Source organism: Trachurus trachurus (genome assembly GCF_905171665.1).
Source record: "Trachurus trachurus genome assembly, chromosome: 24".
Taxonomy (NCBI): domain Eukaryota; kingdom Metazoa; phylum Chordata; class Actinopteri; order Carangiformes; family Carangidae; genus Trachurus; species Trachurus trachurus.
In genome coordinates, this window is record NC_139910.1 from 23,032,939 (window position 1) to 23,105,027 (window position 72,089).

Below are 72,089 nucleotides of genomic sequence, written 5' to 3' on the forward strand. Positions count from 1 at the left end.
CAGCAGAGCCAGCAGTTAACATAAGACCTTAAGTCATTATAAATTAATGTGATATTTAAAACTATAAAGAAAACAGGACAAACAGACAATCAGTCAATTGAGTAAATATTTAAAGAAGAGATAAAAGAAGTAACACAAAGAGCTGTGGTTCTCCAACATCCGCCGTTCAGAGCCGCCTGCCCAGGCCTCTGTGTTTAATCCTATTAGATCACTAAGGTACAACAGCAACAAAAGCGATCATTGATGTGATCATGAGGCCGGGCAGGTCCAGATTAAAGCAGTGATGTCATGCAGGCGAACAGCTGAGCAGCGCCTTTTCTTTCCTCCCCATTGAGACAGAGCGACATCAACTCAGAGGACAGAGGAGCAGAGTGGACCCACCCACAGGATCAGTGTCCACATGTCCCAGCAGCAGCAGCAGGAGCAGGTCTGTCTCTGTCCCACTGTGTAAAGCTCTGCACTCAGGTCTCTGCTGGAGGTTTCGGTGCCGGTGGTGGGTGGATCACATCACTTCATTCTCTAGCCCAGGCCGCCTGCACGGGGCTGCTGACCGGTCTCTGAGGACTGTCAGCGGGAGGCTGCAGACAAGATGCCAGGCGATGGGTTCACGATCAAAAGTCGCATCAGGAATTTACTGCGCTCGCCCGCAACCAAGCAGAAGAGGAGCAGGACCGAGGATCTCACCAGCAAGGTGGGCTACCAAGCTCTGTTTAAAAGTGCCACAGATTTATAGATAGTTTAAAGAGAAACATTTATTTTTATTTAATTGCAGTGTCACATCTTAGCATGATACAGAAGACGCCATGCACAACCTAGCTAAATTACTCTCTAGACAAGGTAGCCTGCCACTTCAAGGCTTTTTAACTAATTGCTTCATTAATCATCAATAAATCATTTACACATGTTTTATGCTTTGCAGTCAAATTATTGTAAATGATCAGAAAATAGATTTTGAGTTCCTAGTGGTTGGACTTAAAAATGTACAACATTTAGGCTATATAATTGAAAATATAAACTGTAGTTAACAAGGTTATTCACAACCTGGCAACCCAAAATCAACTCTGTGCAATGTCTCACAGGCTAAATGATTTATATAGAGTATGGTAACTCATATGAAGTTGAAATGTAGAATAATCCTCTCAGGTACAGTCTATAAACCCTCAATAAAACATGTTTTATTGGATTAATTACTAAATGCAGAGAAAAGAATATCTTAATAGTACAAGAGGACTTTAGGCTCACTGTGCTTTTTATTGTTGTTTTATTACCATATGTGTTAGTAGGACACCATACACTCACTCAGGTACATTCATGTGTTGCTGCAGACTGATCAATGACACTAATAGCTGCTTTATTAATCCCAGGACAGACAGACAGACAGCATGAGTTGCCAAGCCAGCTGTCACATCTTCTGTTTACCTGCAACATTTGACCTTTCCGTCTCTTACGTCTTGTTTTACATCATCCTTTTCTTTTATGTATGTAAAATCCACAAAAGAGAAATAACAGAAACATTTGTAACTTATATTTTAGTCTTTATCAGTGTAGAATCGGAGACGCTCCCTGCTGCATGTGCATCTTGGTTATGCAAGATACAAAATAAAGAGATACTGAACAAATCTGAAGCAAACTAACAAGTCAATATTATTTTATATCTGGCCTGGGTTTACCAATCAGAATCATCCCATTCCAGAGAGATAATAAAAGCTGTCCATCGTAAAAGGGGAAAATCAGTGTTCTGAGATACAGCTACTGAGAGGACACTTTTATCCACATTTAGCCGTTTACTTACCACACTCCAGCAATCTATTTCTGTCCTTGATTCATTGACAAGAGTGTGTGGTTACATCACCGCTGCTCCGACTTCTTTATTTATCTACTCTGACTTCTCACTGTGATGAAATCCTCCAGAAAAACAATGAAACAGCTCAGCCCAGGTGCATCACTTTTGTGTTTTATGTCTCCACAGGTGACGCTGGAGAAGGTTCTGGGCATCACTGCGTCAGGAAACAGCGGTCTGACCTGTGACCCCCGATCTGGACTGGTGGCCTACCCTGCAGGGTAAGACCAGAGAGAGAGACATCATCATTATCTTAACATCTGACCTTTGACTTATCCACACTCCGTGCACGGTTTCCTTATCATATCTACCTCACACAGACAGTCAGTGGGCAAATTTCTGTGTGTAATCAGTGTGCTATCTCTGAGGAACTGAGGAGGAGCTCTGGGGGCTCTCATCAGAGAAACTCAAAAGCTTTTTATTATCCCATCCTCAGGGAGGCTTCCTTTGACTTCCTCTGTGATACGCCGATGTAAAGAGCACTGTGTAGTATTATTATTACTGTGCAAACAGTGAGACGGGCTTTGTTAACTTGCACGGTGCGGAATAAAAGAGGAAAGAAAGGGAGAGGCGTGAGCTGCGGGTTGGAGGATTCACTGTAGATCCACAGTGGCGATGCCTCAGAGCTGCTGCAGAGTTTAAAAACAAGCACAGTGGGTCTCGCGAGGCCGTAACAGAAACTGTACTGAGCCTCTTTTGTTTTGCGCTCAAATCGTCTGACAAAGCTGTATTAATACTAAGAAGGTCAATGTCTGAAAACAAGAGGAGAATTAGAGCTGTTTCCATTAGTTGCTGTGTCACGGAGTGTGAGCAACGTGGTGCATGCAGGCACGGCCACCTCTGCATATGTCTGTGTGCTCTGATGGTGATTTTTAACGAGCTTTATGCCTCCCAAATTACAAACAGTCGGCTAATCCACTTGCAGCCTCGGTTTAAATCTGTACAGGCTGTGGTACCAAGAATGCAGTTCCCTGGCCAGGAGCTAAAGAAGCAGTTTAGTGACAGGTGGACCGTCGGCATGCTGCTGCTGCTGAACAGGATGTAAGGAGGAAGTTTTATTAACAGGAAACAGTGTGGTTATTTGTATATGGAAACATAGATGATTCAAAGTGGGCCATGGAAATATACCATGAAGCAGGACAGGACTTTTATTTTGAAACCTAATCTGATGATGCCCGCACTTGCTGGATATCTTAACATAAAGATTCAAACTGTGTGATGAAAGTTGTTTCAATTTCCTCATCTATCTCTGAGGAAGGAGACATAATAAAATAATAATCAAATGTCACACTGTTCCTTTAAGACATGAAATTATTTTACAATTTTAACTGATATACCTTAATTCAGGTTGTTTCGGGTTCTTTAAGATCAGAAATGCTTTAACTTGGAATTTAAAATAATCTGTAACACTTCAACAAAGGTAACGTACCTTTGTTAGTTACAGTGTCTGTTATTGATTCAGTTTACATTGCTTATTTGATACATTATGAGATGTATCCGTAGAAGAGTGAATTCATGAATGAGTGCAAACTTCAATCTTCTGGTGGAACACTTCTGCACAGAGTAAGGTTTAATTACATAGGATAAGATGCTTTTATTGCCACTGCATTTAAAATACAATGAAATTGCAACTGCCCATCACAGTGGTATTTAAACAAACATGGCAGGTAATGTGGGATAAAGTGCTGTAAGTGCACAATATGAGTGGATAGGTTTCAGTTGTGTGTGTTTGTGGAGTGTCTGGGCGGCTTTGGGGAAGAAACTGTGCAAAAGTCTGTCGGAGCGTGTGTTTATTGACCTGACAGATTAGTAAACGAAAGCTTACTCCTGAACATATTAGTAGAATAATGTGTTACATCAGAGTTGAAATGTTTTTCAGGTCATTGTGTATAATCAGTAAGCGCTGGTACAACAAGCCACAAGCGCTTACTGTGAAATCAGAGCTCAGTTATTCATTTGTTACCTTGAAAAATGTGTTTTCCACTCAGAGGTGGACGAGCGTTTGCGTTTCGCACAAACACCTCAGATAAATAAACACAGCACTGGAAGATGGATGGATGGATGGATGGATGGATGGATGGATGGATGGATGGATGGATGGATGGATGGATGGATGGAAGGAAGGAAGGGATGGATGGATGGATGGAGATGGATGGATGGGAGGGAGGGAGGGATGGAAGGAAGGGATGGATGGAAGGAAGGAAGGGATGGATGGATGGATGGATGGATGGATGGATGGATGGATGGATGGATGGATGGATGGATGGAAGGAAGGAAGGAAGGAAGGAAGGAAGGAAGGAAGGAAGGAAGGGATGGATGGATGATGGAAGGGAGGGATGGATGGATGGATGGAAGGAAGGAAGGGATGGATGGATGGATGGAAGGGAGGGAGGGATGGATGGATGGATGGAAGGGATGGATGGATGGATGGTTGGAAGGAAGGAAGGGATGGATGGATGGATGGATGGATGGATGGATGGATGGATGGATGGATGGATGGATGGATGGATGGATGGATGGATGGGAGGGAGGGAGGGAGGAAGGGATGGATGGAAGGGATGGATGGGTGGAAGAAAGGGATGGATGGATGGATGGATGGATGGATGGATGGATGGATGGATGGATGGATGGATGGGAGGGAGGGAGGGAGGGAGGGATGGATGGATGGGATGGATGGATGGGAGGGAGGGAGGGAGGGATGGAAGGAAGGGATGGATGGATGGATGGACGGATGGATGGAAGGAAGGAAGGAAGGGATGGATGGGTGGAGGGTTGGATGGATGGATGGGAGGGAGGGAGGGATGGGAGGGATGGGAGGGATGGATGGATGGGAGGGAGGGAGGGATGGATGGAAGGAAGGAAGGGATGGATGGATAGATAGATAGATAGATAGATAGATAGATAGATAGATAGATAGATAGATAGATAGATAGATAGATAGATAGATAGATAGATAATTATATTCTTCTGTTCTTTATGCAGGTGTGTAGTCGTTTTGCTGAACCCCAGAAAGAACAGAGAGCACCACCTCATCAACAACTCAAGGTGAGTCGCTCACAAACCTACATAACTCTGAATCTGACTCTGTCTTTGACTCTGACTCCATCACTGTCTCCCACAGAAAGACCATCACAGCCCTGTCCTTCTCCCCTGATGGGAAGTACTTGGTCACAGGCGAGGTGAGTGATCTTACTCTTGTTTCTCTTTATATCTCACTTACTGCTGTCGTTTGATTTTTTTTTACCTTCACTGAGTTTACAACGATGGATCCGATGTTTCCTGCGCCTCGGCACTCGTACAGCACATGAGCAGTGAACGGTGACAATGTTGTCTCCGGTGTTTTTATTCTCACAATTACAGCGTAATGTGTCCTGTCAGTCAAGTGTCACTGTGTTGTAGTTACAGCATGTGCCTCGACACAACAAGCTATCTTAATCCCCCCCTCTCCCCACCTCCCCTCCCCTCACAGCCAATCAAAGCCGATGAAAGACTTCTCATCCACTGTGTAAGTGGATGAGCACGCAGTAGTAGTTGCCATGACGGCAGAGACAAAGTTCAAACGACCAGACAGACCGAGGACAGGTTGCTGCGCTGCCATTTAAAAGGCACCAAAATGCCAAGTTCTTGTCGACTCCCATCACCAGTGTGTGGATCCTTGGAGATGATGCAGGAGCACAACTGGGTGTTACATAAAACCATCAGACGTGCACGTTTGCTGTCAATTTTCCAAATGCAAATGTTGATATTTTATTCATCTACCACAGTTATTACGGTTCTCTTTCCCACACCGCTGTGAGTGTGATCAAAGCTGAGAGCATCACAGCTCTGTTAGAGGATTTCCTGTAAGCCTTGAAAGAGCAGAAGAGTTAAAGATATTCCTGAGTGAATGATCTGATAAGAAACCAAACAGTGGATGGTTTTACATCAAGGACAGGCGGACAGTAGAAGCCACTGCTCTTTTTGATGCAGCTCTGTGTTAAGGAGAATGTTGTCCATTCTCAATGTCCTTCAGGCTGACTGTCCTCTCACCTGTTAACCCTGACCTTTGGAAGGGTCGTCCTACTATGTGTTAAATAAAGAGACTACACAAATAGCTTGCTGACCTTTTGATCCCTGAGAATAATGTGCGCAGTCGAGGTAGAAGTAACGGTACAGAGGTCGGAGGATAATCTCTCTCAGAGCTGAATAGACTGGAGAAACAGGTGACTGACTGTTTGTAGCCTGCTCCAGTGAATTTAAAGGGGACATATTATGGAAATATCACTTTTTGAAGGCTTTTTAAAGGTTATAGCTACAACTTTTTCTTCAAAATGATTAATTTTTCAAAAATAATACACCCACAGAATGTCTAGAGGGGTGCAGAATAAAAGTATTAACTTTACTGAATTTGTTTTAATAGTATATAAATAATCGTTCTAGAAATTTTGACAGGTCCAAAATATATTTAAATATTTACATCTGGTTACATTGGCAACGTCGGCATGAAATGATCTCTGCGCTAACAGCGTAAGTATGTTGATGTCACGTGAGGCGGAGCTCCGGGGGTGCCAGATCATGATAGCTCTGTGGAGAAAATGGCATCGTGCTAATGCTAATGCTAACTAACGGTCAGCCGGTACTGTAACGTTTTTGGTGCAGGCGTGATGCTGTGGGTTTTTTGGGTTCGTCTGCAGGTGAGTTAGTGTGAAATGATTCAGATGTGTTTCCAGTCCGCAGTCGCTGTGGGCGAGTGTGCGACACTTACTGGACGGGAGGAATTAAACACGTAGCTAACACCTTTAACATATATTTGATAATAAGATGTTCCCTTAGTTGTCGAGCAATGATGTAACTAATTTTCAAACTTGCATAACCCCACCTAGGGCTGGGCGATATGAGAAAAAATCCTATCAATTTTTTTCATATCAGTCGATATCGATATATATCACGATAGGACTCAAGTCACTGATTTTGTCAAGCCTAAATGTTCCATCATACTCACGACTGAGATTTGAAGATATCAGAAGGTTATTTCTGATTTAAATATTTATTTTTCGTCAAAAATTGAACATTTCAGATGTAATTATTAACATATAAAAGCAATGAGTAGCCTAATAACAGTTTCAGATAAATAAAACTGGTATTATATAAAGTTAGTTTCAACCAAATAATTTGATTGGACAAGAGACATACATGAGTGCTGATATACAGGTATATACAGGTCTTTTTACAGACATTATCACTCCGCTTTTCAGCCATTCTTTAACATTACATCAGACAGGAGTTAAATCAGAGCCACACTCCCCATACAGGAGCTGCTCCATCTCTCTGCTGCTGCTACAGTTATAAACGGACGTGAAAATTAAAACCCGGACCTGACGTGGCCCGTCTAATTAGCGATCATTCTCAGTCTAAACCTGACTGAAAAAGAAAAAGGAAGACAAATCGCCGCGGTTAGCGCTTGACTCGCCAGTGGCCAGTGTTTAGGTCGGCACAGTTGAACAGGGTCGCTGTGGTGTGAGGAGCAGCAGCAGCAGAGCGGCCACGCCGTGACTGCGCTCCATTTGATGTGTGACGGCGAGCCGCTCCGACTGCCTGCTGTCTCCGTGGTTAAAGTTTAGTGGTGTTCACGGTACTGTATTAGAGTTCCATCAATCGGGGTTAATGTAAACATGACGTACCACGTCTTTTCGCGGCCACTCGTCCTAGTTCTCCTCCATTTTTTCTTTCGAGGCAACACTCATCCTCTCTCTCTTTTTTTTACTGGCGATGTCCCGCTGCTGACGCCAGGCTGCAGCAGCCCAAACATTACCACGTGTTGTTGTGCTGTGTACAGTCTTCCTGTGCTGTGTCAATAACCTGGCTGGCTCAGCGCGCATCAGCGCGGCGCAACTCTCGTTTTCATTGGCTGTTTCAAAACATGAATGAATGAAACCTATCGACTTTCTATCGACCACGTTTCATATTGCTATTGAGTAAAGTTATATCGCGATATATATCGTTATCGTTTTATCGCCCAGCCCTAACCCCACCCCTACCTGGTACCGGTAGAAGGGGCAGGGCAAGCAGTGGTTCATTTGCATTTAAAGGGACAGACACTGAAACCAGCCGTTCTGAACAGGGCTGTTTTGAGAGGATGAAAAGAGTTGTGATGTTTGATCCTTGGGGTATTTTGACCAAAGCATGTCACAGACATTTCTTTAAGACACCTGGGAACCAGAACCAGAGTCCAAACCATGATTCCTTTCTTTAATCATAATGATAAACTATAATTTGTTCCTTTTCCACCAGAGTGGTCACCTGCCAGCAGTGAGACTGTGGGAGGTGGCAGAGCGGAGGCAGGTGGCCGAGCTCCAGAAGCACAAATATGGCGTCTCGTGTGTGGCGTTCTCCCCCAACGGCAAATACATCGTCAGTGTGGGGAACCAACATGACATGATGGTCAACGTCTGGGCGTGGAAGGTAGTTTGAACACTTGAGTTTTAGTCCACAGCTAAATCCTCTAAGTCATCCTTTTGATGACTTGTGACCTGACTTGACAAAATATAGAAGACTTGAAACTTGACTCGGACTTAGACGTTAAAGACTTGGGACTTGACTTGACTTGAGTGTTGTTCATTTCATGTTTAGAAAATATAAAATGAATATCTAATATTTCCCGGTATGAGCTCAGGCTGAGAACGGCGTTGTCATTACTCCCCTGTCAATCAGTCATGCCTATGTCTGATTCCATGTATTTTATTGAATATCAGTAATTTACTATGCAAATCCAATTCATTCATTCTTTTTTAACGTGTTGGATTAATTGGTCAATGATGTTAGAGGTCCAGTGTGTAAAATGGGGGGGGGGTCGTGATATCTAGCGTTCAAATTCTGGTTTGCAGCGCTCACTCATTAGCTCGCACTCACCCCTCCTGTCGGCAAAGTGACGGTGGCCTCCAAGGACAAAAAAACTTTACCATGACCTGTTTATCCTTGCTATATGTATTTATAAAATAATAATTATTAGGCTATGAAAACCAAACAAACTTTATTCTATAGTGATTATACACTTATACAAATATATTCATGGGTACTATATTCAGATTTTGCCAATAAACCTTGCCATTTATTACAAACTGGACCTTTAATCGACTAATATCTTGTCTTTTCACTTTATTAAGATCAGATTCTGCAGGTAAAATTGCAAAAATAAGGTGATTTGACTTGACTTGACCAAGAAAAAATGACTTGAGACTTACTTGAGACTTGCACATGTGTGACTTGGTCTCATCTCTGGCTTAAAGTTTTAAATGTATTATTGATTTGTCCTCTCACAGAAAGACGTTGTGGTAGCAGCCAACAAGGTGTCCAGTAAGGTGACAGGCGTGTCTTTCTCCGAGGACAGCTCCTACTTTGTGACTGTGGGGAACAGACATGTCAAGTTCTGGTATCTGGATCTCAGCAAGGCCAGCAAGGTACTGGAATAACACCATCCTATAATCTTTTATAGCCCCGGTCTGGTTTTCTCGGTCCATAAAGGACAGTGTTGGTGTTTCATTTCAGTCTTGTGCTCTTGTGCTGCCAAACACTTTTACACAGTGTAGAAATGTTTCACTGCCTTGAAAATGATCCAAGCTAGAAAAATCACCCTAGTAAACTGGGAGGCTGGTTTTGTCACACTTCGTCTTTCATTGCTGTTTCATTGTTCCACAGCTGTTTGCCTTCACAGCTTCACAAATGCTTTGTGCATAATTGCTGACACTCAAACAAGGAAATTGAAAATAACCGAGTAACATAAATTGTAAAGTTGCGCAACAGCTGCACACATGCACACGCTTCGGAAAGCCTGGATGTGAATGCAGTGTGCACATTGGGAGAAAAAAACTCTGAACTGTGAATATAACCATTAATCTGCTGCAACCACCACATCCGTGAGCTTCATCAGTTAACCCTCCCCTCTGTGGTATGTAGGCCAGCGCCCCCGTCCCTCTGCTGGGCCGCTCGGGGCTGCTGGGGGAACTGAGGAACAACTTCTTCTGCGATGTGGCCTGTGGGCGGGGCACGAAATCTGACTCCACCTTCTGCATCACCTCCTCGGGCCTGCTGTGTGAGTTCAACAGCAAGAGGATGCTGGACAAGTGGGTGGACCTACGGGTGAGTGACACTGTGACAGGGGACGTTTGTGTTAGTGTAGTTAAAGCCTGTAAAGAAGTGATGGAGTAATCTAGTTGGCCCATTAAAGGGATAGTTCAACATTTTGGCAAATTGGCCTATTGCCATAATCCCTATAGTCATAGGAGTAGGTTCATTATCTTTAATTATCGGTGCATGTTGTTTTGAGATCAGCGGGGCAGAGACGCGAGCTGCTCAGTGAACACAATTGAGGTAACAGTACAGGTCCCCTGTCCCTCATCAAACTTATCAAATACACAATCCAACAACTCCAAAACGCTAAAGTTGTGACCTGCACATTCACCACGCTATGAAATAATAATCTAAAATTACGAGATGGAGTTGTTTTCAAGGCAAATTCATAGCCAGAACTACATTCCAGACATGGCTGCTGGGCGGAGTGATTTTAAAAGCGCAAGTAGTTCTGAGTATATGCTTCATGTGTCCTAATGTTACATAATTATCCATGATTATCTCATAGCATGGTGAATGTGCAATGTGTCACAACTTGTCCATGAGAGCGTTTTGGAGTTGTTGGATTGTGTATTTGATGAGTTCGATGAGGGACAGGGGACCTGTCCTGTTCACCTTGATTGTGTTTGCTGAGCAGCTCACGTCTCTGTCCCCCAGATCTCAAAACAACATGCACCGAAAATTAAAGGTAATGAACCTACCCCTATGACTGTAGGGCAGTGATCATCAACTGGCGGCCCGCGGGCCGAATCCGGCCCGCCGAACCTTCCAATCCGGCCCGCGACTGAGTTCTAATAGTTTACTAGTAGGCATATTATATTTCTCGGCCTCTCGTTGTGTGCGCCTGTCAGTCAATGCACTGGGACACGGAGACATGCAGACACGCTCAGTGTTTGTGTGTGCCTGTGAGCCCCTGCACTGGGATTAGCAAACGCCGCGGTACCCAAAGCACCGTGCATGAAAGTTTAGGGAGCTGGATTGCAGGGTTTTCCCTGCCTGTCTGCAGAGGCGAGCTGGGTGAGTTTGGCCGCCGCCTTAGTTAAACTGGGTGTGCACGGGGCCGTTCAGATGTAGAGTCTTTTGCGCACTCAAACCCATTCAGTGTAGATGAGCATCATGCGCGCTCACAACCCAAAAACGATGCGGTAGCAGCGCGTGTTTGATGCCACTCGGTTGTTTTTTTGTGCACGTCCGTGGCGCACAGCTGCACGGACCTGCTTCTCCCTCCGGTGTTCAATTCAATTCAATTCAAAAAACTTTATTTATCCCCGAGGGGCAATTGTCCCGGTTCCCCCTCGGCCTGTGTCTCTCCTACTGTTTCCCACTGAGCTCTGTCCATGTGTGGAAAAACGTCGCCTCTGAGATGTAGAATGTGTAATATAGAAGAGAAACACTACTGACTACTCAGGACTACTGACTTGTATCATCAGAACCGATTGTCAGCCTCCTTTCATTTTTAGGCTGAAAATCACAGGGCAAGTTAGCAGTGTAAAGCTCCAGCCTTTGGGAGTATCTGAAAGTCCAGCTGTCAAGATTTTTCATTTTATATCATACCAAACACCAAAGATATGTATAAATGAAAATTATGAGCTTACAGGTAAAATATAAATAAATTATTAGGCAAAAAGGTGAATTTAATTTCATCCCGGCCTATTTGAATGTCTGGCCCCCGAGGTGTCTGTTGAGAAAGATTCTGGCCCTTCAACAAATATAGTTGATGACCCCTGCTGTAGGGATTATAGCGTTAGGCGAATTTACAAAATTTGAACTATCCCTTTAACTAAATATCACTTTACTGGTATGCAAAGAAAAAAAACGTACCATCTAGAATAGTGTTGTTTTCGTGTGTGTTTGAAACAACTTTACTAATGATTTATGAACATTGACAAGTGTGGTTTAAAAACATCAGTTGCTGAAAACGCTGCTGGTTTTCATGAAACATGCATTGTGTTCTTTACTGATTCAGTAGGTGTCTACATCTTTAATTCAACTCCTCTACTTTCAATATTAAATCTGCAGCATATATTTATGCATCTGTGTGTTGTATAAAGAGCATTAATGATAATGGTAGTAATATTAATAATACTACACGCTGCTCATGGTCAGTGTCCAGCTGTGGTGTTTAATCAGGAGGTGAGGATGAAGGTGTGTGGCTCCTTATCGTGCCTTCTGTCAGAGGATCAACCACAGATTAGCAACAGGGACAAGAACAGAACATGTCGCCCTGTAACCTTCATTATCTCAGTCCTGACTCACCTAGACGGAACTTAATCAGGTTTAAATGAATGAGAGTAGATTTAATGTGAAATACAGACTGTGAACTATCCTGCTTATTAAATTACCTACTAGTGAAATGAATCATTTGAGTCAAAATCTGGGATAAAATACAAACCTAAATCTGCTGTGGCCCCAGATGTGACAAAACTGTGAACAAAATGTTTATAATTAGAAGTCGTCACAATCACCATACACACCATGCACAGAAGACCGATCCACTACTGTTGCCTGAGTTGGAGGACAGGAATTTTCAGCCATTAGTCATGAATGAAGGGTTTACATCTCTCCTCTCTTTTTCATTTTAATTTCTGAAGCAGTAGCCTAATGGAAATGTAACAATTGTCAGAGCGGCGTCCCTAGCAACAGTCCGTTATACAGAAATAACAGACCTTAGAATTTAGTGATTGACCAATCAGAATACAGCATTTAATAGAGCCGTGTAATAATATTCTGTAACTGTTCTTCTCCAGGGGTTTGTTTGTAATTTACAGAGCTATGAAACAAAATGATGATGATGATGTTGTTGTCTGATGTTGTTGCCGTGTAGACGAGCGTGGCCCAGGCTCTGTCTCTGTCTGACGACATGATCTTCTGCGGCTGCGCCGACGGGACGGTGCGAGCCTTCAGTCCGGTCGACCTGCACTTCGTCTGCACGCTGCCGCGGCCTCACCCGCTGGGCACCGACGTCACGGCTGCTACCGAGGCCAGGTGAGGCAGAGCTCAGGAGTAACACGGCCTCTCCCTGGCACCGCTCCACCGCAGGATCAGATGTTCTCTATTTATAGTGCTTCCTGTCTCAAGTGGCACCGTTTCACAGTCTAAATCACTCCTCATCATGTCTCATTTAAATGTGTTGGGATGCTCAGTATGCGAGTGGTTGATCGCCGGTTCGATTCCCATCCGAGACTGTCGTTTGTGCATGCTAATCCTCTAGTCTCTTTCCCTGCTTTCCTGTCTCTCTACCCTGTCCTTTCAAATAAATAAAAACACCCAAAATGTATCTTTAAAAAAAAAAGAAATGTGTTAGCGTTTCTAAGAAAACATCTGTTGCTGTTATTCCATCATCTTTAAACACGTACTCCACCCTCTCTCCCATCAGCCACCCATTTTCCACCAAGGCAGATGGCCGTTACCCAGCTGCCATCGCTGTGACCTATGACCCCACCAGCCACTGGCTCAGCTGTGTGTATAATGACCACAGTCTGTATGTGTGGGATGTGAGAGACGTCAGCAGGGTGGGGAAGGTCCACTCTGCCCTGTTCCATGCTGCTTGTGTCTGGGACCTGGAGGTAAACAGGAGACAGTGTGTTTCAATTGATTGATCAGATGACTGATGAAGCCAAAACTGGCGAGAGAAACTGACTTTGCTGACCTCAGGGCCAGTTTGGAACACACACCAGTGGATGTTTACATGCATTTCATTTCATTTCATTACATTAAATTGCATTGGATAAGCATATTCATGTTATACTCCTATTCACGTGTTAGAATTAATGACAGTTTAAAATGGTTAATAAAAAGCAATGCATCATTTATTGAGGCCCTACATCATGATAGTTCATGATGATGATGTATTTTAAGTGTAAATGCATTTCTCAGCTTGTCACCTCTATAAATCTACAGACTGTTGTTCCTCCTCAGATTTATGTTCCCTGACTCTCCACCTACTCATCATCTCTGTCGTTCTTCCCCAGGTGTTCCCAGATGTTCCCGGGGAGGCGGCTGCTGGTTTGTCATCGGGCGTGTTCCTTAGCTGCTCCGCTGACAACACCATCAGACTGTGGCACATAGGGGGCTGGTCTCAAACTCGAATTCATTTTCAGAACGTCCTCAGCAGCGTGAGTTTGGCATCCATATCTGTGTGATCTCGCACCTTGCAAAAGAAACTTGCTGACATTTTGTAAGTGTATATATTCCCCCCTGTCATTGCTGTGCAGGATCTCCGGAATATAATCTACATAGACGGAAACACCGCCACGCTGTTGGATCCAGACTCTATGGCAAATGTGAATGCAGATAAATCAGTGGACGGGCAGACGACAGAGAGCAGGACAGGCATCAGGACCATCTGTGTCAGTCCTGACGGCAAACACCTGGCGTCTGGAGACCGCAACGGGATGCTGAGGTCAGACATGAAGCCTCAGACTTAGACAGTGAACGATTCAGAGTTTGATTCATTTGACAGTCTGCTGTGACTGCCAATTAACTTTTACAGATATCTTATCTGCTCAGTACTTCAGGTCTCCTACATCCCTTAAAAAAACTTTAATTCTCCTCCAGGGTTCATGACCTCAGCTGCATGGAGGAGATTCTGAAAGTGGAGGCCCACGATGCTGAGATCCTCTGTCTCCAGTACAGTAACCCAGAAACTGGTCAGTGTGTAAACAGTGTGAGAACATTGATGACATACACATTAGTGTTGCTGACATTTCCCGAATTTGCCTCTTTTCATTTCTCGGGACAAAAGAGCCCTCCTCCTGGGAATCCTGAAAAAAAAACAGGATGATACATTTTAATACTGCTTTAAAGCTACTATATGCTTATATATTAACAAATTAAACAATGACTATATTTTATTACATAATTTTTTAAATTGTATTTCTTTGTAGCAAGTACTATTTCACACACTTCCCTCCACGTTAATTAAACCGCAGCATTTTGAAACAAAGTAACAGGATTGTTGGATTGTTCAATCCAAAATATTCCAATGTTCACTTTTCGGAGTTGATATTTATGTTCAGGAATTGTTTGTTTTGCACACACCTGTTCTCAAACTACACAAATTCAGGCCGATTTTCACACGATTTTGTCATGGCCGACAAATTTCTAGTGTTGGGCTGTGAATGTTTAATCTGAAATGGTGAACATCATGAAAGACAAAAAAATTGTGTAGTCTGATACTGGCATAGAGGCCTATTTTCACCATCACTTCAAATGCAACAGCAGGCTCACTCCACGTTTGCACATCGTAAGACTGAACCAGTTTGAATATGTTATATCTACCATCTTTGTACATGGCTGACCGAATATAGGCGCTCTAAACAAGAAAATTATACATTTTACACACCTTATTGAGCATGTATTTTTAGTTTAGGTTAGTAGTAAGGCACAATAATTAGAAAATACCCCACCAAAAAGAAAAGAAAAAAATCCCAGGAACCTCTTTTCCTTCTCGGTATTAAATTCACTGAGCATTTCCTGGAATTTCCCCAAAAAACAGGTCTCAGACAGCAACACTAATCATTTCAGCATTAGCTGCATGTGAGACATTTACTGAAATCATCTCATCACTGTCAGGCCTGAAGCTGCTGGCTACAGCGAGCAGGGACCGTCTGATCCACGTGCTGGATGCTGAGGACGACTACAGTCTGGTGCAGACACTCGACGAGCATTCCTCATCTATAACAGCCGTCCGCTTTGCTGGTGAGCCACTTGAGACACTGTCAACATCTGACAGCTAATCTTTCCTTAATCCTCGCTTTCATCTCCACTCAGTCCCTCACAAAGTCCCTCTTTTATTTCAGTCGCAACGCTGCTTGTTTAAATAATAGATGACAACTATGTGTAGTCAGGTAGAGCTTTGTTTGTTGTCAGGAAAACCTTTTTTGTGTCATGCACTTTTGTATTTTTTGTTCTCTGTAACATATTTGCGTCACTTTACTGCCTCTGATTTTGAATTTGGATCAATTTAGTATATGTTGTTTGAAACCATATTTGTGACAAATCTCAGAAAATGTAAATTTGGAGAATACCAGTAACAGCAGTCAGATGGAGGATAGCAGGGTTTCTGTGGCCCCTTAATGCTCAATGCATAATTAAAAAAAGGAAAAGCGAGTGTAAAAAGCCTGAATAGTAATCATAGTACTAATGTTTACAAGTAATAAATGTCTTTGTTCCTCAGCAAATGACAACAAGGTGAGGATGATCAGCTGTGGGGCCGACAAGAGCATCTATTTCCGCACTGCACACAAGGTGAGACACGTCTGAGTGAGGTTCAGTTTGTCAGAGCCAACCTTTCATCTGACACATAGTGGAATCTGTTGTAAAATATTCAACACACACACGCACATAAACATAATTTATCTGTGTAATTCATCAAACCTTTATTTTATCTCGAAAGAGGAGTCCTCATTTACAATGGTGTCGAGCAAATTCATAGCAACACAACAAAACATAAACCAATATTAGCTAAAAACAAGAAATAATTAAAAGAAAATATTAGGAAAAAAATAAAACCATGAATAAAACAGACAAGTTGTAGTAGAATTAAAAACAGTTACAATCAAATAAGACAATGTCAGAGATGAGACTTTTGAACAGCTTTTAAGATTTTAAGACCTCTTGCAGTTTATTCAAAGTGTGTGCATAATGAGAGAATAACATTTTGCCTATTTCAGTTTAGATCAGCAAGCAATTTTGTGAAGGGGTACCAATACTTTGTGATTTCTGGGTTAAGAGAGATGATGTATAGAGAGGCAGAAGGAGTGACAAGGCTTTATAAATGAATTAAAACCAGTGTTGATCCCTCCTCACTGCCAGCCAACTGTCTGGTAGAGAATGCAGTGGTGGGTGTAGGGATCATTTGTTATAAACCTTAGGGCAGAGTGGTGGTTAGTGAAGAGATAGCTGCTTTTCCATAGATTATATCTCCATAATCTAAAACAGATTACAGTTGAGATTAAAAACTCTAGCAGACTAACTAAACATAACCTGTCACACTTCAACTATTGCACATCCTCAATATTACGCTATTATATTAAAGATATATACAGTATATAATCACAATTTCCAAACACAATAAGGCTGCTGTCTTCTTAAGAATCACTGGAGAGTCCTTTGTGTCTCCTGACTTTCTGTTTAATGTCAATACAGTGGGACACTGTACAGCAGCAGTTCACAGTGTTTTCCAGCTCATGGTCCATTTGAGAATCTCAAAAATGCTGACGGCCCACATCCCACGCTATAACAACATGGAGGCCACATAATGACTCCTCAGAGCACTTTTTTTGTTTTAATGATAACAATCAAACATTCAAGACAGTGGCTTATCACCATAATAAGCTGTAATACAAGTAGTGTTGTATTTCTGTTAGTTAAAGCAGATATCAGTGGAATGTTTTTGTTAATATAAGTCCTAAATAGTCCTATTTTCCGTCAGCAATCACTTACATGAAGTATTTCAGCCTAAACACGAGTCTCTCCGTCACTCTGCTCTGCTGTAACCCGAGGAGAAAATTTTCCTTGTGGGATACAAGTGTTATCCAATGAGGAGAGAGAACGGCATGAAGGGCTGTGTGTGCAGCCAAGGGATGCGCGTGAATGTGGTGACGTAGCACGAGGACCAATTGATGTCTGACAAGGGCGGGGGCTGCTAACTCATGGTGCGTTCAAATAAACTCGTACTTTGTGTTTTTCCTTCCTGTGAAGTCATACCAGTTCGATCTGGTACGAGTTCACGGGTCGGAAGTTACGAGTGGCCGTTATAGGGAACTTTCACAGACAACAGGATGGTAAAAACACGAGCTACGGGTTACCTGGAACGCTACCAAGTCGTAGTTGTGACTTGAAGCTGTAACTTACGGTTTCAAAAGCCTGCCTTGAACGCAGCATTAGCCGAAACGGCCGTGAAGCTGATATCTGCTTTAATCATTACATTTATTTATTTTATTTATATTTAAAAATAGTTTCTCCAGTTACAATCGTTCTGTTTTGCAAAATTTTTGTTGGCCCATTTGCAGTAGCTTGGCGACCCCTTGGTGGCCAGCAGCCTACAGTTTTGGAACCACTATACACTATTACACACACCAAATAAAATATTTCTTAAATGTTAGAAATCCTCCTGGCCATTAAAGAGACAGCGGAGAGCTGTTTTTGCTTCAGCGTTCAGCAGCTGCTTTTTTTTTATTTATTTTTTTTACTTTCGACTAAAATTCTTCATTAATTCCCCCCATTAAGGACTCACTGTGCAGCACAGCAGCAACACAATCTATTTAGTAGCTTCTCCATCTCTGCAGCGTGTACTACAATAGGAGCATTTGGAGAACAAGTTGTATAACTAAAGCAATAAAGGAGACATCGTGCTGCATTCTTTCCTCTTGATTTGCTTTTGGGTTACTGGGGCAGTTTTCCGTTTCGGTCAGACTTGCATAAGTTACAACATTCTTCTTCAACTTAAGACACGATTCAGGCCAGTGCAGTGACTCACAACATCAAGTTTTGTCGAGCACAATAAGCAAGGGCTTGTTAGTCTTGAGCAAAACCTCCCCTCAGCATCCAGACGTTTATGGAGTGCTCGTTTTAGAAACTCGTTGCGACAGGTCCGTGCTCTCTGCAAAACCTAAATGAGCGTCGTCTCCGCTGCTCTGTGTTTTCAAGGATTCCTAATGAACCGTAATAATCTTCTTTTCTGACCATGTCTGTGTGATTGGATGCGCAAACACATATTTTCTATGGCCTGAACATCAAAAGTGATACGGCTTATTTTAACTCGAACTGCCAAGCATATTCATTCCACCAAACTTTATCTGAGGCAAAATGCATGTTCTGTATTTACTGCCTTTTAAAACAGCTACGTGTATAAACCCACTTTTAAGATACACACATTGATATTCATTCAAACTGATCTCTCAGCTATTATATATCTGAATACAAAGGTCATGTTTAGGTTCTTTTGCAAACAATACAAATGAATACAGTCAGCCACTGATCCTGTTTAGCTACTGTATCTATGCTGTTAGACCTGTGTTCCTAATGTGTGTGCACATAGACCGTGCTCGGAAGCAGAGACATGCAGTGTGGAGGTTTGAGTTCAGCTTATTGCAGTTAGATACTCACTGCACAACCAGGTCAAAGACGGAGGAGCAAAGGTTGTTTTTAATGTCCCACTTTCCCTCCATTTCCTTCAGCTGCTTTCTCATTAATGCAGAAGCCACCGCGGCTTCTCTCCTCCGCACATGTGACAGTTTGTTTTTGTCCTGCAGACCGACAGAGGGACAGAGTTCAGGCGTTCTCACCACATGGTGAGGAAGACCACGCTGTATGACATGGGTGTAGACCCCACCTGTAAATATGCTGCCGTCGGGTGCCAAGATCGCTGCATCAGGTGAGTGTGCAAGGGTGTCATTAATGGAGGGGGTTAGGTCCCTTTTTCACATCAGAAAGTAGGTCAAGCCCATATTCTGCTCAGAAAAATAATGAAAAGAGCCACAAGGCCAAATTGGTTCATCATATAAAAGGAGAAAAAACACTCTCCAAAGAGGTAATAGTCATATAAATGAGTCAGCAACTGAAGTTAGTTGGTTTTCTAGTGGCTAGATGTAAAGCTGGGGGAGGACACCACAGAAAAACACTGGTAGGATTTACCTGATCTGAGAACTGATTGGCTTTACTCTCTGAATCAAATGTGGTCTTTTCATTGTGTTAATGACAGGGTGTGGTGCTATGTTCATAGCTGCCTAAATCACAAATTGTCATTAGTTCTGATAGTCCTGGTATGAAATAGCTACACAGTGGCAAGTGGTGTTTTGATTCATCAAAGGTCCAGTGTGTAAAATGGGGGGAAAACCGTGACATCCAGGGCCCTAGTTTGCTGGCGCAGCGCAGGTGGCGCAAGGTAGCGCAGCCGGTCTAATGCAAGTTTCGACCAGCGCAGCCTAGCGCAAAGTCAGATTGGAAGATTGGCAGATCGTGCTGCGCTGAGATAGGCGTGGCCGCGCAGCAGGGGGAGGCGTCACAGATTCAGCTTGGTGCAGTGGAAGTTTCGTCCGAAAATGTCCCGCCGAAGTTGCGCTGAAAGCTCGCCACCTCCAACCAGGTCTAGTCTCAGCGCAGCGCGGAGCGCAGCAGGTGCAGTGGAAGTTTGGCTGACTGACCTGCAGTGCACACACGTCACCAAGACCTCACAGGCAGATCTCCACAGTTCCAGACACATTTCAATGCAATAAATATCCACAATAACCACTATTTAATGCAACTAATGGAATCAACACGTGAATTTATATCTATATAGATTGTCCCGTCACATCTGACGTCAGATCAAAGCAGAGATCAAAGGCTGTGGCACGCGTAATGGAAACTCCACCTGAATTAACACAGCAGGGACGAACTGGCACTGAAAAGCAGCTGTGGATGTCCCAAAAGCAGGACTGAGGGTGAATGACTGCATGTCGCTGCCGTGTTGAGATACCACTCTGCCCTTGTGATGATCGCTTTATTTATTTATTTATTTACTTATTAATTTATTAACGCCAGCGACCGCATCAGGCAGCCGTAATGAAAAACAAAACACAAATCTTCATCTCTCTTAGTCCACCACCACTGCCTCGGTATCAGATAGTCAGTATATAGCCTACTACAGTATACTCTCTATCACAGAAAAAAAGAGACGGACAGAGAGAGAGAGAGAGAGAGAGAGGGAGAGAGAGAGCGTCCTTTACGCGGATTTCATCCGTTACGCATGGTGTTTGTTTATCTTTGTCTCATCATCTTGCACAGGGTTTGAATAAATGTGAGTTTCTTTATTAGTTTATTAGTTGTTGTTTCTTATACTATTGGGCAGGGGTTCTCAGTGTATCAGATCAAACCTGATTAAGGATATTTGTATTATTATTAGTAAACTCATTGTTGGTCACTCTGAGCTCGGACCTCCGGGGAAACAGCTGTTTCCTCCGGGGAGAGGTTCGGCCTCTGGCGTCGCTGTTTCCTCCGTCCATGTCAAAGTATAAAATGACAAACTTGCAGCGCGCATCACCCTCCGCGCAGTTAAAGGTGAGGAGAGGAGCTCCTTTGATTGGTGAAGATCTGACTCGGCTGTGTCAAACCCACTCCACGCCTTTCTCTCCTCCTCCTGTCTCCCTTCCGCCCTCTCTCCTCCCTCTTTGCCGTTTGCGCCGGTGGGAGGGACGAGGGGAGGGATTGCGCTGGCGTAAGTCTGACTGCGCGGCCCACGAATCTTGCGAAATGGACCTGGGCCACACCCCGTTGGCGTGGCGAAGCTGCGCTGACGTTAGACTTCACCTGGTCGACGAAACTAGGGCCCCCAGTGTTCAGATTCAAAGTTTACAGCGCTCACTCACTCGCTTGTTCGCGATCACGTCTCCGTCCGCAAAGTGACGGTGGCCTCCGAGGACAAAAAACTTGTTTACCACAACTGGGAGTATTTCAGGAGCGATGAGGTGAAGATCTAAACCATTTTACGATACGTCTGCTGTTTCCTCCTCCTGCTTCTTTCCTTCCGCCTTCTTCTTCGTTGGTTTATTTATATGCTCTCTCAAAATGCGCTCTATGGCTGGCTGGATTTTCCGTTCAGGCTGAAATTTTATTTTATAGCAATTATACACTTATACAAATATATTCATGGGTAGTATATTCAGATTTTGCCAATAAACCTTGACAAATATTACACACTGGACCTTTAATAAGCATTAGTCTGTGAGAATAAAACAACTGATTAACAACAAAATAAAATGCATTAAAAATAATGGTGATAAGTGAAAGAAACGAATATGGGAATGCAAAAATAAAGAGGTAAATTAGCCTTGTCCTTTATCAAAGTTAATGATTTTGCAATCTTCCTCACATATACACTGACTTTTTTTGCTTTAAAAAATGGGGGCAGAGATCTTAACTCCCCCATTGTTTAACCCAAAGTTACGCCCTTGGGTGTATGTGTGTGTGTTAAGAATTTGAGGATTTCAACAGGTGGAAATGAATCTTTTTCTTTCCCTGCTTTCTGCAGGATTTTTAACATCAGCAGTGGCAAACAGAAGAAACTCTACAAAGGATCGCTGAGTGAAGATGGCAGTCTGCTCAGGGTAACATTTCTCTGCACCGTTCACGCTCTCCTCCTATACACACACGCAGCTCATAAACACTAACATGCTTTTGTATTCGCTCTGGCAGGTACAGATCGATCCCTCTGGTCAATACATAGCCACAAGCTGCTCCAATAAAAACATCAGCATCTTTGACTTCTACACTGGAGAGTGTGTTGCCACGATGTTTGGACACTCTGGTAACAGAGCACACACACACACATATTTTATGTAGCCAAGCTGACAGTTATATAGCTGGGAGGGGATATGATCTATAACCCGTCATCCTTCTTGTTTTGCAGAGATTGTCACTGGGATGAAGTTTACCAACGACTGCAAGCATTTGATTTCTGTGTCAGGTGACAGGTGAGAAGGCAACACTGTGTGTGTAGTTGCACTAGAAAAACCAGCAATTAAATCTTCATGATAATGTCACATTTTCGAGGTTTTAGTTATTTGAAATTGGAGCTGTAATAACAATGAGATTTTTTTTTAAATATGAATGATGTCAGCAATATGCCCCCTTGTGCTAAAATAAAAATTTGGATCATGACCAGGATGGGAGTAGCACCCAAATTGAATTCATCTTCAGTCTGTGCTGCTAGAGGAAATGAGTGGGGAAATGTGTTTGCAGACGGTTTCCTCAATAGTCAAGCTGAAATGAAATGCTGAATTTTTAATGCCTCAGTGCTTTTATCTCCTAGCTGTATCTTTGTGTGGCGACTGGCTCCAGAACTGACAATCAGCATGAGAGAGAGGCTCTGCCAGCTCCGACAAAACCCAAACACACCGCCCTGCAAGACCTCCATTCTCAGGTGATGACACGCACCTCACCTTCAAGACCTTTCATTGATTACATCCTCTCCATAAACTTAACGCTGATCATAAAGTCACCACCTGGAGAAAATGTCCCCACTTCACACTTAATGACCGCCAGAGTACTCCTCATTTTTCAGGCGGGAGGTGTACAGCGCCCCCACCCTGGGAGGATTGTCCTCAGACAGTGACCATGAGCATGAGGGGGAGGACAGAGCAGAGAACACCGACCCCAACGACCCCGAAGACAACTCCAGCAACACGTCATCTGACAGCAGCCATGGAGAGGAGGACACAGGTACAGTCTGACTGAGCAGTATGAGAATATAAACACATCAAAATGTAATAGATAACAAATAAATGTCCCGATATGGAGGGTGGTGTTTCTATATCACCTATAAGAGGATATACTATTATTATCACATAAATACACCCTCTGAATATATGAAGATATATGTTTATGACATATATGAAATATCCATCCATATCCAATAAGATTTGTATATATACTGTACGTATGTATATTAAATTATATGTGGTGGATATTTATCTGGTATTTGAATATTAAAACAACATACATATAACAATTGTTATATGTTTTTCTTATCAATTTCACATCAATTTTAAGATGCCTATGTTTAGATTATAGGAAAGTGTTTTAACATGTAGTGAATGGGTCTTTGGTGATGTATATAGATATAGATAAACATACATGTTTGTATGGCCTTTTTCTATATATTTAAAAATATGAAACTGTTGCATTGATAATAGGCTTTATATATAATTTACTTTGTACATATATGCATCTCATCTCATGTCATCTCATTTAGCCCATATAACCAATGTACATACATTTTACATGTAGAAATTCAGTATACTGTATGTACATGTATTACATTTGCATATGGAGCGGTGCTGACTGTACTCCACATGTTTATCAAGGGAACTAGAGGGGTCTAGTACTGAGCAGAGGGATATTTGCAAGCAGCCATGCTTGTGAGCATCTGACCTGCTGCAGTGTCCTTGACCTTTGACCTCTGTGTGTGTGAGTGCATTAGAATGAAAAATGTAATCCAGGGGTATAAAAGCTATCTGTAATTATTCTTCTTTTCATTCAACAGGAGGCTCAGATGAAGGGCAGGACTGGGAACTGGCAAAGGTATGTGGTTATACTCAAGGTTATCAGTGTAAATGAAGACATAAACATCCTGAAGACGTCCTTATTTTTGCACTTTGACCTTTCCTATGAAGTAAATTGGTCATAATCAGATTCCAGAGTTCATTCGTCGTTCATCTGTGCTTTCTAGCAGCTGTATGTGTGTGTGGACAGCCAATGAACAGAACATTTGCAGTTCCTGTCGACCGTCTTTCCTAGTTTTCTATCGGTACCTCGGGAGGAACAAAGTGTCTTAAGGATCTCAGGCTTAACTCCACCACACAAGATTAAATCCTCTGTGATGAACCAGGGAGAAATACTCTGCTGAGTCTTAAAGGAGAAGTCAAATTCATTCTGAAATATACAGCCATAGTTAGAGGATTAAAGAGTACATCACACAACCTCATCTGAAGGAATATTGACACTGTTACTACTTGTCAGCTTTTATTTCCAGAGCTGCTGTTTGATATTTTCTCCAACTCTTCCTTACAGCATGGAGTCATCAGCCCAGTCACCCCTGACTCTGCTAAGCGTCCTCGGAGGCGCTGGTCTCATCGTATGGGCTCTCTGGAGCTGATGGTGAAATCCATGCTGGACCTGAGGCAGTTGGAGACCTTTTCTCACAAGAAAAACCCTAACTGCCTCCCCCATGACAGAGAGAGACAGAGCACATCCAGCCTTCAGGAGTCCATGGTACGCATAGACGCAGAGGACGCTTATGATAGAGATAAAGGGGAGGTGTGCGTGTTTAATTGCACAGATACATCACCTGTGCTCATTTCCTGCAGCAGCAGTTGGAGGAGAGATCCAGGAGGGATCGGCCCCGGCCACCCGCTGACTGGCCGTCCTCACACCCGTCCAAGGGCATCAGGGGGACCGATGGAGCTCTGCCGTACCCCGAGGGGAACGAGGACAACACCGGTCTACAGGGCAGGTAAATCCCTGCCTGCTGCACGCAGTTTTCATTACGGTGACCTCGAAAAGAGAACAAAAGCATCTTTCTATTCTCGGCTTAATGTTTCCCTCTCTGCCCCTGTTCCTCATTGTTTCCACCTCTGTGTGTTTTCCTACGTCAGTGATTACATGATGAAGGAGCAGCACTGCAGGAAGCAAGGGCGAGGGATCCGCAGTGAGAGCCAGGACAGCCGAAGCCCAGACAGTGCTTGTTCCCTGGGCTACGACAGCAGGGACTCCAGCCCAGATTGTGTCCTGGATGGTGAGGGCAACAGCAATAAGAGACAAAATAACAAAGAACACAGTTTAGGCGATGGATTGTAGAGGTGTAGCTGCATTAGAAGGAGAGTACAAGGCCACAGAAAATGAGGAGTGGTATTTAAAGCAACTTCTATATGGATGGGAATTTCGGACATTAGCATCCCCCAGTGGTAGCATCAGTGTCTGACAGAAGTGCATCCTGCACTTCCTCCTAGACTGAACAGATTACACCAGGATTATACTTTTTTTCTCTCAAAATGATTTAACAAATTCTCTAAAATGCTAAAATAATGCAAACACATAATAGCAGATTTGCACTCAATTCAGTTCATTAAACTTTATTGTCTCTGTGGAGAAATTTGTAGCATGCAGTATGTGTATTGCAGTTCCACAGAAGACAACATCAAAACAACATGCTCTCATACTCATACACACTTGCACACACATGATAACCCCCCACATATAGCTCCATATGGCATGACCCACATAATTCATAGATTTCTGCTCAATAGCTTGCAAGGAGGGCATTCTTCAGTGGACAGCCACATTCATTGCTGTATTTCTACATTTCTGTTTCATCATATGAAATATCTTCTCCAAGTGTGTTGAGTGCAGGGTTTAAAATGAAAGAATAAAATGGACATGAAAGCCATGATATGCTTTCAATGTGAAGCTGATACCCCCTGAGAGGGATTGGAGCACACACAGGCTTGGGTTTTTGATAAAAACATGTCAGATAATAGCCTACTATCACAAAAGCTTCAATGTTCTGACTGGTCATTGGTTAAGGACTGTGTAGCGATCTATGCAGTAGATGTGTCAAGGTCAAGTGGGTTTAGAAAAGGGTTTTCTTCATCTCAGCTGAAGCCTACTTGTTATTTTTGTTTTTAGACTCTGCAGATGTGGAGTCTCTGGGCCAGGACAGCTCTGATGAGGAGAATGAAGAGCGAGAGGAAGAGGAGCAAAAGGCAGAGCTGACGAGTATGGACGAGGCTCTGAGGACAGTGACTGATAGTGCTAACCGCAGTCAAGTAAATTTCCTTAAGCAGAACTATGAGACTCTGGCAGAAAGCTGCAGCACAGGTGAGATAAGGCACAACATGTGTCGGTACAGACCCACCCACAATATTGATTATTCTGGTGCTTGACCAGCACTTTCACTTTCATTTTCTTTTTCTCTCTGTGTCACTCTCTGTTTTTGTCCTCTCTCTGCCTCTGTCCCCATTTTTCCGTTACGGGTTTTTCTAATGCCTGATGTCTGTCCACAGCTGAGCAGAGCAGGGTCCCAAGGCTCAGTATGTCGTCACGCTTCCTGGCCAGAGGACATAATAACAGGTACTGTTTACCACTTCAGACCAGTGCAGAGTCACAGCTTTAATTATAAACCCATGTGGACTCACACACACTGCTCTGCTAAACCATCTGTATACTGCATGGAGCAAGCCAAGCTCTCAGTTTAAAATTGCATTGTTAAATCTGTCTTGTATGTGAGAATATTATTGGGTGTATAGAACTTTCTCGCTTGTAAAATCTGTTATTTGATATAAGGAATATCTGGAAATGAGCATATTCATATTTCTGCCAAGAATAGAGAAAATCGATGCCACTGTCATGTCTATGCTGTACAGTGAATATGCTACTCCATTAGCTTCGCTGGAAACAAGGAAAAACAGCTAGCTGGCTCTAGAAGCATGCATGATCCACATATTAGCACTAGCTTGCTAATGAAGTCTCTACTGGTTGCCTGGCAACTGCTCCTGGCCAAGAACTTGTCCAATACAAACTCCAATTAAACGGACAATTATATTGTTACAATTATGTATTTGTACATATAAAACAAATTAGATGAAATGTAACTAATGCAACTAATGCTGCCAGATTGATTTTTCTATGTTGAACATAGCAAGCTAAGCGTACTGGGGGATCATCCCTATGTTCCCCGGGTCCTATGTTCCCCACTTTGTATTTTCCCAAAAGGACCCGGGGAACATGCAATTTTTGGTCCCACCTGGAAGTGGAGTTGTGACCTTTCAGATTTCTGAATGAGAAGTTGAGTTGTGACTTGGAGTGAGAAGTGTAATTGTCCCATTGGTTGGGTTGCTAGGCAATGAAGAAAGGAGTTGGTTAAGTTTAGTAAAAAGACCAGGTAGAGGCTAGACAGGCCAGATAGATAGAGAGAGTCCAGATAGAGAGAGTCCATCGACCAGCAACAGCGGGGAACACAAGACCCTTTTTCAGAAAAATTTAACTCCTGACCTGTTTTCCAATAATCAATTATTACTTTTAGTAACACAGATTTATTGTCATTAAATGCAATAAAGCGACAGTCTTATGAACAGAAGACTGTTAAAACGGTTAGGCCGGCAAACATTAAGCTAAGCATGCACAGCTGCTAGCATGGCTCATATTTAGCATACAGACATGATTATGGTATTGATATTTCCATCTTGAAATCTCTGTAAGAAAGAAGAAGAAACCCCAAAATGTCAGACCACTCCTTTGACATACTTTATTTAACTGTGTATTGTTTCTACCGATCTCTGCAGGGGGTTGTCTCTGTTTGCCAAAGTGCATGGAAAAGAACAAGGTAGCCACTCTGCAAAGCCCCCAGTGTCTAAAGTACGGCCTTTGATGGAGGATGACCGGAGTGTAAACATGGAGGACGAGACCCCTGTGTCCCTTGGCAGGATCGAAAGACCAAAGTAAGGAGGAAATACAGACTAGGAGTTGCAAAAGTGCTTCTTTGGTAGGCTTGGATTATTGGATTATTATTAAGAGGCACAAAAGGTACCCTCTTTGTAAATGACTGAATACATTTTTTATATTGTTTAAAACCAGTCTGAACCGAAAGGAGGTAAACATGCAAACAGGATAATGCTCATGCAAATAAAAGACAGACTAAATGAGTAAAATGCAGCACAGACGCAAAAGAAAATAAAGGCATGAATAACTGGATTTGAAGTGATCTTAAAGCTGTGGTGTTGTATCACAACAGGGCAGATGCTTCAGAGAGGGACTGTACTCCTGTCCTTAGACCCCACAAGAAGAAGACTTCAGCATCCCACCTGTGGAGGATGTCCAACCCTCCATCCAAAACTCCACTGCTACTGGACAAAACATCTTTGAAGAAATCACACTCTGCCCAGAACCTGACCTCAGACTGTACGTTTCATCATCAATGAGTTGATTTTTTTTTTTACTCTTATTTTCTTCTGTTTATGTAACGATAGTGGTGGACAAAGAAATGCTGTTAAATGTGCCAAATAATTCATACTGACTGTGAAAAATGACCTGGGATTGGCAATATATTATCCAGATAACCTGCTTCTGTTTTCTCAAAACAAGACACTGATGTCCACTTCTTCATCCTTTCTCCAGCTCCCTGCTCCCCTGCGCTGTCAAGTGATCGCAAGATGTTACGCAAGAGACCTCAGCAGCTTTTCCTGGATCACGATGTTCCCAGTCTGTCTTTCCACCTTTCCTCACCTTCCTCTGGTTCACCTCAGTCTCCCCAGTCCCCTCTGCCTTGGGAAAGCCCCAAACTCAAAAGCCAGCACTCCTACATGAATCCCACGGCTAGCTCTATTGCCAAAGGCAATCGGTCCTCCTCCATGGGCGACGGCATCCATGTGGGAACCCCACCTCGCTCCCCTCCCTTCCTTAAGGGCAGGAGGGCATCTGTGGAGCTGGAGGTGGAGCACCCACTGCTCACCTCATCGCCAGTCACCGCTCTCCCGTCCTCTCTGTCATCGTCGTCGTCCATCTTACCGTGTCCTACATCAAACAGTCCCTCCCCTACTCCTTCCCATCCCACAGCTACAGTTTCACCCACTCCTTTAACCCAGAACATTCCGCCCTCTCGCATCCCACTTCCCAAGCAGCCTCTCAGCCCTCGACGCAGCCTCTGCCTGGAGTTAACTACAAGCTCAAATTGGCCTGGAGGTCCAGGGAGAGCTTCTACGCCTACAATAGACCCTGGATGTAATGTAACAGGAAGCAGACAAGGTTTGTCAACCAGTCTTATACCATGAGATGTGCTATAATACACACACAGTTAATTCAAATAGGTCCCTGACTATTCCTGCTGCTTTGTGTTTATCTCTCTTATATTTCTAGTACTAGGTAGACATCTGTCTTTGAATTTGGATCTTTCTTTGCCAAGTTCCCTACCAGTGAAGAGAGGCTCCGTTTCTGACAGGTACATGTTAACTTCACGATCACTAAACACAACCTGTTGCACATGTTTTTTTGCTGGAGGCTGTAAAGACTTCATGACAGCAGAACTAAAATCCCCTCCAAGAACAGCAAGTATTATGTCCAGCTAAAGTTTATTTATCTGTCTTTTACATGAGAGTGCTGCAGTGTTAAGCAAATTGATTACATTGTAATTTTCATTCTACTCTTTTGAACTCAGATGTCTTTTTGTCAGAATTTGCATACAGCAGTAACTGACACACATTTCTGACATACCTTCCCAGTGCCAAGCAGCCAGCACAGGTGGCTGTAGCTGAAGAGTGCCCTCTGGTGCCCGAAGAGGCCCCCGCATCAAGTGCTAACCCCCAGCCAGGTCTGACTCCACACAACTCTTATTAACCTGTCTGTCACAAACAGTCCTCCTCTCCATCACTGCATCTCCTCACACTGATCCCCTTTCCTGTCCTCCGGCCTAGCTGTCTGCCAGTCTGTGTCTGTGTCTCGTGTCCCTCAGTCTGTCTCGGTGCCCCCCCCTGCTGTCAGTTCTGTGAGTCCACAGATGAAGGGAGATAATGATGTTTTGAATTCTCCTCTTTTCCCCCTCATTTTAATGTCATCTGTGTGCCTCTTTATCTCTGTGGTGTGCTGCTCAAAATGTAAATTACTGTCGCACAAAACAAAGATGTCTTGCAACAGGCTTGAAACATGTCACTTGAAATATCAAAAAACAGTTGATTACTATATAAATTGTTTCGCAAAATGCTTCCTAAAAGAGAGGGAGACGTTTTCCATTTAGACTCATCATGTCACCCTGGTAATCACAAGATATTAAGCTGCAAAATCTAATAGAATTTGCTCACAATAACACTCTTATTTGGATATTAATACAATTATAACCAATTATTTAATATGATTTTATGACCCACCGTTACCTGAATTGCTCACTCACTAGGTACAGTGCTGAGGTGAATCTTAAAATAACTTCCTTATCCTGTTCTTCATGCTTCTCTGCTGCTGCGTTCTCAATCGTGACTTCACTTTTTTTTTTTTTTTTTAAAACACACTCACCATGAATGCCATTAAATGATACTCAGTCCACATTTGTACCTACAGCTGTGCGTTTTGCTTGAGGAAATAAGCTGTGAAATCATTTTCTCATTTTCACAGCTCACGCCGCTGCTGCTCTCCAGCCTCGAACAGCAGCTTTTTCTATAGTTTCTCTTCTGCTACCAAGTTTTTTGTTGTTTTTTTCTTCCCTTTTCTGCTCTTTAACCTTTTGTTCAACATGCACTGTGCACCCACTTCACTCAATAACAGTGTGTTTGTGCCTATCTGCTCTGTGCTGTACGTGTGTCTTTGTGCACTCTCCAATTTGCCACATGCAGGGCGATACTTGAAAGAGCCATTCTCTCCCTCTCTCTGCAGATAACCCCATCTCCTTGGAAACTTGTAGGCAGGTTGTTACCGAGCTTCACAACAGTCTGAGGAAAACTGTCATGCTCTATACCACGGTCAGTGAATGTGTGTTTTTGTGTTTGTGTGCCTACATGAAAATTAGAACAAAATGAGATGGAGAGTTAAAAGAGCATGAAAGGAAGCAGGAAAGGTGGAGAAAAGAGGGAGATCATGAAGAGAGGAAAGAGATAGCGATGCTTTCTCACATATTACACCTGTAATTTCTCATGTTCCTCTTGTTATTGTTATGAATTACATGTATAGGTTGATAATACTGCTGATAATTTTAAAATCCTACATTTTCACATAATGTCACTGTTTTGTCGTCTACTCCTGTGGATGCTGCCACTGGGTTTCAGTTACCTCACATTTTAACATGATTTTTCCAATAATTCATTTAATAATTAAATACCCCACAACAGACAAAACTCCTGCACACTGTCATCACTTGCATCAGGTTTATTGGGGTTACCACATTTCAGTCTAGAAGGCCTTCATCAGGTAGTCAGGTAGTACTGATGCAGATGAAGACAGTGTGCGGAAGTTTTCTCTGTTGAACTTATTTGGTCATTCAGTCCTCTCCGACACACCTGTCTGTCTTTTGGGGTGTGCATAATAAGTTCTTCAAGTTTAACTTCATAGGACAATTTGTGATGATCTTCTTAGTGGTGGGTACCTTTAGGGCTGCGAATGACACACAAATGTAGGGTCAGTTTATCCGTTCATTATTTTCTCAGGGGGCAACCGCCATTCCGACATCCCACCAGTCCGACATAGGCCTCTAATTGTCTAAATGACAACACTTCATTTTCTATCGAACGTCCCATCATTCTGACAATTCTTGCCTCCTATGGTCGGAATGATGGTATTTTTTCCCCCTTTTTTTTAAACATCCTGCCTTTCTGACAATTCCTTTAATAGCGTATTTTTTCCCCAAAAGATTTTGCACTGGTTGGGCTTAGGCAATGAAGAAAGGAGTTGGTTAAGTTCAGTAAAAAGACAAAGTAGAGGATAGACAGGCCAGATAGATAGAGAGAGTCCAGATAAGTAGGAGGGAGTCACCTGTTGAGTAACGTACATTTCCTTCTATTGAATGTTGGAATGGTGGGACAATGGCATGTTAGAATAGCAGTATGTTGGAATGGTGGTATGTCTAAATGGTGGTATGTAGGAATGCTGGTATGTTGGAATGACAGCATGTAACCTATTTTCTCACAACAGAGAAACTGTTCCCAGAAAATATTTGGATTTTTCTTTCTTTCTTTTTTTGCTTGAACAGTGGCTTGAATTCATTTCCGTTAAAGGGATACTTCACCCAAAATGGATAATTCACCAATTTTCTACTAACTGTCATGCCAAGGAAGGGTTTGGAGAACTTTGGGAGTCATCAAAACTTTTGGAGTTCCAGGGGGGGTCCATAACGGATTTTCACCTAATGGCGGCGGATAGTGCTCACCTTTGAATCATCCAAAACACACACTATGAAACATCCAAAAACCTCCATACTGCTCGTCTGTACTGACCCAAGTGTCCTGAAGCCACGACATGAAAAAGTTGTTCCGAAAAAATTAATTTGATCTCTGTTGTAGCAGTAGCTCCCAGTGGCTCTGTTGATGTTTGTGCGCATGCGCGAGATTTGCAGTGAGATGTTCTTCCGTGTTTACATCATACATCCAATGGTTTACAACGATGAATGAACATCTCGCAGCAAATTTCTCTCGTTTTGATAAGTTCTCCAAACCCTTCCCTGGCATGACGTGAGTAGAAAATTGGTGAATTATCGATTTTGGGTGAAATATCCCTTTAACCATTTGATCAACTAATCATCTCAGCTTGAGAGACATTTCAAATGTAGACAAAAATATTATTTGGTAAATAAAAAAAGGTTAATTTATCATAAACAATCATTAGTTGCTACTAAACCTAATAAAAAAAAGTCAAACACACTAAAAGGTAATAGTCTGTCTGCCTGTCTGCTTGGCTGACTGGTTCATGTATGTTTGGGTTCATCTCAACCAGGTTCTGCAGAGCGACCAACAGCCCAGTGAGGACCAACAGCAGATGAGGGGAATCCTGTCTAACGCCCTGTTCATGGTCAAGACGGAGCTGGACTCTCTGCCTCACACGTCCTCACCGTGTGACGGCGCCCAAGGGGAGCAGGGGGTCAGAGGTGAGGGAGACAAGGCCCTCGCTCTGCTGGAGCAGTACGCTGAGCTGCTGCTGAAGTCAGTGGAGAGGAGACTAGACACCAAGACCTGAACAGATAGACTGATGTTTCCCGTGCACATACAGTACTGTATTCTAGCAGAGCCAGAGACACAGACACTTTCACACTCGGTAGCACTGTGAACTGAACACTTGTTATTTTGCACAGAGATCCTCTGATGAAGTATGTTACATACTTCTTACTAGCACAGAGATCCTCTGATCTTATTTTCTGACCCTTTATTGAGTGTGAATTGAAAATGTTGGGGATTATGCACTGAAATAAGAATAAGAGAAGAAAGTTGCCTTATTTTTCAAGATGCCATAGTTTGTCTGTTTCCACTTTTTTAAATTGTAATGAGTTTTTTAAATGTTATGAAGGGAGATACTAGAGGGACAAGTTTGATGAAGCACATGATGAGCACAAGTAGTTGAAAACTGGTGAAACTGGTGTACAGTATGTGGGTTATAAAACTCCTCCTATGTAATTATTACATTGACTTGTATTACTAGTCACCATTAGTCCTGTACCTTTACTTGTAGTAATGCTCTTAGAATAGAAAACTGACATTCCTCCTAAAGGTGGCAGTACAGCTGTTTTCAACCGTCTTTGCATCCTTTCCAGACCAGTGCATGTGGGCCAAAATGGTTTTGTTTACATATTAAGAAAGAAGAGGGTTAGGTGATGGAGGGAGCAGGTTTTTGTGGGAGGATAGAGGAAGTGAAGTCGAGGTGTGTGGATAGAATTGTGATGTTGGAGTGTGAGGTTGGAGGTAAGAGTTTGATGACCTGGAAGGATGTTGAAGCTCCTCTGTTTGTCATGTAATTCATATTCTTCTGCCAACAGTGTCTCCCTGGTTTCAACAGTAACTGTGACTTGTCCTTATTACTCTGTATTGTATATTAGACATCAGATTCTTTTTGTTAGTTGATGTTTCTTCTGTACGTTTCTGAAAGTTTTTGTAGTGCTGCTTTTAATGTTCTGCTCAGATGTTTCTCTGAGAGAGATTATTCTTCTGTGTTGCTGTTATACAGTTTCTAATTACTGCACTCATACACTTTCTAATTACTGTCTTTTGTGGTCTCTTACAAGAATAAACATGGAGATGTTGGTATTATTATGGTATTATATTTTATTATGAGTGAAGAATAATCATTTCAGTTAACAGAACCTCAGAGAGCTGAGACATAAATTATTTCCAAACAATATTGACACATGCATTATTCTCTTTTAGTAGTTATTTGATCATATAGCAAAGATTATACACAATAAATAGCAGTAGCATATTTGTGGTGAAAAGCTGTTCATATACAAACTAGTTAGTTACGTAGCATATTATTGAATGAGCTCAGCTCATGTGTTTATTAATATTAAATTAGATACTAACACACATTCAATCTTTAAGCACTATTGCCTCCAGAGTAAAGTGTATTAATGCATGTATGTAGGCATCTGGGAAAAATTCTATATGTGTCCTTTTATGCATTTCTGCTGCATTTACAGCACACACTCACAAACACATTGTATTTCCTATGGAAGTGTCTCCACATTGACAAAGGTGAGGACGACATCATGCAGGATGTTGATCCTGTCAATCTGGTTGAGCTCTCTGACGCGGTGTCTGAACTCAAACAGTGGGATGTTGTTCACCGCCACCCTGAACGACTCCTGAGTGCACAGAATCTTCATCTGGAACAGAGACCAACACCAACTATGTAGCACTTCAATCAAGACCATGAGCTATCACACATACAGTGTTCAGTTTCTCCTGTTCCCAACAATGTACTGTACAAGATGATTTTCTATATTTTCCTAATGCAAAATCCAGGGCAACTTCAAGTTAAGATGCAACAGCAGGGACCAGACAGGAAACACAGACACGAGGACTGTTGGACACAGAATTAGCTCCTCAGATTAGTCACTGCTTGTTGATGCCTGTAGAAGCGTAATTGTTATTGATGTTATTGAGCAACATGAGACCCCCACTGACCTCCAGTAGCCTCCCTGCAGTACATCAGTTCCCTTATCTAGGACTCGCTTGCACAAACGATTTTCCAACCCTTTCCATCTTTTCCAAACGTTATCCTGATATTAACCATGAAAAAGTGACCTGGAGTCAGTTAAAGGTACCCTGTGCAGACTTTTGAAACATCATCATCTTGTACAATTCAAATCAGACAATGGTTAAAATGATTAGTGGCTTCTATTTATTAAATTGATCTGTGTTGCAAAAAGAAGAAAACTGTATGAAAAAGCAATAGTGGATTAGCAGCTGCAGATGCTCACACTTCAGTGACTAAATGTGGTCAAGATTTATTGATGTTATGTTAGCATGCTACACATAGCATCTTAAAGCCCAGTTCCTCAATGCGTTATGTAATTAGAGCCCTCTCTCTAAAACTCACCTCAAATGGGCTCCCAAGAGCAAAGGGGAAGGGTCCCTTCAGGTCTCGCTCCTCCGCGCCCCAGCGCTCACCCACTTTGTGATTACGGACCACAACCTGTTTGCCCCCCTCACTGAAGCGAGGGTTGATATGAAAGGCGATGTCATTGCCTCTCAGAAAGTTCACTGTGAACCTGTAGGAAAAGGAAGCAGGGTGGATGTTGACGGCACTGTGCTGTGTAGAGAAACCGAATGTGTGAGAAACAGCATACGGAGATCTTACATTTTAGCATTAGGTTTGATATGACCCATGATGGTCATTATCATTTTGTCATAGACCCCACGAGCCAGGTTCAGGTTGTATGGCACACTCTAAAGAGCAAAAGAGTAAGAGAGGGACCATGGAGCTGTGAGAACTGAACTGAAAATGTGACAACCAACCAACATAGACAGATTGATGCAAGTGAGATCCCCTGCACTTGACTCACCATAGGTCCAGATGTAGGTGGAAGCCAGTGCACAGGCACAAGTGCTGGGTTCTGTCCAGGCCATCCTGACTGTCCTGGGTTATAAGGCCAGCCTGGATGGGCAGGCCAGCCTGGTGGACGGTAGCTGGCAGCGGGAGCAGGAGCAGGAGCAGGAACCGGTGCTGGAACTGTGACTGGGACTTGAACTGGAGCTGGGACTTGAGTGGGGACCTGAACTTGAATTGGAGCTGGTTGCTGTGGAGGTTGGTATTGGGTTCCTGGTTGGTATTGGGTGCCTGGTTGGTACTGGGTTCCTGGTTGGTATTGGGTGGCCGGTTGGTACTGGGTGCCTGGTTGGTACTGGGTGCCTGGCCAGCAGGGCTGGCATGGTTGCCCCATAGTAGGAGCTGGAGCCGGAGCCGGAGCTGGAGCTGGGTATATGGTTGTGGTTGGTGCAGGAGCCAGCGTTACAGCTTGTGCCGGGGCTGGAACTGACATAGTTGTAGGGACAGAGACTGGGGCTGGTTGTGGCCCAGGCCAGCAGGGTGTGTTTGGCTGGCCGGTCCAGCATGGTGCTGGCTGGGTGGGCTGTCCTGGCCACGCAGGGAACCCACCGCCAGATGATGGCAGGCTGGGCCAAAGGCTGTTAGTCTGTGGGGCAGAACCAGCGGGCGGGCAGCTGCCACACAGAGTATCAGAATGCTGAGAGGGAGAGGGAGGAGGAGAGGGGCAGGATGGAGGGGCAGAAGAGTCAGGGGCAGAAGGGTCAGGGGCAAGGATGGACATACGGGGAAGAGTAAGGGTGGAAAGGATGGAGGACACAACCTTGCATTTGCAAACATGGCCGTTTGACACAAGCAAAGATTTCAACACTTATATTTAGATGGAAAAGTAGTTGATTATTTGTTTTATTCTTACCAGTGTAGAGATCTGAGAATTTGAAGAGGTACTTACATCCATGCTGCCTGCCAGAACAAGAGCAGGTGAGCTTTTATTTTCTTTACAGCTTGTTACTTTTTGCTCTTCAGCATGAGTAAATCACAGAGAACGTTATAATAGCAGGGAGACAGAAGAAAACCAAAACATCACCGTGTCAGAAAAAAAAGAAATGGCACAACAACCTGCTAAACTATGGCTAAATCTAAAAAACTATGTTGAACTGTTGTGTCAAGTCACAGAGCATGCACCACGCTCCATAGTTCTCCAGGTGACCACCAGAGGACTCCAGATAGCTTTTCAATTGACAGCAAGGAATTCATGCACTGGGTGACTTGTATTTCCATATAGGTATACATTGTTAACTTAAGCTTATTGAATGCCAATGAATGAATGGGATGTAGCCTACTAATTGAATGATGGCAGCTGAAGACGTCCTCAGTCACGCAGAAACATAATGACACATTCACGCTGGATTGTATGTGCACTTAGAGAGGAATGTGCAGTAACAATGATTCTTTGGTGAAGCGCCATGATATAGTTGTGCCTGTGACTGCAGATTCAATTACTTTTAATACGTTATTTAAAACATAAGCACATGGATTTGCTATTTCATCCTGGCTAATGGTTGCCATCAATAAGAATTACAACCCAGATAAAGATGATTCACAATAATTTATAATAGATGCTGCACTTGGAAAATAATATTCCTCATATAAATCCATATAAAGATGTCTAATGGCACTGCATAATTATGTTTTCAATAGCTATGTTTTGATCATGTCATCACATTCACTAACATTACTGTAGTAAATCAATGCACAGCAATCAATCTTGAACACACATACATACGTATATAAAAGATGAAATATACTTTTATATCACTCTTACCAGTTTATCATTTCATTTGTTTAGTGCACCACTATAATATACACTACATAGGATATTAGGCCAGGAACAGAGAACATGATTTTTTCTTAACACAACAAAACAAAACACAAAGTAGCTACAATTGTGCAAACTGTTAAATTAAGACTGAAAGTGAAGTTACCTCCTTTGTGTGTCCTTTGTCCTCAGGTGCACCCAGCAGCAGGCTGCAGGCTGTGGTTAGCTCAGGTGAATCAGGCAGCTCGTAGCAAAGCACATAGCAACTCTCTTTTATAGCCTCAAACCCTGCTGTCACCACTTGGTCACTCCTCACTTCATCACTCCACTTGTCAGAAAGAGACGCCACGCCCTCATGTCACAGCATATGTGCAAATAAGATATGGTGAGAGATGTGTTGGCTTTAAAATTCTATGCAACTTTTAGTCTCTTTTGTTTTGCTCTTGTTCCATGTGCTGCCTCATCCTCCTCAGGAGTCTGACTTCACGTACTGGAAGTTACGAAGGTTCTAAATAAAATAAAATTAAAATTAAAGGCAAAGGTTAAAATGTTTGTCAGCTAACAATATTAAATCAACGAAATTTGCAGACTACTTAAAATAGTGCATAATCTCTCCCAGATGACACTTATATAATTTTTTATTTTGCCTACGGTAACCTAGGTCCACCGGCAACACAATGGCCTGTTTTTGTGTTGATGTGTTTCCCTTCACTATTGAGCGGTCATGGGACTGCGTAACACTCATGCCATATTTGTCTAGGCTGCACATAATAACGCAATTACAGCAGAGAAGTCAGGACTGAGTGCTGTTTTCTCTGTGTTCCACTGACTCAGGCATTGATAGCTGGGAACTCAAGACCTTACAGCTCAGTTCATCTGCAGGTTAATTCACCACATTGAGCTCAGGCATCAACATTGTACTTCATATTTAATGTTTTTCTGGTAATGAATGAGTTTACAGTAACAGAACCAACTGCCCGGCCTCTTCCAACATGTTACAATATTGATTCCAATATTGATGGTTAACAGGAAAGATGTCCTGACAAAATCTCCAGGGCAACAAGCTCACAACAAATAACACTCACGTGGATGCACACAATTTCACCGGTTGTCCTCACACTATTATTATATTGCCATCATCTGAGCTGAAAAATGTCAAAAATTTTAGTGGTGTCTTCGAATGCTGAGACTTACTAATCCTCAAAGAATTCAGCGCCTGACATTTCTCCAGCTGGGTCTTTAATTTTAAACTCTATCTAGTGACAGAGAATGAAGAGCATCTTCTATTTAGTAGACAGTGGATACAATTCATGTAAATACTGCTGTCAGTGGTGACCCTTCCTTTTCAGGTAAGTAGGTTTACTTTACTTGGTTATTATTTCTTACTAGCTTTTATCACATTAAGGAGTATATTTACTGACTAACCCTTTATGAGTAACGTTTACTTTGAATATTGAAGTAAAAGAAGCAATGACTCCACTACACCAGTGGGTGGCAGCAGTGCACCCATCTTTGACAACTCTACCATAAAGTTGACGAAGAAGAAATGACCACTCTGAGCGTGAACAGAGGCTGCTCTTAAATATTTCGCTATTTCACCAAACTCTGGCGCTGTCCCATTTTGCACTTGATCACAAAACACACTTGGGCACTTGGTGTGCACATTAATGTATTTAGTGTAAGTAAGTACGCAAGTGTTTCCCATTTCTCCAGCGACCAAAAGTACAGTGCACTTGATTTGCGCTTTACCCACACTTACCTAACAAAATTCAATAAAATAGATTTGACTTTCTATCTCATAATTATAACTTCTTAATCTTGAATTTCGTTTCTTTGTCTTTATTTGGGCTAAATTTACTTTTACATTAATTTTGACCTTTTATCACATAATTATGGCTTTTTCTCTATTGATTATGACTGTATGACTGTGTGTGAATATTTTTCTTCAAGCTCTGTTTGTTCTGTGTTTTTTTTACTTGTCGACTTGGGCTTCTACATTTGAATCTTGCAGATAAGGAAACTTGGAATAGATGAGACTGTGATACAGCAGCAGACTGTTTTTCAAAACTGTTGCTGTGCACTGTTACTTCTGTCATGATGGAGTTCCTTACGTAAACAGATGAAAAAAAAAATCTAGGCAGCGACTCCTGATGGACTCTGCTCAAAGCCTGGACATGTCACATTCCGATTTAAAAACCTGGCTGGCTTAGGTTGGTGCCAGCTCCCAGTGTAACAGTTGTGTATGCAGATCAGTTCAGCTCTGTTGACAAGAAGATGCCGACCTTCAAACACAACATAATTTAACAAATCCTCACATTTCAACATTCAATAGATTTAGCAAACTATGAACATTATATTTTCTCATTTGGGGAAAAGGTGTCAGAGTTGCACTCAAGTGATCATGGCAATCAGACGCAAGGCTGCACTTGTCAATGGCTCAACAGCTTTTAAGTAGGCTATCCTTGCGTTTTTGGCCACTTTATACCTGCTTGCGCACAATAAGCAAATGTCAACCAACGTGGCAAAACATCACCAAATGTATTGCGAAGCGAACTGGCACCAACTCACTCAAGGCTTAATGATGACAAGTGATGGGTTGGATTGTTGAAGAGTTAATTGATCTCTTGCTAAAGCTAGTGGTGAAGTAGCAAAGTGTACACAATGTGTGTTTTTTCATAGTTTGTTTGGACAAAAAAAAGCCTCCCTAAACTAACCCTGACATGGAACCTGTCCTGTATTGATTGAACATGGGACGGGCTATTTTTTGTATTTCAAGACTCTCAATCTTTCTTGTGATTAAATTAGCACCACTTGCCATCATCATTCAATGCCGTAATATGGTGCATACATTTTATACTTTTCTTTTTCTTTCTTGTTTTAAAATTCAGGCCCACTTTTTTCTTACTCAGTAACGGATGTGATTTAAAATGTAGTGAAGTACAATACCTCCAAAAAAAACATACTTCAGTAAAAAGAGTACAGATTTTAAAAGTACAAGGAAGCAACTATGTAATCCGTTACTTTCTGCCTCTGTCTCTCACACAAATAAAAGTTGACTTTCATGCAAATGAGCCTAGTTGGGATCCACAAACTTAAACTTAAGTTACTGTAACATCAGCATCACCTTTTTCAACAATGCCAGATTTTTAAACTAGCATATTAGAAATTAGCATCTAATCTTATAACATAAATTGTATAAATGTGCTGACATTTTCAATTTGCACTTCATGTTATGTGACATTATTTATCCAAAGAGAAAAACCATGTGGTGACGTCATTCACCATTATGTTATAAAAAATGACCCCTCCAGTAATCCACACACACACACACACACACACACACACACACACACACACACACACACACACACACACACACACACACACACACACACACACACACACACACACACACACACACACACACACACAAACACAAACACACACACACACACACACACACGCACACACACACACACACACACACACACACACACACACACACACGCACACGCATTAATTCTTCATGAGTGTATGAGCAGCCTGTAGCCTGACCTCAGGAGCCCAGCTGAGACTTTCAGTACCAGACATTTGACCAGAGAAGGTGTGACCACGTCAGGCTGTTAGGGAAGTGTCTGCCTTTGTGTGTGTGTGTGTATACTGTGTTTCTGTATTTTCAGTCTGTTCAACTGAAAATCTGGGATGATTATATTCTAATGTTTTATCATCTCCTACAAGCCATTACAAGGCAAATTATGTAGTTCTTTTTTCATGAATTTAAGTGTTTCTAGAAATAAATAATGAACAGACTATTGTATATTACAGCAAACAGTGTGCAGATAATATGTGTAACAGCAGTAATTATATAGCTGTCAGTTTATTGATTGAGTAATATATCTACTTGACATTTAGAGCAGCATGGCATTTTTGCTGAGTACAACATAAAAGCTGCACTAATCAATATTTTCATTGGCCAGCACATGAATATATGTGATGTGAAAGCCTTCACTTAAAGATTAAAACCAACCTGGAGAGATTTTTTACAGCCTTTCAGCTCATTTTTTTGATGGTCATGCCACCAACTTGATGGTTTGATTCACTCTACCCTCTTAAAAAACATAATAAACCCTCAGAGAAACCAGGCTAAGGAGTAGCAAATGGACATGAAGCATTTAGCCCCTGAAGAAGCAGATAACGAATCAGAACAGAGATAAAACAAGACTTATTTTTTTCTGATCAAATCTGTATTTTATTTTTTAGAAAAAAATATAAACTTACAAAAAAGGGACGTTGTATTGCTCAGTGGGTATAAATGACAAGCGGCCCGGGTTCGATTCCACCCGGCTGTCCTTTGCTGCATGTCATTCCCCCTCTTTCTGTCTCCCCATTTCTTGTCTCTCTCTTCAACTGTCCTGCCCATTGAAAGCATACAGAGTCTGTGGTCAGTTTATAAGGCTTGTTAGGATATTTGCTCCGATGTTTGTTTTAGGAGAAGTGCAGAGTCTGTGTAAGCCGTGACCAGGGACCGTGGCAGCGGCTGTCACAAGGGCAGTAGCCCGGTCTACTGAGCTGATCTGCCGGGGCCAAGCTCCGTCCTCATCCCGGGGGATCCCGCACACTTTTAGAGGTTTACCGCTGGCTGGTTAAATTCTTTTTAGGAGATTAATGTTGGTCTCATTGATGAAATTTAACAACTGTGGCAGTCGCATTAGTTAGTTTGAATGAAAAGTGAGCAGGGCTGCCTCTGGGCTACGGACTGAAATCACCACATTTACGTAAATACATGAATGTTTTACAATGAACCGATCAGTCTAATAAAGTTAACATGGTTACTGTACATGGCATTACCACTTTATGACTTAAAATTGGTCTGTGTTTCTATGGGAGTCCTACCGCCACTCTGTTATATCAATCGCTCTGGTCGGCAGTAGTTGGGGCGGTGTGTTTCACTGTTTCCTTTCTCCCGACTGTGGCCGACGAGAGGCGACAGACTCGTCGGACAAAGGCCGTCGGGGTCGGGGCGCGTCGGGCCTCAGTTAAGTACGGTGTGTGGGGGCCTTATAACAACAATACAATGCAATGGGAAAATCGTGATAATTCAACTGGAAGAACCAAAACAAAAATCAAATATATGTTCAAAGCTAAAATGACTATTGAAAAAAGACTACTGAACTATACTATAGCACTATACTGTATTCACCAGGTGACCTGAAACTCAACAAACTCTGCTCCCAGAATTGAGGCTGAGTCTCCACTAATAGACCAGGAAGCCTTCAGATCTCAGACTGCTCTAATGTGGAACCATGTTCTTGTTTGGGTGCAGGAAGCTGTAACTCTCTCTACATAAAGCAGCCTTAAAAGACCCTTTTTGGTAAAGCTCTTAGTTAGCTTGCCTTCCATTCCCTGGTTATACTGCTATAGGCCCAGACTGCTGGGGGACTTCTCATGATGCACTGAGCTTCTGAGCTGTACAGTCTGGATTTGTGAAAGCCACCCACTGCCCCCATGATCCTGCTAAACACCCACTGCTAGCAGTATTATCATTATCATTATAATGGATTTTTTATTTGTAGCTTGCATTGTAACCCTGCGGTTGAGACAGCCACACACCATGAGTCAGATTCTGTTCAAGGTTTCTTCCTGTGAAAAGGGATTTCTTCTGCAATGGTTTGATATTGTATAACACAAACTGACGACATTTCTACACTTAAGAATCAAGACCTCATTTGATAATTTCCCTCAACTTACTGTATTTACAGAATTACTCATTACTGGTCTAGAGGGGAAAGCCTGCCCACATTGTCATTTTCTCCAGAACAGGGGCAGGGATTTAGAAGACAACCAAATAGGGCTTCCTGTGGGGATCATAGGGGATTGTTTTGCTCAGGCTGCATATTGTCAGAAGAGACATCTTGCCAGGAAAAAAAACAATCCACAACATCTTGTTCATGTTTAGTCTCCTGGTCGGCCTGTCAGCCTGTCAAGAGCTGGAACTGGCAACACTTGTTTCCTTGGGTCTGGTACGCACTAAACAGAAGCCGTCCCTGTTCAATTATGTGACCAGAAGTTGCAGCGGGAAAAAAAAGAAAAAAAGTATGCACATGTAACAAGTACGACTCAGTTTGAATCTGAGAGCAAAATACAGCTTCATGTGAGTGGATGTTTACCATGTGGTCATGACACACGCTGTCAAATTAGAGAGGGAGTAATGATGTCACTTTGTAGGAGATCTTCTTTTGTAGTTTCAGCCAATGGGGGAGCTGAGGAGCAGGGAGACAGCCATGAGGCGTGCTGCTGTTAGGCAGAAGAGAGCATCCTGGCAGGAGCAGGGTTTTCCAAAGCGACTGCGGTGGCATTAGCTTCTGATAAGCTCTGGGCCTTGTTCCAACACAAAGTAAGCTGCAACCTCCTTATCTCCTTTTCTTCCAATTTTCCTCCCCTTCACCACTTTTTCCCTATTAAAGTCAAAATAGCTGGATGGCTGGAGAGTGAGGAAACAGTTCTACATGGTAATCCTCACACTAGGTAATACCTCTGAGTCTCTACCTGTAATCACAGGGATGCTTTATACTGTGAGCTGGTGTTTTCCAGGAACCTGTGGCAGCTCTTACCAGGAAGAAAAAAAATAAGCTAAAGATGCATTCGTACTTTCAAAGAACGAGCGAACAAGAGAGATGAATCAAAGACAGTGTGCAAGAGTGAAGTTGAGGGTTTCAAGGAAAACAATCTTGCTACAGTTGCCATGGGGACAGAGCAGCATATCTTAACAGAGGACTTGAGTGTGTTGGTGCGTGTGTGTGTTTGCGTGTGTTTGTGCATGTGTTAAAAGCACTACTATGAGATCAATTTAATGCCACAAAGGATTACTGAGATGCTTTTGGCTTCTGGTGCAGATGCAACCAGCAGCTCCTGCTACAACTCACTGCTGGGTGCACTATAGTAACCTAAGTGTTCCCACAATCCACCACTAGATGGGGATGAACATTGTGACGGGAGGTTGTAGTCATTTTGAGAATTATTCCTTGTTAAACCAAAGACATTATAGGACTTTACGAGAGTGTAATCTATGCATAGACAGAGCTGATCAGCTGAATCCTTCACAGACATTAAATCATACATGGCAGGATGTGGTCAAACACAAAGATCTGATGATGCAACCAGTAAGAGTGACCCTGCACCCCGAGGCTACCTCTTGATTTCCAGTAAGACTGAATTGATTAAATGATTGAACATTGTCTGTAAAAAGAAAAAAAAAAAAAAGAAAGAAAAAAGTGCTGTGGTCATGTTGACATCGGATTCAGTTAGTGCTACTAACACTACTCTGTGTGTGTGTAATACATTTTATCTATCATCACCGTTTTCCAAATACCCAGTCTCGCAGATAACTTTCATTAGGAACTACATTTTATCTCTCTTTCTGTCACTGGTCTTATCTTATCTTCATTCTATTATTACAAGAAAAAGATTTGTTTTATTTGTCATTTCTTATGCACTGATACATAAAACATGAAATACTGTTCCCCCATATTCAAATATACTATAAATAAAGTATATATATTATATATTATATATTATATTATAAGAAATAAAAACAACAACAAAACAGTAGCACATCAACATAAAAACACAAAGCTGGAGCCTTAGCACAGTGCGTTATTGTGCTGGGATCAGATCAGATCAGAGGTGGGGCGTGGCAGTGGAAGAGGACGGACCATTAATAATTCTGATCACCCATTCTGAGGTGCATGTGAGGGATTGTATGATTTATCTTGATCTGCTGCTAATTTATGTGTGCTGTATATTTCACATTGGCTGTATATCCTTGACCACTGATGCTGTTGACTGACATCACTGTCTTCCTCTCACCTGTGTGTCCACACCTACAGCAAACCAAATTTCCCTTCAGATAATAATGAAGTTAAAGCTCCCTCCAAATCTTTAAAATGCATGAGATTGTTACAAAATGATACTCACCTGATGTATTTGGAGTTAAGTGCCACTTCTAAGACTTTACTGCCATTGTTTTCTAGAAAATACCTACATTCTTCATCAATATAATAGTTATCCTGGACCCACCATTTTCCATCTAAAATCTATCTAGAAACCATCTCTAACCTTAATGTATTTTGATTGAAAAGATCTGACTGCTTCACTCCTTCCCCCACCGTGGCTGTATGAGACTGATAGATGTGGCTGTCCATAAAGCCGATAATAAGTGTGGCTCAGCCTGGAATAGTCCTGAGCTGAAGGGGTGTTCCCGCTGCTTACAGCCTGGGCTCACATTTCCCATGGGGATTTATGGGTGGTAGGGAGGCCACATGGGAGACATAGGAGGTGGGGACACTACTATAACAAGAAGGCAAATCATTGGAGCAAGAAAAAGATCAAGTTTGTGAGGACAGTGCGTCTGCTTGCAAAGTTTATGCTCACCTTTGCAGGCATCTGATCCACAATTCTGTAGGTCTGATGTGGTGATCTTTAAAATCTCCACCTGTGGGATCACCTGGTAAAACAGAAGAGGGAAGGTTATGTAATAGAAGCAACTGGTGAGATAAGAGAACATGATAATAATAATAAAAAAAACATCTGGTGGCAGCTCCCTCACTGATCCCTATGTTTAACAACAACACAAAGAACTAGACCTTGGCATAATAACAGACACTCTGCCTCCTCTTTCACTTGCTGCCTCAGTTAACCAGACAGACATAAGGACTTTACTTGTCACAGCAGGAGAATCTAGCTCATGGCCTTTCTCATTCACTAGCTGTAGTCAGGTGTAGCCCTGTGCTACAAATGGTACGTCAGAAATAGAGATGGGAGATCAATGAGGGTTGTGACACTGGCAGAGATGGCAGAGGCTGCACCGATGCTCTGGAGTTACAGCCTGTGTCTGACTTCACCTGAAACACTGACATATCTCGTGCCTAAGTCTTGAGACACAGAACAATTTTTTTTAGTATGACGCAAGTATTCCGTTACACATTAGTTAGTAGCCTATTGAAGAGTGTCTGTGCCAAAAATCTGTCTGCAAGACAAAATAACAAAACAGCAGTTCCACTATTTTAAACTCAAACACAACAGAAGTGTTTCAAGGTAGACAAATAAGTGACAGACCTGGGGAGCTTCTGTTCAATGCTTCTCGACTAACACGGAGCCCTACGTGTTAGTGGTGAGTTTGTTTGGTTTATCATAACATCAATATCAATATCCAGATATTATTGCTAGTAGTAGTAGTCTATGTCTTTAGCTTGCTCCGTTACTTTTTGTGTCCCCTGACCGCACTTATGTTGTCTTTGCCGCACATAGCTACTGTCAAATTGATGAAGTTTTTTGAATTTGTAGCATTTGTGTCTTTACATGTGTTTTCTTGCAAGGAGTTGAGCCATCGGCATTCATAATTTAGCCTGCTATTAGTTTAGCTAACAATTTCAAATGTTTACCAGATCTGCTCTTACAGTATTTTACCAGAACTTTAACCATTAGCCTACTGTCACAGCTATGCCTTGAATCCATTTATTCATCAAGAAATAGCTACTACTAGTCATTTCTTATGTGTTGCTCTAAATTTCAATTAGCCTATGTATTTCGACATATTATTATGATGTGTGCAAAAAAGCAGGCTAAAGACCATTTCTCAAGCTCAACAGAAAGGTGAGAGTAGTGGATTAGGAATAACAATCACATACTTGGAAATGTAAATTGTTGTTTTAACGAATATGATTACAGCCTTTTGTAATGATACAACTGAGTTTTGCTGAGCCATGAAAGATGAGCCAAAACATTGAGGAGGTCTGTAAGCTAACTGTAAACCCTGCTCTGCTGCTCCCTTGCTAACCAGTTTTCCCGCTCCCATGCTGCGTTCAGGTGTTGCTATGGAGATTAAACTAGTTACCGTGGTTGAAACTGGTTGAACTAGTATATTCCTCGGCGGGTCAGTAGTGGAGTGAAGCAGCCTTTGTCGCAGGTGTACCTGTGGCTCAGTCAGAGGCACTAGTGGTCGGTGTGTGTGTGTGAGTGGAGGTCGCCCCCACTCACACACGCACACAGACACACACTCAGGTGCTCTACATACCCAGCGCTCTCCGCCCTCTCCGCCGCCACGAACTGCGCTCATTCGCTCCCCTCAACAAGCCCGGATGTAGCGCACAGGACCGCACAGTCCTCCACTCAGAGATAATAACATGGCGCTGGCAGACACATAACGGTGCCCACCACAACAACAATATCCACCGTAACAGACCAAAATAAGCCACGGGACATGTGAGCTCCTCGACCCCCAGCACAAGCAGGTAGGTTCAGGACGTTTTATTCGACTATCGAGCTTTGACGCCGCGGGTTTTGGATAGAAAATGTGGCTGCTGTCTGCTCTTGCAGGGGGTAAAAACGCCGCTGTGGAAAGGCGAAACGCTTGTCTAAAGGCTTTAGTTTGTGTCTCCATCTCTCTGTCCGCCGGTATAAAGGCTCGCACTGAAACAGCAGTGTCATTCAGGACAGGTTTGCGCCGCTGCTTACGATGCATCCGTGCAGGAATAAATCATCATTTCGTAGTGCATGTGTTGTCATGGCTGTCAGGCGCTCCGTGCGTCGACCGCTGTCCTTGGTATTGAACTGGGTGGGCATCATCACACCTATGTGCATGTTGCAAATAAGATTTCGGAGGCCTGTTTGTGGCCTGTTTGTGACTGAATGCTGACATTTGTTGTTTAAACGAGGGGGATTGTTGTCGATGAGGGGGAAAAAAAATCTGTGTAATGCACCTACTGCCTTACAATACACAGCAGCAGCAGTAGCAGGTCACTGTGTGTGAGTGCATATAGTAATGGGCTTGAAGCTCCCATGTTGCCCTATGTCTTCATTTTGTGTGTGTATATTGCACTGTATACTCTCCTCTGCTGTTTGACGCTGATGATGACAGTGCAAGGTATATAGGCTGTTTATCCTGCGCTGCCTCGGTTCTCCCTTGCAGCCTGCCGGAGAGTGTGAGTGTGTGTCCGGTCTAATGTAGGCCAGGTAAGGGCAGGAACAGATGGCTTGTTTTTCAAGTTCAACGTGGCTCTCGGATTAGAATGTGTAGACGAAAATTAAAAGTGGTGGCTTGGCTCTCTGAGCTGGGGTTCCCCCTCCTAAGCTCATAATCGCACTAACAGCAACGCTCCATTAATAGGGGTAATAATAACATGTAGCACAAAAAGCTCCAAAGCTGTCTGGGCCTATAGTTTGTCCTAGATCATGGAACATGGACCAGGGCTGCTCACTGCTGATGGTGGACTCAGTTTGCAGTATTATTTTGAGGAGAGGGTAGCCTATGTCTATAGCACCCTTAGTCAAAAGCCTAATGCAGATAGGATGACAACTATTAGTTCATTAATGGAATGGATCCATTAATGAACTAATAGTTGTCATCCTATCTGCACAGAAAATTAATCAGATGATGCATTAAGTTTAGTCATGCTTCCAAAATGTGAGGGGTTACTGCTTTTCTTTGCCTTTCGTGGTCATAATTGAATGTCATTGTGTGCTTTGGGAAATTGTGATGGGAATAATTCTTTTTCTTTCTCAATTTATTGACAATCAGTTGACTGAGGCTGCATAATGATGTCTTGGGTTTGGCATTTATTCACTACTGAGTCAATTAAAGCAGCACTTGGCCGTTTTGGTCTTTAAAGCTGGTCCTGCTAAAACATATGAGGCATTCTATCTGCAGATTAATGGGTTATGAAAATAATCAGTTGCTGATTTGCAAAGAGACCCAAAAGATGTCCATGCCTGAATATATGTTTTTTTCATCAAAACATTAATGCATGATGTTTCCAAGACTGTTGCCCTCCCGTAACTTGAATCAATTCACCATATCATTAAATCTAAAGATGATATTAAACCTTATACTGCAAAAAAGCTGCGTTGGTTAAACTGAGCTGAAGACGTGTTAACTTACACTAAACTGCTACTTTGACCTCTGTTCTATTGATAATGGAGCTGTGGTGATTTCAGATCATAGTAAGCTATAGTGATAGACTGATTGGAAAATTAATCGTAGAAATTGATGCCACAAAATGTCAAGAAGTTTTGACTTTTATATGGAAAACTCAAAAAAACAGTGGATCCCACAATCTGGCACTTGACAGCTGCTTTATTTATACCCCACCTGCCTTGCAACATTGATATCTTTTAAACTCCGTGCCTCCGGTGTTTCACTGCAGGCTTTTTATAAATACGTTCAGAAAACCCAGGCTCAGATAACCTTGATGATATTAGCCTACTATTTTCTCAGAGTTGACATACCTCCTCCAGAATCAAAGTGGCCATTATAAAACTGATTTCACAGGAAGATGAGTAGTCCCTGCGCATGCTGCACCGATCCTCATGCATCTGATTGGTGGAGGGCCCCTTTAAGTGCCATTGTTGCTCACTTACATCTGCGTCCTCTTGTCCGGGCCGCGCGTCAAGGTGAGACTAAAGGTGCGCTTTATTTGTCCTTTTAGCGAGGACGGGATGTGTGTTATTTTAAAAATCGGTCGAAACGTGGAAGCTGAGTCAATGTGTTGGTCTACGCTTGCTTGCACACTCCCTGGTTATCCACTCTGTAATGTATTCAGTGCCAGCGCCGAGCACAACAGCTTTACATAATGATCAAAGCTTGAGGGATGCCAGAGCATGGCTTCAGCCTGCAGTAATAATAATAATAACCTTTGAAGTTATCACAATCCCACAACCTCATTCCCTTCATATTCTGTCTCTCCTCCTCTCTCTCTCTTTCTCTGTCTCATTCTCTCTTTCTGTCTCTCTCCCTGACACACACACACACACCTACACACTCGACCCACTCGAAGGTCCTCTCCTGTTTAATGTTTGTGGATATGGGGTGAGCACTTAAAAGAGGATAGCGATAATGAACATGTGACCAACTATTTTAGTCCCTATATGGCTCTACACTAGACTGTCTATGGAGAGGCAGCCTTGGTTGCTCACACAAATTCACAATTACATAAGAGTCCGAGGGAGTCACACATTGAATAACTTGACCAGAAGAAGAAGCTCTCCTCTCTGTCGGTGCTTCTTCCTCACCCTTCAAGAGTGACCTCGTGCCACTGGCCAACATAGCTCTCTCTCTCTCTCTCTTTCTTTCTTTCTTTCTTTCTGTGGTCAAATAGTATTTGAAATGCTAAAGGGTGGGAGTTTGTTATCTGTAACTATTCATATTGGAGCCTCCCGGAAGACTCATCGGTTATTTTAACCAAGTGTCTGACAGACCGGCGCTGGTCGATCTCGCTAATCAAGCAGCGGCGTTAGGGAGCATGCAAACAAGGTTCAGATAGAGGAGCGGAGAGACGAGAGATGAGGGGAGAGGAGTGCGGAGGGGGAGGAAGACGGCAGAATAGATGGGACGTGAGAAGAAAGGGGATATGAGAGGAAGGGAAGACAAGAGGAAGAGTGGGACAGGTGACCTACAGGAGGCGGGGATGTGGGGATTGAGAGATAAGCTGCAGCCCAGAGGTGGTGGTGGTTTAACAGGAGGTGAGGATGGAGGGAAAATACAGATGGGGAAAAGTATTGGGATGAAAAAAAAGAGGTCAAGTGTTGGAGTGAAGAATTGAGATGAGGAGGGGAAAAGAAGGGGGGAATAAGAGGATCAAAAGGCAAGAAAGTAGCAGAGAGAGAAGCATCAGTGGAAGGGGTGATCCTATTGGACAGGAAATCTAGAAGGAGTGTCCCTCTATCTATCTGTGGAGGGGGTCTTTCCTTCCCTCAGTCTGTCGCTCCTTTTTATTTCAGCTGCAGCCGAGCACTCTCTCTGAATGCCAGGCTCATCTTCAGATGTCAGCACTTTTGTCCCAGGTTATTGCATTTTGCTGTTTTTGTCCCCGGGATAAAAAAAAAAGAAAAAAATCCCTTGTGTTTTCTGCATGACTTGGCATGTCAGTAACAAAATGAGGTGTGTGTGTGTATGTGTGTGTTTATGTCTTGGCATGTCAGTGTGAGAGAAAGGAGAAGACAAAGGGAATGGTCGAGTGTATGAAAGAGACATTTTGACTGAGGAGGATGTGAGCAATTTGGAGATCGGAAGAGTGTATGTGTGTGTGCTTCAGAATGGATGAATTGCATTACATGTTTCCGCAACTTACATTTCTTTAAAGGGACATTGTGTAAGTTCTCCTGTTATCTATTCACGAAAATCGATTATTTCGTTCAAAAGTATGTTTTTCATTAATCAGTAGTCACCCCCATCAACAAACTGAAGTGTTCCTTTCAGCTCTGAATTAGCCGTTTATATCATTCATATCTACATGGAGCGGGTAAGCTCGGTGCTGGCTGCCATGTGGTGTCGCCATGTTTTTACGTTCAGTAGCATGCGTGACGGTAGGAAACCACGGAAACTCACCGGAGACACCGGAGCTGTCGGCTCAGGTCGAGGTGGCGTCTGTGAAAAGTCACCACGGTAACGCAGTGAGGAGGAATGGAGCGTTACACTGATGCTGCATTCACGTGCAGTCGGACAGACGGCCGTCGGTAGCAAACCAGATGTTATTACTCACAGAAGTCGAGAGAAAGCCGGTAAAATGTGGGTCAGGTAAACAATACCACATCGCCATGACAACATATTGTCACGTGTATTGTTTTGCCTCGTGCTGACGGACCACTTGTTTACATAGAGGCTTGTTTATGCCGTTACGTGCAGCGGCTGTCGTCCGTCTGCCGTCTGCCCAATTTCACGTGAATGCAGCATGAAAAATACGATTGAGTTGCTTGCGATATACAACCACAACGCTAGATGGGAGTAATTCCTACACAATGTACCTTTAAGTGATCTGCACATATCCACTTTGTCCTGCTGTGATGAAGCTGTACAAATCAAAGCAGAGCTGCACAACATCTGGTGTCATGTGACATTCAGCAAACCAGTCAAAATGCTGTTTGTCATGGATCTAAAATGTTGTGCTGCCCTTTTTTGACCTGTCATGCTTCTGTCCTTTTCCCAGCCAGCTACACACACACAGAGAGAGGGGTTAACCTAGATGCTCGTTGCCATCACAGCCTCCCTCCTCATCAGTTTTCTCAGTTGAACTTGTGTGTCTGTGCTCAATAAGACTGTTCTACTTCTTTCCCAATCCCTCTCTTGTCTAAAGCTGGAGAGGCCTGGCCCTGTGCTGGGGGAGCGCGTGTGTGTGTGTGTGTGTGTGTGTGTGTGTGTGTGTGTGTGTGTGTGTGTGTGTGTGTGTGTGTGTGTGTGTGTGTGTGTGTGTGTGTGTGTGTGTGTGTGTGTGTGTGTGTGTGTGTGTGTGTGTGTGTGTGTGTGTGTGTGTGTGTGTGTGTATGTGTGTGTGCTGTTGGTCATGAGGCTAAGGCATCAGAGGGCACTGATGAAGAGGTCCAGTGAAGCTTGAATACCCAGTGATGCCCTCAGGCTACTGAGTGCTGCATCTGCCTCTGCTGCTGCCCAACACAGCACTGGCCCTTACAGCTCTGTCCCCCCCCCCTCCGGGCTGAGGGAGTTACGCTGTTTCTGTGAAAGTGTGTGTGATGGTGGTGGTGGTGGTGGTGAACGTGTGTGTTAAAATGCCGTAGTTTCCCTGTATGTTGGCAAAAGAAGGGCTGATTCTTACTGTATGGTTCTCCAATGGATGTGCATGTTTGCTGTTGCAAACTTGTGAGTGTGTGTCGTATTAAACTGCTAGAGTAAGGAGTTGCAGCTTAATTCCAGTTTAATCACTATTAAAGCGATACCTGTTTACAATGGGCAGCCTTAGAAAGCCAATTGCTGTGTCTGCACCCATCAGCCACAGACTTTAACAGTGAGTGTAGTCAAAGATACACCTGTTATCCTTTCTGTAACATATCATGTGTTTAAAAATAATGACAATTTATATGGACCATGCAGCAGCTGATCATTTTCTCTATGTATTTATTTTATTGAAATGTGGAGATGTACATGTGTACATCAGTCCACAGAGGTACCACTATCCAGTAGAACATTTATTATTTATACAGTTTTACCTTCTCAAACAGCATTACACTATGCATCCATAGTGGCGTAGTGGCCACTATGGATGCATGGATTCACATCTCTCAGTTAAAGGGATATTTCTACATATCGCCATAATCCCTATAGTTTTAGGAGTAGGTTCATTACCTTTAGCTAATTGTTGGTGCAAGCTGTTTTGAGATCGGCTGGGCAGGTGTGAGCTCCGCACGGCCGCTGTATTTCCGGCTTTTCCTCATCAAATACACAATCCAACAAAACGCTCTCATGGACAAGTTGGGACCTACATATTCACCACACTATGAGATAATAATGGAAACGTTACAAAACGGAGTAACGTAACCGGAACTACATCCCAACACGGCTGCTTGGCAGAATGACTTAAAAAGCGCAAATAGTTCTGATTTGTGTCGTAATGTTTAGAATTATATGTTATTATTTCATAGCATGGCGAATGTGCAGATCACAACTTGTCCACGAGTTTAGTTGTTGGATTGTGTATTTAGTTTGATGAGGGAAATACCATATGCCTGTGTTAGCTGAGCAGCTCGCGTCTCTGCCCCACCGATCTAAAAACAGCTTGCACCGACAATTAAAGGTAACAAACCTACTGCTATGACTATAGGGATTATGGTGATAGGAATTTGCCAAAATGTTCAAGAGGGTCGAAATATCCCCTTAATAGTAGCCACCATGAATCGATGGCCAAATCTTAATGTAGATAGTATTTTGGATTTGAATATTTCTCAGAGAAAAAGTGGGGGAGCCAGTTTGAATGGGTCTGAAGCAGCTGATGAATGAAGTGTGTGCCCATGGTCTATGGACCTATTTAAACATTAGCGCTAAAATTGAGGAGGACTGAAAGACTGAGCATGACAAGCTGAATCGATAACAAAAATCTTATAGAATCTCGTAATGACACCTAACTTATGGATATCCCACATTTTTTTTACTTAATTTTCATTCGATTTTACTAATTTCTGTTGGTTAAACTCTGAGTGTCACCGTCATCCAGACCTTTTTTTTTTTTTTTTTTTACTGCAGCTTAAAAGCATGTTTACTGCAGTGTTACAAGTCCAGTTAAAACCCAGAAGTTGCATAGTGAACCGCCGTAAACACAACTCATAACCTGAAGCTGTAGTGGCAGCAGTTGGTCTTATGCACAGCTAACTGCCGTTGGCTGTCTCTTGCACACTTTGTCTGTGAGATCCCTCTCTATAATTACTTACTTCTTTTGTTACTCCTGGCAGTCTTTTCTACCTATCTTGGAAACTGCAGGCTTCCAGATGGGTCCCAGACTTCTGAAAAGCATGTAGATAGTGCTGCTACACCTCAGCTCGTGTGAAGAGTAAAAAAAAAAAAGAAGCCATTTTTCTCATGTCTGTGGCGTGGCCTCATACACCACCTGACTGTGTTTTTGCAATGAATTGTGAGATAAGTCAGACTGCAGCTTGTAGTGTATTTATTACTTTGGCTTTAATAACAGAATTATTGTTCAACAGTGATCGGTTCAGTGTTTTTATGATACTTTAATGTGGTTAATGTTTTAACAAAATATGAATGCGAATGGACCAAGGCTTGCATAAATCACTGTGTATAGAGCTCATAAACATATTTAATTACTGCACATGTTCTCATGGTAACCAGGTCCCGGTGGAGAAAAACAACAGTAAATTATGTCTCATTTGTTTGAAATCTCCTCCGGGTTCATTCTGCTCTTATGTAAAAAGCTGTATTATAGATGGCATGGCCACGATCCAGGAGTGACTTGGACTTTTTATGCAAGTGGAAACGCTCTCATCTGATTCCATCCTACACAGTGATCACAGGGGGAGGAGGAAGGAAGGGAAGGAGAAGAAGCAAAGGCAGGAAACAACAGCAAAGTATCCTGAAGGGATCCTTCAAGCCGCTGAACGCTCTCCATCACACTGCCAGCCAGTGTAGTTTTCATAACAGTTGTCAGCAAGCGCTCGCTGTTTTGTTCTGTGATTTGAGATCAGCCAGGTGGAATTTCATCAAAGCAGACTTGAATAAGGACATTCATTATGGCTCAGCTTGATTCATTACCAACCCCCAGCTCCCACACCCACATGGGGAGACTTCAAAGGAAACAGAGAGGTTGAAGATGCAGGCTGCTACCGCGCCGGAGCTTCCACTACAGCATCCTCTACCCCAGCCACACTGCGAGAGATGCTGATGAGACAGTGTGCACCAGTGGCCCGAACCTGACCCAGCCTTTTTAAAGGGGAACAACAACAAAGTTTCGCTAACCCTCCTCCCGGCCATGTGCATTTGTTTTCAACGAGGCCATCAAGAAAGCAATTCATGGAGCAGTGGATAACATTATATATCATATACCATGTTAGAATGTGTATATTTGTATAGTCTCATCCATGATAAACAAGAGATTACAGGTTACAGGGTGCGTTTGTGTCGTGGTGCCACAGAGACGAGATCTGGGACAGGTTGATTTTCAGCCAAGAGACACGAGAGCCTCCATTCTCCCTGTAACAAGTCGTTTAACCATATAATTACTCTGAAGCTGTTTAATTAATGCATAGTTCCTCTTTAAGACGCCATGTGTGTATCAGTGATCATTCACCAAACCTCTGCCCCATAGTTACTACATGTCTGTCAAGCCTCTCATGTTTGCTAAGCTCATATGGCACTTAATGATGAACAGTGGCAGATGATTTAATGCTTGGAATTCATAGCCATTTCTGAAACAATTGGTTCTTGATTTCAGACAGAAATAAAACTCGAAAAACTTGCACACCTCAAGTGATAGACAGATGCATTGCATAAGACAAAACGACCAACAGAGAAAACTAGTGTAAACTAGTACTAGTATGGAATGGAGGGATAGTGACAGCATTTTGGCAAATTGGCCCATTGCCATAATCCCTATAGTTTTAGGAGTAGGTTCGTTACCTTTAATTGTCAGTGCATGCTATTTTTTGATCGGCGGAGGAGAGCTGCGAGCTGCTCAGAGCTACACTATGGAAGCTCATCAGACTCATCAAATACACAATACAACAACTCCAAAACTCTCTTGTGGACAAGTCGTGACCTACACATTCACCACACTATGAGATAATAAGAGAATGTTACGAGACAGAGTTGTTTTTGAGGTAAATTCATGCAAAACCGCTGATGCGCTTTCCCGTCGGGGGCAGTTTTTCGGCAAGCAGTCTCTGCATTGCCTTGAAAACAACTCAGTCTGGTAACATTCTATTATTATCTCATAGTGTGGTGAATGTGCAGGTCCCAACTTTTCCACGAGAGCGTTTTGGAGTTGTTGGATTGTGTATTTGATGAGTCTGATGAGGGAAACAAAGAAATTCCATGAGCTTCTATAGCGTAGCTCTGAGCAGCTCACGGCTCTGCTCCGCTGTTTTATAAATAGCTTGCACCGACAATTAAACGTAACAAACCTACTCCTAAAACTATAGGGATTATGGCAATGGGCCAATTTGCAAAAATGTTGAACTATCCCTTTTAATAGATTTAGTGGGCCAGTCAGAACACACCCCAAGATGACATCTTAGAAACAGGAAACAACAAAAAAATCACAACATGACCATATTAGTACACAAATACATAATTAAATACATTTCTAGCCGTTACTGTCAGATCTTGTCAGCTCTGTTGAATGTGAATGCTACTGTACCTGTGGCAACATAAAAAACATTTGCAGGTATACAAGACTAACTACAGCCCCCTGGACACTGCTTCAACATGAGAGATCCAAACCTTGCACATCTGTGTACTGAATCATGTTTGTACAACTGCTGTTCGGAGGAGGGATTTAGCAAAAGATCAAAAAGACCAAAGCTCACAGATGTTTAGTCCTGATTTAAATAAACGTCACACCATAATAAGTCGAAGCCACTGAGAGAGAACTGGACAACTGCGCTCTTCTATTGACCAGCGAGTGCTTTGAATCCCATTCGTTCTGACCAAATGAGTGAAATCCATTTAATCAGCATCACACAAGACAAATAGCGTCCTGTTGTTAAGCTAATTATACAGGATAGATGACTGTCTGATTGGACCCAGTCAGCTGACAATGATTTATAAGAGCCAAGACAGTCTAATCTATTCTTACATTTGGCTTGTGGCTCTATAAAAATTGACTCCATTCAGTTCCCACAGTTTGTTTCCTGTTCAGGATTCCGCCGTGTTTCCATTCAACACGGTGCATGTGTTCACGTGTCACTGTAAACACAAAGAGACACATTTTACTGGTCAACAGAGTGACAACAGTGTTAATCCAGTTGTTCTGGGTAGAGGATGCTGAGGCTGATGGGGAGCTCCTGCAGAGCCCCACTCTGACTCTCTCCTCTTTCCACGAGGAGGAGGAAGAATGTTGTTCCTCATCCCTCATCAGTCAAAACCAGCGATCCGGCCTAAATTTAGCACTGCTTGGAAACTTGACCATCACATAGATTAGTGTCTGTGATGTGATGTCTTAAGATGGCCTTCAGCTGGGAACCCAACAACTTGGGGCATAAAGAAAAAAAAAGTCCCTCATTATCCTCTCATGTCATCTTCTGCGCGTGTGTTTGTCATTGTGTATATTTCATTTTTAGTCTGAGTCCTGCATGAGAGCACATATGCGCTCAGACTCATGCAAACTGTCATACTGTATGCATGCACTCACATGAGTCCTCTCGTAACCCTCACTAGCCACACACACACACACACACACACAGAAATACACACATTAAGGCGGGCGGCTAATGACGTAGCGTAAGACAGAGCACACAGATGCGCTGGCTGAATAGATTAAAGCGTTCATCCAATGACACAGCTGTGCTCTCTTTGATGCCTGGGCATGAAACTGCAGGAAATTACAACAAAAGAGGGATGCAGAGACTTAGCTGATATAAAAAAAAAAGAAGAGAGATCCACTCTGACGTGTATGGCATGTTAACGCTGTGTAACTTGTCAGAGCAGCAGCTGCGGGCTAATGCTCATCCAGTGCGTCTATTAGATTGATTGATATGCTTCTCTATTTGCGGAGCCCTCGCAATGTTGTGCAACTAATGTAAAAATCTTTAACTATTTGTTATTACGTAATCACCGGCCAACTCTTCACAATTTCTTCACATTATCCACCAATGAAGTTTAGGGCTGCAACTAACGATTATTTTCATTATTGATCTGTCGATTAATCGATTAGTTGTTTGGTCAATGAAATGTTAAAATGTTGAAAAATGTCAATCAGTGTTTCTCAAACCACAAGATGACGTCCTCAAATGTCTTGTTTTGTCCACAAACCAAAGAGATATTCAGTTTATTGTCATAAAGGAACAAAGAAATCAGAAATATTCACATTTAAGAAGCTGAAATCAGAGAATTTTGACTTTTTTTCTCAAAAAATACTATTCAAACAGATTTTTTCGATTATCAAAATAGTTGACGATTAATTTAATAATCAATTATTGTGCGATTATTCGATTAATTGTTGCAGCTCTGAAGTCTGCATGTGCTGTCAAACAGCATCTCAGAGCAAGGCGGTGCCGACGGGCCGCCGCTCCCCGAGCATCGGCCCGCATCCCCAATGCTTTCAGACTGACTTGCTAATTCGTAGTTGGGTTAAATGTAGCTATCTATTAGTGTGAGGAGAGGCTAAATGTGCAGCATATAGGCTTGTTAGCTGTGTGTGCTCCGTGGGGGTTTGCTGTGTGCCTGCTCGCTTCCAGGAGGAGCTCCAGCAGTCTTGCAGGGGTTCTGGTTGTGCAGCGTTTCACAGCGCTGCCAGCGGAGCTCTAATTAAGCCGGGCACGAGTTTTCTTTTAACCCCCCCCCCCTTCACCTCCTCCCCTGTGTGTTTTTAAGAGAAAAAGTCTGCCATGAGATGCAGGAAGAAGAGGAGGAGGAGGAGGAAGCTGCATGTTGCTGAAATATAAATGGGCTGCACATCTTTTGTTTTGGTGTGTTTTGCTGCAACAGAGCAAACAAAATGGTGGAGCCCTCCTCCAAAGGCAACAGTTGCACCCAGATTTGCGATTGGTTGACAAATAAACCGTTAAGTGACTGCTCTTGACTTTGTTTGGGTGGATTAGGGCCGGGGTGTCGTCACCCACATACGTTGACATTCCTCACGCAGCAGCCACCACATCATTCCGGTAAAAATAGCATGACCTCCTTCACCTAAAAAAGCCAACGGCAGAAACTAGGTCCTTCACCTCTTTCAGCTCTGTAAGCAGCTGTCTCGTCTCTTTTGTAATGCTCCAGGAAAAAAGGCAGTTCTCCTGATTGTGCAGTTATGCAGCATGCTACAACGCATTATGAATTATTTGGATTTGTTTTCCCCCTGTCATTCTATTATCCTTCCAGCTAAGCCTCTTCATTTCCTCTGCCTCGGACGGCCATGCCACTGTGCATTTCCCTCCCTGTAATTTATCCATCTGCAGAAATGGACCACGCACGAGTGTGTGTGTATGTGTGTGTGTATGTGTGCACTGAGTAATAGGAAACGTTGTGTTAAAGGGTGATGATTGCTCTGGCCCTCGTGGTTTACAAGCAGACAAGGTAATGATGGCTGCTACTTTCTCAGCTAGCTCCAGTCAATCTCTCTGAAGTGAGTGAGTGTAAGTGTGTGTGTGTGTGTTTGTGTGTGCATGTGTGTGTGTGTTTGTGTGCCGAGCAGTAGGAAATGGATCTAAGAGCTGTTATGGTTTGTAAATAGTAGCTCGGGGTATTGGTGGACATCACATCTATTATTTCCACATGTTTCTCAACTTTTCTTTGACGAAACCATCTCACCACCGAGTCCATTTAGTGGCTTCCAGAGCTTTCAACACATTTACTGTTTACAGCCATAGAGATAGTAGCTGCATCAGAATTGGTTGTAATTCCATGTATCTTTGAGTCCTTGATTTTTAGACAGAGATCACAAAAGCAGACCTCTTGTTTCAGAAATACAAGCAGATTGAAAACGGCATCTTTAGTTCTTATGCAGGTTATTTTATATTTTTTTCTGTTTTGGTCGCTTTTTTTCTCTACGGAGTTCCTCCTACAGTTTTGGAGTGCATATTTTCAAACTCCCAGCCAAACCTACTGTAAGCTAAGCCTCCATTCTCCCCCTAACAAGTCATTTACCCATCACAATTACCCTGAAGCTGTTTTAATTAAAGCAGAAGTAAGCGATCCGGTCGTTTTGGCTAATGCTGCGTTCCAGGCCGGCTTTTGAAACCGTAAATTACAGTCACAACTTACGACTTGCGACTTTGTAGCGTTCCAGGCAACCCACTCGTGTTTTTCCGACCTGTTTTACCGGTGAAAGTCACTATAACGGCCACTTGTAACTTCCGACCCGTGAACTCGTACCAGATCGAACTGGTACAACTTCACAGGTCGGAAAAACACGAGTTACGAGTTGCCTTGAACGCACCATAACAGTCCTCGTCCCTACGTCACCACATTCACGGCGTCCCTTGGCTGCACACACAGCCCTGCATGCCGTTCTCTCTCCTCATTGGATAAAAACTGTAGGATACGAGAAATGTTTTCTCCTCGGCTCAGAGCAGAGCAGAGTGACTGACAGACCTGTGTTTTGGTCCAAACACTCTATGTAAGTGATTGCTGTCGGAAGATATAACTATTTAAGACTTATATTAACACAAATATATCACTTACTTCTGCTTTAAGGTAAAAATCTTGTATAGTATAGTTCCATACGAAACCACCTGCCACTGTAGCTGTTAGAAATGTCCTCTTTGGTCTTGGGAGCATCGCTCAGTTACCACCTTAAAGATATAGTTCAACATTTTGTTGTTTTTGAGGCAAATGCAGTGACTGCTTGCATGAATTTACCTCGAAAACAACTCTGTCTCGTAACGTTCCGTTATTATCTCATAGCGTGGTGAATGTGCAGGTCACAACTTGTCCACCAGAGCATTTTGGAGTTGTTGGATTGTGTATTTGATGAGTTTGATGGGGGAAACCAAGAAATCCCATGAGCCTCCGTAGCGTAGCTCTGAGCAGCTCGCGGCTCTGCTCCGCCGTTCTAAAAACAGCTTGCACCGACAATTAAAGGTAACGAACCTACTCCTAAAACTATAGGGATTATGGCAATGGACCAATTTGCCAAAAATGTTGAACTATCCCTTTAACGGTGTCACTTCAACTACAGCCTCATCCACACTGAAGCTTGACTCACCTGCCATGCACATTTATCGAAGGGTTTTCAGAATCTTTTGTTCCTGTATTTAGTGATACCTTCTGATGGTTTGATGTGGACATGAGTAATCAGTACATTGCTATCAGCTGTCTGTTGTGATAGACTGTCCTTGACAAAACAGACACGACCATGATGGCTGCTACATCTCATCTTGCTCATGCCAATCATTGTCTCCATCGGTACATCTGTGCGAAATGTATTTATAGCTGTTATATTGCAAAATGTGATAAGCATATTCATTTTTAAAAGGCTGCTCATGTACATCATGGATTTGTATGTACTGGTTGTAGTCAGATGTTACAGGAAGAACGATTTCATCAAATTATGCTTCAAATATGCTGGAACAGATAAGACAGGAGAGAGTGGGGCAGTGAGAGGAAAGACAAAGACAGAAAGACCAATGAAGGGAAGGAAGTGAAGAAAAATTAAGCTCAATGAATTTAACCGTGTCATGTCTGAGACTAAGAACACACCCAGGCTCCGTCTTTATGGGCTGCACATCTGACTGTAACAGGCTCTGACAGTATTATCTGCTCCTGCTTCTTCTTCCTGGATGTGGTGAGCAAGGAAGAGGTGGTTAGAGAAAAATAGAACTAAAGCAACCAGGGAAATACAGAAAAAAAGCCTTTTCACATTTCACACTTCAGTGTCATTAAGAGAAGACACTTTTTTTTTACACCTTTTGCACAAGATTGGAGCATTTCGTTTTAAATCCTTGAGTTCCTTAAATTGTAAATTGCCGATTTATGAACAAGAACTAATGATGAGGCAACACTGGAAAAGCTAGATTTTAATTTTGTGTAACAATTAATCGATTAATCAAACAATAATTGATTATTAAATCAATCATCAACTATTTTGATAATTAAATAATCGTTTTGAGTAGTTTTTTAAGAAAAAAAGGCCATATTCTCTGATTTCAACTTCCTGAATGTGAATATTTCTGGTTTCTTTGTTCCTTTATGACAATATAAACTGAGTATCTCTTTGGTTTGTGGACAAAAGACATTTGAGGACATCATCTTGTGGTTTGAGAAACACTGATTGACATTTTTCAAATTTTTTTTGACCAAACAACTAATCGATTAATCGTTTAAATAATCGACAGATTAATCAATAATGAAAATAGTTAGTAATAGCTGCAGCCCTAATTTTGTAAAGACAAATTCAGTTGATTCTTTGCAGAGCCACAATCTGACCCCCCTGGTGGACCCTGGCCCTCAGCCGCACAGAGACTCACTGGAATCTGCTCCCATGGCTGCCAGTGGGTGCTGCTGACAGGAATCAGTTGCTATATGAGGTGTGTGTAATATCTGTAGTTTTTCCATGGATCTTAGGGCCCGAACGCTCCAACACACAGACACACACACACACACACACACACACTCGTGCACACGCTCGCATATCGACACACCGTGTCCCTAATCCTGGAACATTATCAGCGAGCATCAGCGAGTGAAGTCATGTGGACTGGTATGAGTCTGCGGCTCAGCCTCAAACGCCGTGCAGCTGAGATCCGCTGATGAGAGCAGCATCTCCACTGGACGCATGTCATCCTTTCACACCCCAACCCACCACTGCCTCGCAGCCCACATTAGCTCAGAAGCTGTTTGGTGGAGAGAAGATGGGCTATATTTAGCATTTCATGTAGTCAAGAGACTGTGTAGTCAGGAGACCAGTCAAAAGTCATATATAGTCAAAACTCCCAGCGTCTGCAGCACTAACCCCTCTACTGTACTAATACAGTGTTTCTGAGAGCAGAAATCAGATTTTGTTTTATCCTCCAGACACAAAGAGACACTTTGTTTAGTGCTCTAGAGACTCTGGATAGTGAACAGATTTAGTTAATCCTCCAATGTTTGTTTCAGCTACTATTGAACGTCGCTCCATCGAGGTCAACCAGAGACCAGGCCTGTATGTCTCTGTATTGATTCATCATTTTCCCATCTATAGAGGGGTCAAGGATTTGTTCCACGCCGGTATTCAGCTGCATCAGCTTACATGCTCAACGTGGCACACAATAGATCAATCTGAACACATTGTCTTTGTCGTGTCAGTCTGTATTTGTTTGCTTTTCTGGAACATGACTCACTGTGTGGGGTCTGCACACTCCGTTGTCTCAGTACAGTCACCGTGTGCATGCAGGGCCGGGGAAGGCTCACAGCCCCACATCATGTTTTGGACCAGGGATCTCTCTGTTGATGATCTCAGCTGTTATGTGGCTTCACCTTTTTATTATTCAGGCACTCTGTCATATACATACATTTTATTTAATTTCATTCCATCTACTACTCTGTGGTTCTATATAATGCAGCTTTACGGAGCACGGCAGTGTGTCAACCTCTTCCAACTCATCAAAGTGCCTGCACAAACTGAAACTGCATTACCATAAAATTCAAGAGACAAAGAGCTGAAGCTCTTTTAGCGAAAAGCAAGGCTGCTGAAATGAAAGAGAATATTTCAAAGACAAAGGTAAAGTGAACATCAGCATTACTTTTCCAAGATGAAAGCAGCTGATGCAGATGTTTCTTATTGAGTGCTGCTGAATCAGGTGCTCGTTTCTGGACTGGTTGAGTTTTGTACTGGTTGATAATCGCAGCCTTTTGAGCAGCTACTGTTTTACGGCCAGTGCCTCAATTGAATCAGCTCAATAGAGCTGATCCGATTGTTTATTCTCGGTGTCAATGCTCGTGTTTTCTTCGAACTTTTCTATTTTTGCCAACAGCATCCACTGAAATACATTACACAGTACTGTACGCTGACATGCTGTGTATATGTACTGTCGATATAACAGTTCCTGTAGACGTAGTTTCATATTGTCTGACCTGCACTTTAAAGGGATAGTTCAACATTTTGGCAAATTGGCCCATTGCCATCATAGCAGTAGGTTTGTTACCTTTAATTGTCGGTGCAAGCTGTTTTTAGAACGGCAGAGCAGAGCTGTGAACTGCTAATGGGATTTCTTGGTTTCCCTCATCAAACTCATCAAATACACAATCCAACAACTCCAAAACACTCTTGTGGACAAGTTGTGACCTGCACATTCACCACACTATGAGATAATAACGGAATGTTACGAGACGGAGTTGTTTTCGAGGTAAATTCATGCAAAACAGCTGATGCGCGTTCCTGTCAGGGGCAGTTTTTTGGCAAGCAGTCTCTGCATTTGCCTCGAAAACAACTCCGTCTCGTAGTGTTCCATTCCTAAAACTATAGGGATTATGGCAATGGGCCAATTTGCCAAAATGTTGAACTATCCCTTTAAGTCTTTATAATGTTTGCACTGTGCCTGACCTGGATGCACAGTGGGTCCTCAGAACCCAGTGCCAGTGTGATGTGGTTTTGATGGACAGCACATACAGTAGCACCTGTGTGGAACGTTGTTTCAATACAGCTGCTAATACCTGCTGCTCTCAAATGGTCGTGGTATAAACTGTGTGAGGGCGTGGGGATAACTTGTCTGACTAACCGTCTATTAACCCTCAATCAGGTGTGATGTAAACATCAGTTCTCCTGCTCTGCTCTCTCTGCATTAGTTCACCTCCTGCAGCCTTTATAATACCTACTGATAGTATGTTTACAGTTTATGCAGCCTTTTCTCTTTGTCAGAGTTGCCAGTCAGGCAGCAAGTGATGTTGATATCTTCAAAATTGCCACACAGTTTTAGTTTTCTACGGCAAAACATCTTACCCCTGAGCATGAAGGAGTGAGATGCTGTTTTATGTGAAAAGCACGTGGGACTTTGAAAACAGCACAGAAAACAGAGGAACACAATAAGCGGCCAATGGGAGGTTCATCCCAGTGGCCTTCTTCTGTTTAGTCTGATGCTCATAGACACACTGCTTTGGGGCTGCTCTGCAATTGTGCAAGAGAGAGGTTTGTTTCCTCTGCCATCACCGCACACTTAATACTCCCCCATGTTAACCTTGTTGTACAGATCCAACTCCCTTTCCTTTCCTATGTGTGATATGTACTGTGTGTTGAAGGGGTGGATGAATGTTTTTCAGTGTTAGGTGGTGTTTGTATATTGTGTATCTGACAGACGCTGAGAAAAAATTTCCCCTATGTGACAATAAAGTCTATCTATTCTATTCTATTCTATTCTATTCTATTCTATTCTATTCTATTCTTGTGCTCTTTCCTCCATTAGTAGTTTCTCCTTGCCTCTCACAAAAAAAAAAAAAAATCTTTGTAGGGAAATTACATTTTGTTGAGCCTTTCCTGCTGTCCCCAGAGCTCAACTGTCTGCTTGCTATCATAGAGCGTGTATTTGATTGGACCCAGGTCGCTCCAGTCCAGAGATGGTCGGTCTCCTTTACATTACTGTACTGAGCTCTCAGTAGAGCAGAAGCCACTTCCTGCGCTCAGGCCCGGCAAGACAGTGGTAATGTAGGTCAGCAGCAGCAGGTACAAACTTCCATTTACCATCCGCAGCTAAAGACGGGTGGGGATGGAGGAGGAGGAGGAGGCGATGGGATGTAAACACCCATTGAGAGTGAATGGATTGTAGAGGGGGAGGAGATAAAGAGGAAACAAAGGCGAGTGATTGGTCCACAGGCTGTAGTGGTGGTCTGATCAATGTTTTATAAGTATCACTTCTGTGTTTGTAGGTTAGACTTATCTTTCCTCTCCCATGTGTGGGCTAATGGTGGAGCTGTGAGTCATACTGGACTGTGCTGTAGAGATAACTCGCTGCATTGTGAGTGTGTGTTGTTGTTGTTTTTTTTTATTTCCAGTACAATTGACCAGCATTGCTTTTTATTTAGAGAGCATAAAATGTATGGAGGTTGAGGCTGAGGAGAATTTATAGCCAGATTTCCATTGCTATGGTCACAACTCTTTGTTAGAGCATGCAAGATGCATTCCTGCTGAAAGTCACAATAATAACAGAATTTAAATTATTATAGTGATTATTTAAAATAAGACCCATCACATTAAAAAGCAGCTTGTTTTTAGACACTTTTTCCTTCTTTCAAGCATATTTTCACTTAAAATAATCTGATAGTGGAGCAAGTTTTTCTTCCTTATTACAAGCACAAAAAACCTGCTTTCACTGGCAGATTTTTCTACTTATTGCAAGTGACGGTTCATTTGAAACAAGTGAAAATTATCTAAAAACAAGTTAATTTTTATGTGATGAGTCTTATTTTAAGTGGAAATGGATTGTTTTGACTAGAAATGAGACATTTTGACAAGAAATAAGACAAATATTCTTGGAAAGATTTAGAGTTTTTGCAGTGTAATAAGTGGCATAGTACAATGATAAGTTAGATTCTACACATGGAGCTGGTTGTTTCACGCGCTCCTTTTATCTCCTCATTATTCCTCCTGTTCTTCATCTTTTCCTCTCGGTCCACAAGTGCGTGGTCACATGACCTTTTGCTCTTTAAAACAAGGTCACACTGGTGCCACTCCGCTGCCTGCACATGTGCTGCTCTGTGAGGATTACCACTCGTACTAGAAGTGGCTCGGAGCGGCGGTGTAAACTGGGTAGTCCTCCGCTGCCATGGTGAAAATCCCAGGCTGCATCATCTGTCAAAGCTGACGTTTCGCGTGGTGTCCTTGGCTGAAATGTGAGGGATTGATACGCTGTCAGAGCCGTGTTATCCAGCTCATAAACAGCAGGCCTTGCCCCAGCTTTTATTGAGGCGTGCCCCCCCCCCCCCCCCCCCCCGATATACCAGTCTCACACATCCTGCTGCTTCATAGGTCACACCTAGACAGAAAGCGAGCAGGTGTCTCACTTATCAGTTGGCCACACCCTCCCCAAACATTAATTGTCTGATCATTATCAAATGTAACAATCCAAAACAAGTCTATCAGGTTTTAAATTTCTTCACACTGATGTAGTGTGCATGGGACAGAACAGAAAAGCAGCTGTTAAACACACAACACCAAAAATTCAAGGGTTGTGTCCTCTAAGCTAAGTAAGGTGACCTTGGGTGATTTGAAAAGTTTTAAAAAAAAAGCTGCAAACATTATGACCTTCGGTAGTAGTTTCCAAAGCTAGGGACATGTCATTAACTACATTTTGCAGGGTTACAGGTTACACTAACAAAAAGTCCTGTTCATCAGCGCACCCTCATTCCTTTCAATTGAAAATGTGCATGAACCTGTAGGTGTAGATGGAAATCCACTAATTAATCACAGGGGGAGGGGCTTAGCAAATGAGCAATTTACAAAGAAACTGGTATATATCATTTTAAAGGTCCCCTTTATACAATGGAAACGCAGAGCTGACCCTATCCGACCCGACCCGAACCGTACCCGTACCGATCCGTACTGTGCTGTACTGTACTGACAGTGGAAACGAGGCTTTAGATGTCTTTTTACCACTCTTACATCAATGCAAAACATACACTTTCTCATCCACTGGTTCACACATACATAGGCCAATGACAAATGGGCAGGCAAGATGAGCAATTAAAAAAAAAAGTGGGCCTTTCTTTAAAAAGTAGTTTTAAAAGCATCAGATTTGTTGAAAAATCATGTTAGTTTTATGTCATTTGAAATGAGATTTGCACTTTCTTTTTAACAAGACTGAATGCTCCTGAAAATGTCAAATGATGCAACCACAAAAAAATGATAAATATTTAATATTTGACCCACCTACTGCTACATACTGTACACTGTACAGAAAATGTACTTTATTTTGAAAAAATGAAGTATATTTTCTATTTGTACAAACTGGAATATTCTAATAATAATAATTAATTCTATATTTAAATTTTAGCATTGCTAAACAGTATACCCTATGACCACTGCTTTTCTTCTAAATAATGTGACAAATTATGTAAAATTTGTCAAGAACCATAGTGATGGATTGAAAAAGTGAATTCCATTTATTTCACATTTGGGTCCATATTTATTTTCCTGTCAAATTTTTATTTAAAAGAATATTGGTTGCACCACTTGACTTTGGTCTGCAACACATCATCTACCCACATACATACAGGACCCATCCTGGGTCACGCACTTTAAAATACACCTCACCCCTGCACAGGCTGGATGTCAGTATGTCCCACACATAAACACATCTCGTGTCAATAACAGCGGCTGGCTCCACAAATCTTTAACCTAGGTCTTTTTACATCTCAGCCTTAACCATTTTCCCATAACACCAGGAGGGAAGGCCTCTTGCCGAGCTATCAATAATAAACGATTAAGTCGTGGGTTTAACATCCTTGTGTAGATAATGGGGTGGAAAGGAGGAGGCTTTCAAAGAACAGAGTGCTTTTAGCCTAGAAAACCACTGGCAGGAAGTGCACAGTTATTCATGGTCAGAGGCTGTAGTGCTTCGCAAGCATCATTTGTTACAGCTGGTTAATGATTTACTTCAAATTTAAATCATTAATGGTAATGGACAACATTCATTTAATGGAATTAAATCAATTAGCATCAATTAAGATACAATAACCATTATTTAAATATTTTTTAATGTTTCTGACATGAGTAGTAATTCAGTGTGAAATGAGTGCAAATGATGATGATTTCTACAAGTGGGAAATGATCATTTGCATTTCACAAAGAGCATTAATTGATTGTTTTTCCGCTTGGGGGCAACAGACCGAGCCGCAAACACAACAAAACATTTTCATATTACCACCTTAAAGGGGTTATGACAAACCTGTCAACAAACAGTTGCCCCTAACCCTGTTTATAGTGAGCAACACTGGCAATGACTAAGGAATATCAGATATTCACCCTTCTGGCTTTATTTAGGTTTCCAACCACTCCTGAGGAAAATATGTGGCTAGCATTCTGTGTTTGGTAGCTAATACTACCACTACATTCACCAGCTAGCTGCTAGCATGCTCTTCTGTTACAATCTGGATACGAGACGCATGTTAAAGCAGATGAAAGCGATCCTGTCGTTTTGGCTAATGCTGCGTTCCAGGCAGGCTTTTGAAACCGTAAGTTACAGCTTCAAGTCACGACTTACGACTTTGTAGCGTTCCAGGCAACCCACTCGTGTTTTTCCGACCTGTTTTACCTGTGAAAGTCACTATAACGGCCACTCGTAACTTCTGACCCGTGACCAGATCGAACTGGTACGACTTCACAGGTCGGAAAAACACGAGTTACGGGTTGCCTTGAACGCACCATAACGTCTTGTCAGCCGATGGAGTTAGCAGCCCCCGCCCTCGTCATGGATCTATTGGTCCTCGTCCCTACATCACCACATTCACGCGCATCCCTTGGCTGCACACACAGAGAGGACCGCCCCTTTATGCCGTTCTCTCTCCTCATTGGATAAAGGTTGTAGGATACAAGGAAAGTTTTCTCCTCGGCTTACAGCAGAGCAGAGTGACTGACAGACCCGTGTTAAGGACCAAACACTCTATATAAGTGATTGCTGTCGGAAGATAGAACTATTTAAGACTTATATTAACACAAATATTCCGCTTACTTCTGCTTTAATGCCAGGTTGTAATCGGTGTGTAAGACAAAGTAGGATTTTATTAGCCTAACATATTCTTTCAACGTGATTAAAGAAGATTATTTAATACGTCATCAGCAAATGCATCAATATATCATTAACCAAATATATGACAATTGAAATGACCAAATCCTCACCACCTGTTGACCACAGGGTAGTAACATGTCAGTCTGAGTTAGTGAAGAAGAAGAAAGTTCCAGGTCATTGTGCAGGTGTGAGTGTTTCAGTGGCTTTGTGACGGCTCCTACCCTCCAGCTTGTTCCCTCATGTACGCAGCCACACTGTTGAACTCATCAGCAAAACTATTGTATAGTTGTAAACACCATTTGAATACTTGATAACAATGTGCCCTGGAGCTTGCCAGCAACAGAAGTAAGACCTACAGGTACTGGATACTGTAGCACCGTGGGTAAATACATGCAATGCAGGAGGCGATAAAAACCAATGGTTCTATTCATTAACACGCCGATAGATTAAAAAAAAGACTTTAAACCCTTATTGAAAATGGGATAAAGTGGCATTATTTCACCAGATGTCATTATAATCACAATCTATAATCACATTATTTTCTGTCATTAATCCCTGTGCAGCATCCTAAATGGTTGTAAAGGTTCATCCACTAAGGCTGGGGCTCATTCGCTATCAATAGTTGGCAACAACACAAATCCTCACAGACGCAATCACATACATTGCACACACACACACACACACACACACACACACACACACACACACACACACACACACACACACACACACACACACACACACACATACACACACACACAGCGAGTGAGTGAGAAAGAAAGAGAGGGAGAGAGATGCCAGATGCTAACATAAACAAACAGTCACTGAGTTCCCTCCAGCGTTGCCAGTCACTCTCTTTATGTCTGACTGCGTCCCATTGAAATGGCAGGTCTATGAAAAGGCTGCTCTCAGTTTTGAAAAAAAAGAAGCATTTGTCTGTTCAGCCTGGATGTGGATGCTGTCTGCATACAGATGTTAGCCCTGGGGCACTGAAACTAATACCATATGGCAGAGTCTCCTTTTCACGTGCTTGATAGTGTTGATAGCAGGACTGAGAAGCGGATTTACTTCATTCTTTATCAGTGTGTAGGTTTTGCAGTGCAGATAAGGAACACGTCTTTATCTGCTTTTTGCTTGTTGGCTTATGCACACTTCTCTAGTGGACTTCCAGTGTCCAATATTTATATATTGTATGTGAACATTTAACAACCACTCAGTAGGACGTCTGACAACAGATGTGTCCAGTCTGTACAAATGATTCCTCACAAATTCCCATTTTTCTGAAGTGTTTTTTTTTCTGTATTGGATTTCTTTCTCTAACATATTTGATTCACTGTTGAGTTTGTGCTGCGTTGTTGTTGTGCTATTAATCCACATCAAATTCTTTCTGAATGAATGTGCTGGAAAGCTGCATTTTTCAAAGTCTGGGCTTGGACAAGGAGGTGGGCTGCAAGGAAACAATGCATCCCCAGAGAGCTGAAAAACGTAGTGTTTCACTAACAGTTGTGTTGTGTTTCAGCGTCGTGTTGCGTAGCGTAGAAAACGCTGCTGGCAACAGGTGAATTACCAGTTGTTTTGAAGTATTATGAGGCTCAAAATGTCAATACTCCCCCAGGTCCTGTGGAGAGTATGTAACAGTCAAAGCAGGACTGGATTTCAGAGTCTGTTTCATTCAGGAGTTATTGAAGCAACACCCAGACTCAG

General features: G+C 42.6%; 2 protein-coding genes across 2 annotated transcripts; one reads left to right on the forward strand and one right to left on the reverse strand.

Moving 5' to 3' along the window:
* Nucleotides 1-589: 589 nt before the first annotated feature.
* On the forward strand, nucleotides 590-33,284 carry LOC311007488 (mitogen-activated protein kinase-binding protein 1-like; the record flags this gene model as incomplete). Its single annotated transcript, XM_084000692.1, has 33 exons — nucleotides 590-691; nucleotides 1,970-2,061; nucleotides 4,823-4,885; nucleotides 4,962-5,019; nucleotides 8,111-8,281; nucleotides 9,139-9,276; nucleotides 9,773-9,955; nucleotides 12,771-12,931; nucleotides 13,323-13,512; nucleotides 13,918-14,061; nucleotides 14,161-14,348; nucleotides 14,504-14,595; nucleotides 15,521-15,646; nucleotides 16,125-16,195; nucleotides 19,204-19,325; nucleotides 21,960-22,035; nucleotides 22,124-22,235; nucleotides 22,338-22,401; nucleotides 22,740-22,850; nucleotides 22,992-23,149; nucleotides 23,973-24,010; nucleotides 24,500-24,700; nucleotides 24,796-24,941; nucleotides 25,084-25,223; nucleotides 26,114-26,305; nucleotides 26,491-26,557; nucleotides 27,814-27,924; nucleotides 28,218-28,384; nucleotides 28,601-29,227; nucleotides 29,339-29,420; nucleotides 29,701-29,789; nucleotides 30,842-30,939; nucleotides 32,900-33,284. 33 exons carry the CDS (start codon nucleotides 590-592, stop codon nucleotides 33,128-33,130), a joined length of 4,611 nt encoding a protein of 1,536 aa, XP_083856818.1. The 3' UTR covers nucleotides 33,131-33,284.
* A 1,323-nt stretch (nucleotides 33,285-34,607) lies between these two features.
* On the reverse strand, nucleotides 34,608-36,887 carry LOC311007554 (uncharacterized protein; the record flags this gene model as incomplete). Its single annotated transcript, XM_084000791.1, has 5 exons — nucleotides 34,608-34,766; nucleotides 35,483-35,654; nucleotides 35,744-35,832; nucleotides 35,949-36,629; nucleotides 36,846-36,887. The coding sequence occupies 5 exons, from the start codon at nucleotides 36,885-36,887 to the stop codon at nucleotides 34,608-34,610; spliced, it is 1,143 nt and encodes a 380-aa protein (XP_083856917.1).
* Between the last annotated feature and the right edge of the window lie 35,202 nt (nucleotides 36,888-72,089).